Raw genomic sequence first — 70,380 nt, forward strand, 5'->3', positions numbered from 1 at the left:
TGGCATCAGTATCTCCCAGCAACCATACATCTGCCTCCTGGTAAAGGCGGGAGGCTGGGGTTGTTTTTGGAGACTTTGAGTTAGAATTGTGATGATGGGCAGGGCTGAGGCCTCTCCCCAGGTATTAAATGAATAAGAGGCAGGCAAAATCTCTCCCTGCCCCTCCTGAAGAAGCTCCCTGCCTGGTGGAAGTCCTGCCTCTGTGGACCAGAGAAGCCTGCTCCCCCGAAGTGATGCTGCCGTCAAGGGCCCATCACAGCCTCATCTTGTAATTACACTTTAAAGCTGTATTCAGTCAGAGCATCTATGTGAACTCTACAGGTGCTGACCAGGGAGTGGGTTCTTCCCTGCTTGGGCTGCCCCTCAGAGGGCACTGAGATCATCCTCTGCCCTTCGTGGACCCCAGTTTCCCCCTCCTGTAGAGGGACCCTGTTGGACTGAAGTCTCAGCAATCCCTCAATCTCCATTTGCTGATTGTTAGCCTCCTCCAGTCTTTGCCTCCTCAATTGCCATTTCATTAAGTGGTGCTCCCTTTGCATATGTGGGGAAGAGTGAAGTTCAGGAAGCTGGTGCTCCAGAGACCCTGCAAATGATTCCTAATTAGGTTAGTTCTCTAAACTTCACATCAGCTTATTGCTTTTAGATGAAGATTAAATGGAAGTGAGCTATTTTCCACTTCAGATGTCCCCATGGGACAGCCAGGCTAGTTGCTGCCCCCTGTTGGCTTTCTGCACTAATTGCAGGCAAAGAAACAACAGAGGACAAGCAGCGTTGTAGCTACTGAAATTTTGCGGCTGCTTGACTTGAACACAGAAGTGGCAATAATAAAGTCTTTGATGGATTCTAAAGGGGGTCAGGGACCCTACTCCTTCCCTGCTGTGTAGAACCACAAAGCATGAGCCAGAAGGAGACTTGGGGCCCAAGTCTGCTCCTGTGCCCTGCACTCCTATCATTTGTGTGTGATTGGATCCTAAAGAGTGCCTGGCCTGTCTTCCCATGTGGGCAAGGACAGGGCTGTGCTCCTTCTGGGATCTCTCTTGGGGCCAGAACAGGGCCTCACCTGTTGACTGCATTACATCAGTAGTTGTCAGACAAATGACTGAGCAAATAAATGAAGTGACTTCATTCCTCCAGGCCTGAATTTGTAGTCTATGAAATGAGGATAGAAGAGGCACTGCCTCCGTGGGGATGATACATTCCTGGCTGGGAGGACTATGTGAACACCACAGGACCCTGTGCTGTATTGCCCACCCCACCCCCCGCACCCCCAACCTCACCTGCTGGCCGGGCCTGCCAGGAGCCCTGGGTCATTGCTGTCAGATTCAGGTTGCATATTTGGGGGCAGGAAAGGGGGCGGCTGTGCATGTAGGATTCCCCTCGAGATGGTCTGATTAGCATTTTTAGGAACGAGGAAGAAGTATTTTTAAAGGTCACTTCAGTTCCTCTCCTTCGTAGGCCCATTGGAAACGTTAAGATATCATGTGTATCATAGAAACGGTGTGGGTGTGGAGGTGCAGGGGAGTTTTGTTTTGTTTTGTTGTTTTGAGACGGAGTCTCGCTCTGTCGCCCAAGCTGGAGTGCAGTGGTGCGATCTCAGCTCACTGCAACCTCCACCTCCCAGGTTCGAGCGATTCTCCTGCCTCAGCCTCCCGAGTAGCTGGGACTACAGGCGCCCACCACCACACCCGGCTAATTTTTGTATTTTTAGTAGAGATGGGGTTTCACCATGTTGATCAGGCTAGTCTTGATTGATCTGACCATGTGATCTGCCCGCCTCGACCTCCCAAAGTGCTGGGATTACAGGCACAGGGGAGTTTTAAGAGGGAAAATGCACATTTCCGCATCTCTGTCCAAAGAGGGTGTTGTTATTTCAAGTCAGTTCCACAAACTTCCTGGAGGTGGCGGCCTTGGGACAGGACGTTCATCCCGGAGCAGCTCTACTTTGCCTTTTTAAGCCTTCAGAATAAATTAACCTTAGATGAATACTTCCACTGTGCTAAAGAAGCGAGAGAATTCCAGCAAAATCTGGTTCATTGACAGACGGTTGGCCCAGACAATTCAGGTCCAAGGAGCTGTGTTGTTTTAGCACGTCCTCGCCTGGTCCTGAGAATGTCATGTAGGGCGATTTGGACACTAAGGTTTGTGGGTAAATTTATTTGGGGTTATTTTAAAGCTGGTGTCTGTCCCCATCTTCATCTTGGTGCTGTGAGTCCTCTGGGGGCACTGTGGACTGAAAACCAGGCCCCATCTTGCAAATGTCCCATGCGGTGGTTGCCCTTCCCACCCCAGCCCGGTCCAAATGATCCCTTTTGGGGTGCTCAGAATACACTGGTGGGGACAAAATGAAACTTTGTCGGTTGCTAAGAACCACAAACACAGGGGTTCATGCGGGGCCGTGTAGAGCTGAGGGCAGTCAGAGACCGCAGTGCAACAGACTCGTTCCCCTAAAGGTGGCGCAGGTCTCCAGGCTTGTCGTAGGGGCTGCGTCTGTCTAGAGGAATCTAACGGGGGTCCCGGCTGGACTGGGGCCCACTCCTTCTCCTTCTCAGGCCTGGGGTGTTCAGAGAGCTACTGCCACCCTGTGCTCTCTGGCAGCATAGGCTTTGGGTCTTCTGTGGAGTTGGGTGATGAGTGTGTCAGATTTGATGGGAGCCCAGTCATCCATCCAGCTGTCGCCCCCACTAAGGGGTCCCCCTTCCTGCCTGCCTCCTGCCAATGCGAGCAGTTGTCCCCAAGGAGGGCTGTAGCCAGCCCCAAGTGGGCTTACCACCAAGAGGGGACACAGGGAGAAGAGGCCAAGGAAGTCGAGATGTGGGAGACGTGATTATCCCCCACCCCAGATACCTCCACAGGGGCTCGGGCTAGGCTCCCAGCCTACAGGGAGACTGAAGTTCAGGGTTAGAGGACCCTTCCCATCCCCTGAGCCCACCTCCTTCCCATCCCCTGAGCCCACCCCTGTTGGCTTCTGAGAAACCCAGCCATGCTGCCACACTGCGGCTTCTCTGATGCACTGAAGATGGCGGGAGGAGGTTGTCTTGTCAAAGGAAGGGACCCCAATGCACAGCTTGAGACCCCATTAGATGCATCATGTCTCTTCCCAAGGCTCTCTGCTGGCCCTTGTCATGGAAGATCCCCACTCACCTTCTTGTCCTTATAATTGGTCAGCCTGGGTCCAGCCGGCGTCAGCCCGAAGGGTGGGCACTAGCCTGGAGCTTGCCTCTTCCTTACACCCAGTCAGCTCTCACATGTTCTCGAACAGCCGGCCTCTGCACTCCTGGGGTCCCTTTCTAGCATCTCAGAAGCACTGTCTTTCTGCACGTCGTTACAGGCTTACGTCAAGCGGGTAGTAGGAGCAAAAAACATGAGTAACCTTGTATAGTAGTGAGTTCCCTCTCAGGACAGGTATGTGAGCGGCAGCAAAATGATCCCTGTTAGGCGTTTTCTACATTGGGCCATTGTTTGGGAACCTCCCTTTGAACTAGTTTTCCAGGCTGATTCCTAGATGAGTCAACATTTCTGTTCTCTGGCTCAAAACTGCACTTTCTGCAGTCCCTGGGGTAGCATCACCCAGGCCAAAGAAGCAAACAGCTGCTACGCTACATAACTTTGGAGGGGCCCTGGCCCAAGCTACTGCACTGGAGGCTAATGAGCATTTAGGGCTGAATACTGTCTGCTGTCATCCCTTTTTGCTTCTATAGTGAAATAGACTGGGTAATTGATAAAGAACAGAAATGTATTTCTCATAGTTCTGGAGGCTGGGAAGTCCAAGATCAAGGTGCCAGCAAATCCAGTGTCTAACGGGGGCTTGCTCTCTGCTTCTAATATGGCATCTTCTTGCAACATCCTCACATGGCAGAAGGACCAAAAAAAAAAGTGAACTCGCTCCCTTAAGCCCTTTTATAAGGGCACTTCTTACCTCCCCAAGGCCCTAGCTTGTCATATCCTTGCACTAGGAATTAAGTTTCAACATGAATTTGGGAGGGGCACAAACATTCAAACCATAGTAATATTTCCTGAAGATATCAGGTGCTAATACCTAGAACCTGTACATGTTACCTTTTGCAGGAAAGGGTGTTTGCTAATGCGATTAGGTAAGGATTTTGAGATTAACAGGGAGCATCCAGGTAGGCCCTAAAAGGAATCACGTATATACTTATGAGTGGGAGGCAGGGAGACCTGGCCACAGACACACAGAGGAGAAGGCCACATGAAGGCAGAGACAGAGTTTGGAGCCATGTGGCCACAAGCCAAGGAACGCCCAGAGCCACCAGGGACTGGAAGGGGTAAGAAGGAGTCCCCCTGAGGGCCTCCCGTGGGGCACAGCCCTGCTGACTCCTCATTTCAACCTGGTATTACTGACTTTGGACTTGTGGCCTCCAGACTGAGAGAGAATACCAATACCTTTCTGTTTTTTATGCCACCAAGTGTGTGGAACTCTACGAGTCCAGGTGGACTAAGGCCAGGTGCATGTGGATTGGTCTTTGGTGTTTCACAGACAAAACTCAGCGTCGTAGCTAGCCTGGAGCCCAGGCTGCAGCTGCAGAGCCACCCAGCAGGACTTGCTGTCTGAGGTCTGAGGGGCCTCCACTCTCTGTCTGAAGTCTCAGGGGCCTCTGCTCTCTGCCTGAGGTCTGGGGGCCTCCACTCTCCACCTGAGGTCTGAGGGGCCTCCATTCTCCGCCTGAGGTCTGAGGGGCCTCCATTCTCCGCCTGAGGTCTGAGGGATGCTCTCCACTCTCCGCCTGAGGTCTGAGGGGCCTCCATTCTCCGCCTGAGGTCCGGGGAGCCTCCACTCTCTGCCTGAGGTCTAGGGGGCCCTCCATCAGGAATGTTGGTGGGGAGGGTGCTTCTCCTCCCACCCTGTCTACACACAGCCATAAGAAAGTTTGAGTGGGGCAGGGAGAGAAAGTTTGATTCTTGCCTTGTCTCCTTCAAAATCCTTCTCACACTTCAGTTATCAAACTTGTCCTGCAGACGCCAGAGCAGATGCGCTGTGCAGGGCCCTGGAATGAGAAATGGCTCCGCGGGAGGGTGCTGTAGCATGCAGACGATTCCATTTCCGGTCTTCCCCAGGCCAAGCCTCTGCGTTCCAGCAGCTCTGGAGGAGCAGAGATTCCCGTAGATGATGATAGATGGGTGGGCGATGATGTGGCCTGAGTTCACCCCTCCAGCCGACAAATATTTCACCCCTCCGGGACCTGCTGAAAAGCTCACTGGTCTGGGACGACCAGCTCTTGGCAGTGAGGAGGTAACCGTCTCTGCAGGCCACTGGCAGGAGATGGGGCCGACTGCCTCTGCCCACTCAAATGCCAGCACCTACTGTGCGCAGAGCCCTGAGCTGGGGTGCAGACAGATGTCATCTCTGTCCTCCGTCTGATGACAATCTCGGCAGCCAGCAGGGGGTGTGGCAGATGGTGTGGTGCTTAGAGGAGCCTGGGGGTAGGGAGGAGTGGATAGGCAGGAGGAGTCGTCCCAGTTTGACTCTCAGCAGTGCCCTCCCCACCCTCCCTGCCACACCCACTGCAGATGCAGGGCTCCCTTCCCATCCTGAGTTGCCCACCCACCCACACCGGGCTCCAGAAGGGCGGCTGCCAGTGACATATTCACTGCAACTCACCAGTCCCCGACTTTGAGTAAAGACCAATTTACACCCCAGAGAGTGGCCACTGCTTACACTCCTCAGTCTGGCAAAGCCTCAAGAAGGAGCTGTGCTACCTATAGGCAGAGGAGGGGGGAGACGTGTCCTCTACGGCGCTGGTGGAAGGCCCAGGAGGGTCAGTCTTTTGGAAAAGCAATCTGGAAAATTGGAGTAACATCAGTGACTGCACACACCCAGCCCATTAGGCCCATCAGTAGTACACCCAGGAATCTCTCCCATAGAAACAGCAGCACCAGCGCCTAAGGAGGCAGCAGCAGGTTTCTTCCCAGGCCCATGTGGCTGCAGGGCTCGGCCCTCACCAGCACTGAAGACAGGGTGAATCCCATGAATGGGGAGATGTAGAAATGCACTCCCCACCACCACAGAAATGAGTGCAGCCACTAAACAGGGAGTGGAGGCTGAACCAGAAGACAGAGGGGGGTTTCCAGGGCCCACTGGGTGGGAAAGAAACAGGCAGAAGAATGTGTGTCATGGATAGAATGCACGGAGAACAGTGAGCCCGAAACCCAACTGCCTGTACGTTGCAGCCACGCATGCCTGCGTTGCTCTTTGTCTCTGCAGGATTCGCTGAGCATGGAGAGGAAGAGCAATGCGTAAAGACATCGGGCTGGCGATGCGGGTTTTGGAGGGGGATGGGATGGGAGTGCGTGTGTTCCTGATGGACCACATAGAGCCTGTGGCCCCATGGGTGGGAGTGGGACCTGGTGTCCATCTGGGTGGCATGGCAAGATGTATGGCTGTGGGGGCATGTTAAGGGGGTAGGGCTGTGTGGGCATCTATGTGGACCTATGGTGTGTGTGTGTTTGGGGGGATTTGTGAGGGGTTTATGGGGTGAGGTGTGTATACGGGGACGTGTGTCGGTGTAGATGGGGGAGTGTGTGAGGGGTTTATAGGTGAGGTGTGTATACAGGGAGGTGTGTATATGGGGATGTGTGTCGGTGTAGATGGGGGAGTGTGTGAGGGGTTTATGGGTGAAGTGTGTTTACGGGGACGTGTGTCGGTGTAGATGGGGGAGTGTGTGAGGGGTTTATGGGGAGAGGTATGCATAAGGGGTTGTGTCGGTGTGGACAGGCATGTGTTTTCATATGTGTGTGTGTTAAGGCAAGGGTGTGGGTCTGTGTGTATAGGTTTGTAGATTGTGTTTGTGTGCTTGGGCATGTGTGGACGTGGATGGGTGTGTGTGGGTATGTTGATGTGTGGACGGGGATGTGGGTATGTGTGCAGGTGGGGCTGTGTGGGTGCAGGTGTGGATGGTGTGTTTATGTGACTGTGTGGGGGTGTGGAGGGATGGGTCTGTGGGTGTCGGTGAGTGTGGGGTGTGTGTGTGTTTAGGCCTCTGTCTGCCTAAAGAGACGCTGGGAGAGACCACCCCAGAATGCTGACGGGGGTCTCAGAGCGGTGCTTTCCAGATGGCCTGTTATCTCCGCATCGTGGAGGATCTGTCCAGTTGTCTGTGTTGAGCATGTATTTTTATACTATAAAAAGCCATTTTTGTTGTGGGAAAAGAAGGTTGAGGTGAAGGCAGAGACCGTGACGGCCCACAGGGGCAGCCTGGGCACCATGAGGCATGGGCCAGGTTCACACACGTTGGGTTCAGGGGGCTGTGCCAGTGACCTGTGCCCCACCTCAGCTTGTGGGGATGCGGGGGGTGCTCAAGGCAAGGTGCTGCATGAACTGTCTTTTTTGCTGGTGTGGGTACGTGTTCATTCCTTTGTCAGAGGAAGAAATTGAGGCTCAGAGAGGCCAAGTGGAGGCTCAGGGTGGCACAGTAGACTTGGTGGGTCTGGTGGGCCTGGTGCAGAGCCCACCGTTCCTGCCTCCTCCAGTAGGTAAGGGGGTTACCCCGGGGCCTCCATGGCCACGCCCTGACTGTCCCTCAGTTTCACATCGGTGGGTCCATGGGATGTGAAACTGCTGCCCTGCTCCGACCCCATGCACCTGCACATGTGAACCTGGAGGGCCCTCCCAGTCTTTCAGGACCCCCACGCCTCTCTTCCACATCATCTACTCTCCTTCCACAGCTGGGCAGCCTCCTCGTACTCCAAGCCTCTGTGAACTTCTACTAAGGGCCAGACACCCCTGATCACCTCCAAGTTATCTTTTTGGTGACTTTTTAGCATTTCCATTCCATTTTGTTTTTCAAGAAGTGCAGCATTTAAAAAAATTAATACTTGCACTTGGTACAAAACTCAAACTGTGAAGTTCTGAACAGTGCAGAGAGGCAGAGGTCGTCCCACCTCTGTTTCCAGCACCTGGTTCTGCTGCAGGGAGGTTCTGTCATCCCTGCCCACAGATAACCATGTCCGGGGGCTGCAGGAGCCAAGGAATGCCGGGTGCTTTAGAGCCACAGGACTGTATTCTCTCATGGTTCTGGAAGCCAAGATCAAGCTGTGAGCAGAGCCAGGCTCTCCCTGAGGCTCTAGGGAAAGATGAGGCCCAGTCCTCTCTGCAGCCTCTGGTGGGTCCCTGGCTGTGGTAGCACTGTCCCCACCTCCGCCTCCATCTTCCCACGGCATCTCCCTGGGTGCGTGTCTGTGTCCACGTTTTCCCTTGTTATAAGGACACCAGTCATGTTGGATCAGAGCCCACCCATCTCCAGAATGACCTCATCTGAACTAATTACATCTGCAACCACCCTATTTCCAAATAAGGTCACCTTCTGAGGTCCTGGGGCTTAGGACTTCAACATGTGAATTTTAGGACACAATTCAACCCAGGATAGATACACACATCATCAACCATAAATGCACATGTCGACACATGGTTCTGATGTTGATGGAGGTGCCAGTGGATGTTAGCCCCCACCCTTTACTCACCTCCTGTCCTCTACTTGTCTGATTATCTCAATGGGTCCTCGGGGCGGCCCCATAGCAAGTGCACACCATTGTTTCTCCCAGCTGCATAACGCGCCAGTGTGATGATGAACGCCTGTGTGCGTCACAGCTGCCGATCCGCATGAAGGCTCTTTCCGTTGTTTGAAATTACAAATCCTGCTGCAGGGAATAAGCTGGGGTGGGGGGAGGGGGGCGGTGAGGGGGGACATCTTCAGGCCCAAGTCCTCGTGGGGTTTTGTGAGCATTCACGAGGAGTCCAGCATGGGGTCTACAGCCAGGCTCAGGTGGAAAGTGGTTGCCAAACCTGTTGAAGCTTCTGACTTCCGACCACCTCCAATGTGGGGATGGGGGGCTTGTTCCCTGCCCACCTCTTGCAGCCCTCCCAAGCCCCCTCCTACGGAAAGGATTGCTAAGCCTGGAATTTTCCTCCAGACTTAACCAGAGATGCCTGTACCAAACATTTCCCCAGCACCCCGAGCATGTGCTGCCCCGCTGCAAGGAAGTGCCGTTAGGTCACGGCGTCCATTCCAAGACCAACAGGGCCAAGCGTCTAGACTGGTGGGGCTCCTGTGCTGGCCGGCTGTGGTTTCCAGAAACTTCCCTCCGGGTCCTTGGGAAAAGGCTCCCTCCACCGTGGCTGCCCCAACCCTGTGTTTCAACCTTGTTCCTCCAACCCCAAGTCACTTCTAATCAAGGTCACAGGCAGCCCGAGCCAGCTGCAGGTCCCCTGTGATTTGGGGAACTCAGAGCACAAATCTGTGCTCCATTGTGGAAACCAAAACCTACCCACCTCGAGGTGCTCTCGATATTAAAACCAGATATTCCCACACCCGGAGCCTTAAAGTGACCACAGCTTCACGTATCTTCACAGAGACCAGGAAAGGCTGGCGTCCAGCGGGCTGTGGCTGAGTGCAAGACCCGTCTACCTCCAGTGCCTGATTTTGGCATAACACCTCTGAAAGTCATCACCAGAGCATCCATCCTCTGGGTGGTTTCCTGGGGACAGAGGTCCCTCTGGCAGAGTGAGTTGGGTGTGCACTGTCACTGTCTCCCCCAGCCACCACAGCCACTCCCATGGGGCCTCGTTATTACGTCGATTTCCAGAGGAAGAAGTGGTGCTCAGGGCGGTGAATAGCGTTGTCTTCCTGCTGCTCCCATGGCAGAGCTGGGACCTAAACTCACGAATTTCTCCCTTTGTATGGGGGTCTGAGAAGAGAGGTTCTCCAAAGCCAGTCTACCTGCAGGTGTGCTAGGGCCTGCCCCGCACTATGAAATTGGGGTGGGGGGGAGCAATGGGGTCCTGGGTGAGGGGCTGGACAGTGTTCTCTGCCCAGTTCTTTTCATTGTTGCCCGTGTTTAAAAGTTTTCAAAATCGAAAGAAAGTTAAGAGGGAAATCCTGCACTGAATGGAGGGCAAGGGAGCCCAGCTCGGTGGCCCCAGCACAGGGCAGGTGTTGGGGCCAGCCCCTGGGGTTGGGGGAGGAGCAGCCCATGGGCACAGCGTCCCCTCCTAGGGTGGCTTTGTTGGAGCTGCTGTCCCCGCTGAGGGGCCAGACGTTGGCGCGTCTGCCTCCCAGGCCGGCTATGGGCAGGTGGAGGGGACCCTTCCCAGGGACTCCAGCGGCGGAGGCGGCTTCTCAGCTCGCCCTAGCGGTTCCAGGCTCCAGGGGAGTCACCAGCCTGCAGGGAGCCAGGCGTGGGGGACACGCACATGAGGCTGCATCCCGGGTGGGCCCTCCCTGGGAGAATGGTGCCCATGGCCACCACAGCTCCCCGGGACAATGAGTGAGCCCAGGCAGGGAGAGGCTGAACCCCGTCGCTGCAAGACCTGTGCGACCAGGAACGCCGAGGTTGACATCTTTCCCCTCCCCCTCCTTCCATCCCTCCCCTCCTCCTTTCCATACCTCCCCTCCCCTTCTCCATGCTTCCCCTCCCCTTCTCCCCATCCCTCCCGCACACTTCCCCTTCCCTCTCTCCCTCCATCTTCCTCCCCTTCTTCCTACCTCCTCTTTTCTCCTTCTTCTTCCTCCTCTCTCCTTCCCCCTCCATTTCTCCCACTCCTTCTTCCCTTCCATCCCCTCTTCCTTCCTCCTCCCATCTCTTCCTTCTCAGACCCAGTCCTTCCCTCTCTTTTCACCTCCTTCTCCCCCTTTCTTCTTCCCCTCCCCTCCCCTCTCCCCTCCTCTCCCAGCTCCGCCCCTCCCCCCGCAGCCTTTGGGTGTGGTGCTTGATGAAAATTCTCCTTCTCTTTCCAGGTTCTAAAGAGAGTCTTTCACAAGGAGGAATGGCCAGAGCCCCAGAAGGCAGCCACAGTAGGTTTTGAACATTTTGATCTTTTTCAAAGCATTTGGTCTCTTTCAGCATATGCGGAAGGCTTGTGTGTGCGGTGATCTGCACTCCCCACATCCCAGCCCAGGGGTGGGCATTCCTGCTGTTCCCGCTCGACAGTGGGGTACACCAAGATCCCTCAAGGGCAGTGACTTGCTCACTCCTTAGTGGGCCAGAGGCTGAGCTGGAGTGAGGCGCCCTAGTTCCCAGCCACATCTCCACAGCTGCAAGGACATTTTCTGCTGGCGACGACGTGGGGATCAGACTAAGACAACAAGAACGTCTGGAGACTGTTCTGCTCCCCAGGCCTGAGTGTGAGGGGCTAAAGGGAGAAAATAAGACACAGCCAGGTTCAACAGCCAAGGGTTGCCTGGGGCCCCCTCCCTCCACACCCACCCACACCAGATCTGGCCCCACAGACAGCAGAGATGGGCCTCCACTTGCCCCTGCCTCCAGGGGGCGTTATTGCTCATCCCTGGACCATGTCAAGAACCTCCGCTTGCACCTCTTCATCTCCTGTCCACCCTGCATATGTATGGCGTTCAGATGACTCTTCCTAGGGCCCAGCTTTAACCCTCCCTCCCCAGCTCAACAACCTTCAGTGGCTCCCCATTGCTTTGCAAATTAAGAACCCAACCGTATTCTTCAGCTTGGCATGCAGGGATCTTCATAACAAGACCCCAATTCATCATTTTTCCCTCCTTCCCAGCAGCTGTCTCATATAAACCCAACCCTCCAGGTTCCTAACATGCTCAGCTCTGCACCCTCTCAGCAAGCAGAGACCCATCACCCCAAACAGCCAGGTGTCCCTTCATACCCGTCACAGCGTCACGCGTATAAAAGTCAGATGAGACCGAGTGCTGGCGAAGATGTGAGGAAACAGAAGGAGTTACAGCTCTTGTGGAGAATGATTCTGAAGTGCTTCGCGAAGATTGGTCTGTATAGATCCATCACCCCAGGTTTCCCATTCTCGGGCATTCATCCTCAGAAAAACTCAGGCTCTCAGGAAGATGGACCGGTCGGTTCATTCCAATGTTATTTGCAAAAGCGGAGAGTCAGAAGCAGCCTACAGATAGATCTCCCAACGGGGAAATAACTGCCCTGTGGCACCTGGGCTGAATGACCGCAATGGTATTTCTCCTTGTTCAATCTGACAATGTGACTTCCACATTCTTCCTTCTGAGAGCTGGGTCCATGTCCCTTCCCTTGAATCTTGATGGGAGCTGTGACTGCTCCAATCAATAAGTATGGCCGAGGGTTCTCTTCTCTTCTCTCTCTCTCTCTCTCTCTCCCTTGGTCTCCGACCTCCTCTACTTGTCCTGGGAACCCGTGCTGTGAGGAGGCCCAGGTCACATAGGGAAGCCCCAAGCAAGGGTCCCTGAGTGCACAGCCAGCATCAGCTTTTGGATAAATGATCAAATGGGCTTTGAGAAGAGTCCACCATCCCGACCTCTGGCTTTGAGTCTTCCAGAGGAGACCCAGATTTCAGGAATTGGAGACAAGCCATCCCTGACCCGGAGCGAGCATGGAATCCATGGCTGTTCCACACCCCGAAGGTTTGGGGAAACACGTGATAGAAATGGAACCGTGGCACATGCGAGTGCTGGGCTGTGCAGAGAGCGTAAAGAGGAAATAAGCACTGCTGCATGGGCCGGCGCACCATTGACCTCAAACATATACTTTCAAAATGACAAGTAGTGGAGGTGTGAAATGTGACACTGTTTCTATAAATTAAGACACCAGAGCAGGTACGTGGGGCAGCACAGGTGAGGTCAGGACAGGTAAGACTGGGATGAGGGATGAAAGAAGCAAGAAAATAGGAGAAAACTTGAACTTAAAATGGACATTCTCTAAAACTTCCAAAAGAAAATTTGATTAAAAGGAAACCAAACCTGTGCCAGCGGCTGTGGTTTGCCTCCCAGATCTACACTCTGTGGATTATTCCCACTCACTCATCTGGCTGCCAGCCCCCAGGGAGGCACTGGGACTCCGGTGAGGAAGGCTTAGGCCTTGTCAGGCAGCTCCCTGTCCAGTTGAGAAGGGCACTGGGTTCCCTGGAGGGCGTTTGCTGGAAGTTACCAGGTGGGTCAGGATACAAGAGAGAGGAGGCACGCAGGTGCAGGAGGGGAGGGAGGCCTAGTGACAAAAGTGGAGTGGGAGACGGTGGGCTTGGTGGCGCACTGCCTGCATGGAAGGATGGCTGTGTGTTGGGATGTGTGTGTGTCGAGGGTGCCCTCACAGAGATGGGGAGACAGGAAGGCGACAACTCATTCACTTTGAGGCGTTTTGCTTTTTCTGCATGGGGGAGTCCTTCAGTCCCAGAATTCGGACGTGCCCGACAGTGACCAGAAATCTTTAACCGTGGTCCCAAGAGGGCGAGAAACCCTGAATGAAGGCGGCGACTTTGCGCGGTCAGCCCCCGAGCGCGAGGAGCGCGCATCCCGGCCTCCCCCTGCCCTGCCCGAGACCGTTCTTGGGCTGTGAACTGCGAGCCGCTCTGACCTGCCGCGCATCGAAATGCTTCAAGCCGCGAAGGCAGTGATTCCCGTTTGCGTCTCTGCCGGCAATTCTGTCTCCAAACTGGGCCTCACCACTCACCTGGACGCAGGATTTCCCTCCTGGCCGGCCCGGCCACCAGCACCAAGCACAGACAGAGGCAGCGGCCTGGGCCAGCACCAGTCCGGCCAGTTCGCGCATCCCGGTCCGACCCTGCGTCTTAGCGTCAACCATCTGCCCAATTGCTCACACCCATGCCTCGTGGACCAGGCTTCGTCGCTGCAGTTGTCGGGAAGGTAGCTGGGACCCAGTGTGGGAGACTCAGAGTGTGGACGCGCCAGCCTCTGCCCAGCGCCTGGCGCCCGCTCTCTCCGCAAACCCCAGATAGCGGGCGCCCAGATGAAAAGGGCGCATGGTCCTCGCTTCAGATCCACCGCCCCGCTTCGTTCCCACTCCAGGCCCCACGCCGCAGCGGGTGGAAGCGCCGCTCTCACGCGCGCCCCCCAGAGGCAGTGGGAAGACACCCGCGAGCGCTACGCGCTCTGAGCCACCACCCGCCTGGACGTGCCCAGCCTCTACTCCCAACAGCCTGGCACCGGTAGGGACGTTTATCATCCGCAGTTATAGGATCAGAGACGCGAGGTGCCTCTTTCAGGGCCATACAACCCCAGAGCGGAGGGAATTAGAATTCAGACTCAGAGGAAGCCCGCCAGGCCTGAGGGAGAGAAGTGGAAATGCCACCAACCTGGGCAGGCAACGCTGGACGGGGCAGGAGTGTCCAAGCGCCGCTCACAGACCCAGGGAAGCCTGCGTGAATTGGATGGCTATCAGAAAAATGGCTATCAGATAGCCATTGTCTTTTTATCTGGACCCTCTCTGGCCCCAGTTTCCTTATCTGTCAAAAGCGCCCTAGTGTAGACGGTGTTTGCTGCAAGGCTAGCGCTCCAAACGAATCGAATCGGGCGCTCTGTCCCAATTTCCTTGGCCCAGTCCCCTCTGGCTGGGGTACCACTGCTCCTTGGAGTCTCTCTGACCCTGGACATCCCAGGGAGCAGGGCTTGGGAGACCTCAGCTCCTCCCTAAGATCCCAACTCGCTCCACTTTGGCTTAGTGGCCTCGTCAACAAAATGGAGGGAGGAACCCCCATCTGTGTGGCTGCCTCCAGGCTAAGCAACCCGGGGAGTCCCTGTCATTGATTATTTTTGCCCCTCTTGGGCTAGGATGCCGGGGAAAAGGAGATGGGCTGAGCATCTTGTCTTGGAGCCCCCGGAAAAGCCCTCCCACTCGAGATCGCGGCAGCCACGGAGCACTAGAGGTCCTTCCTGGCAGCTCCCAGAAAGCGCACCCAGGACGCGCTCCCAAGAGGCGCACCATTTTGTCTCTGCGAACCCAGGCCGGGAGGGCCCTGCTGGTTAGGCCTCCGCTGCTCCTGGAGCCCCACCGCCCCGCCAAGCAGCCGGACTCCGGGGCATCGGTGCGGGGCGGGCCGGGAAGGAAGGAATTCCAGGCTTGCCGAAGCCACCTACCCTTTGGGAGAGTCTCTTCTCTCTTCCCCCGACAGTTTTTTCCGCTGAAAAATGGGGGCGATGCTCCCTCCACCGTGCTTATTTGGCAGAATTAAGCAAAGCGGAAGCCCCAGGCCTGCGGTCACCTCCGGGAACGTGGGCGGTACTCGGGTGGACAGGGGCCCGGGGCTGGCCCTGGGAGGATGGATGTATCTCTCCGAAATAACCCGCATCGGGTGAAGCCGGCTTAACCCGTGCTTCCTCGCTGTGACCTAATGTAGGTAAGTCCGAAGTTTACCCCAGATCGGAGACAGCTCTAGGGTGCGTTCTGTTCCCGAACTTCCCGCTGCAGAAACGGGAGGAACTCCCCACCCCTTCAGAGCGAAGAAACGGAGGCACAACGAGGGATGAGGCCTGCCCCCAAGACCTCCGCCCAGGACAGAGGCTGGGCCAGAAGCTCCCACCCTCTTCTAAGGCCCTGGCTTCCCCAGGATCGGGCGGTGGGGGTGCCGGCTCGGTGAGGACCTGCGTAACATCGAGCGGGCTGCCAGCGGAGCCCCATCGTTGCACTTCCTTACATACTGGTACTGAGCCCGGGAACTGGAGAGTTCTACCGAACTACAGTTGGCATTGAAAGCATCTTTCATTAAGTGCAAATATTAAGATATGCCACATTTCGCAGTCCTGTTTTGGCAGTGTTCCCATTTTTAAATTACATGCAAGGTCTTTAATAAAAATATGCGGCTCAGCCTCTTGCAGTTTCTTGGGAGCTCCGGGGTCTCCACGCCGCCCTCCACACATACACAGCCATTCAAACGCACACTCGAGCACACACCACGCGCGCGCACACACAGTTACTCAAGCTCGGTCCAACACCCTCCTCGCAGCGGGGTAATTACAGCTCTGGCCGGAAGGTGATTGGCCAGCCAGTTCCTCATCTGGGCCCCACAGCCAATGGGTGGCCGCTCAGCCCAGGCCCCGCCCCCCCGGAGCGGGTGGCGCGGGACGGGGGAACTGATCACGCGGGGCCGGACCCAGCGCGACCCCCCGCCTGCGCCCGGGGCTGCCCGCCCTCGGCTGCGCCGCCGCCCGCGCGCTCAGGTCTGGGCAGCGTCTCCCGGCAGCAGCGGCGCTCGGGGCCCGCGCAGCGTCCTCGGGGCTCAGCGGGCCGCCCTCCCGGCCTAGCCCGCGACCCCCCCGCCCCTGCTGGCCCCTCCCCCTCCCCGCCCCCAGTGAGGCCGCCCCGGCGGCGACCAGGACGGCGACCTGAAAGGCGAGCCAGGCGGCTGCCCGATCGGCTGTCGGCGCGCACTCGCTCCAGGCCCAGCCCAGCCCGGCGCGGAGGCAGCCGCCTGCCCGGCGGGGCCCGACGCCAGCGCTCCGGGTAGCAGCTCCAGGGCTGGCCCGCGCGTGCGCCCGGGAGCCGCGCGCCACCATCCCCAGCGGGGCCCGAGCACCCGGCCGAGCCCGAGAAGCCCGCGGCCGCGATGCCTGACGAGCTGACGGAGCCCGGGCGCGCCACGCCGGCCCGCGCCTCCTCCTTCCTCATCGAGAACCTGCTGGCAGCCGAGGCCAAGGGCGCAGGGCGCGCGGCCCAGGGCCACGGCGGCCGGGAGGACGAGGAGGAGGACGACGACGACCCCGAGGACGAGGACGCCGAGCAGGCGCGGCGGCGACGGCTACAGCGGCGGCGACAGTTGCTCGCGGTCACCGGGCCGGACGGGGAGGCGCGGGCCCGGGCGCTGCTCGGGCCGGGCGCGCTGGGCCTCGGTCCTCGTCCGCCCCCCGGTCCCGGTCCGCCCTTCGCTCTGGGCTGCGGAGGCGCTGCGCGCTGGTACCCACGGGCGCACGGTGGCTACGGAGGCGGCCTCAGTCCTGACAGTGAGTGAGGGCGCGAGGAGGGGTGGGCCAGGCGGCGGGGCCCGACTTCCTCCCTGAGCATTTGCTCGGGGACTTCGGGCTTGCCGCCGCCCGTTCTGGGCCATTCTCGCCCTTCTGTGGAACGGCGTCTGGGCCGTGTGGGGCCCCCACGGAGCCCTGGTTGGGCTGGTTTGGAGGCCCACCCTCTGGGGCAGGAGCTCCGCTAAGGAGGAGGTTTTGCAGGCCATAGCTTCACCCATTGCCGGGCTCCTCCGGTCCCAGGGAGGCTGCGCACAGGGGACAACAGGCGGCCAAAGAAAAGAGAAAGGAGAGTGAAAGAGGACAGGGAAAGATATAGGAGAAGGTGAAAAAGGCTGAAAAAGAAAATGGGAGGATGGAGGAAGAAAGGAGTGTGCTTCGAGAGAGAGAGTGGGGTGGGGGGAAGGGAAGATGCAGGAAAAAGAACCCCAAGGGTGATCTGAGAGATAAAAGAGAAGGAAGAGATGGAGGGAAAGGGAGACAAAGTAGCGTCAGACGTGGAAAAATAAACGGGGGCATTGAGCAGAGGGCGCAATGTTGTGGGGGTGGGGCTGGGGAGGGGAGCCTTTTAACACAGCAGCTGTGCCCCCGCAGACTCCCATTTCCCCTGTGCCCGCTGTAGACAGCCTGGGGCAGGGGCCTGGGCCTCCCTCTTAGTCCTTGAGGGGCGCGGGCTGTGCCAGGCAGGAAGGGAGCCTGTTCTGAAGCCCCCAGTGCAACCCCTCTCTCTTCTTTTTCTGCCCCTCCCCCTCCCTGCCTTTGTTCCCTGCTGAGGGCTCCAGACTGGGGCTGGGGACTTCTCAACCCCAAAACCCCTCTGCTCCCTTGCTTGGGTATCTGACCCGTTAGTTCTGCTTCTCCTCCCCAGGGTTCCAGGGTCACTGCCTCCCTTTTGGACCTGCCCTTTAGGAAGACCCCTGGGAGGAAGGCCAGGCAAGCCAGTCCAACCTCCCAAGCCCTGGCTTAGCCAGCCCCCCACCCCTAACACAGCCTTCGGACCTTGAGGCCAGCTGAGGACGTGGTCCCTCTGCAGGCTCTGGCTCTGGGATCCATGCTGTCCTCTGTGTGAATATCAGTGTATGCTGGGGAGTAAGTGGCCTATGACCCCCACTCACTCGTTAGACAACCCTTTCCATGTCGTGGAGTGTCCCCTTGCAAAAGGACCCACATCGCAACACTCACACTCAGGAAGTCCAGGCCCCCACCCCCTTCACGTGGACTAGAGCGGGGCCTCCGTGGTTTCCCAGAAATCAAGCGACTCTGTCTAGTGCCCTTCTGGGGGAGATTCTGGAAAGGGCTTCTCAGGGTGAAATTTGTTATCTGCTCATCCCTGGAGGGCATCCCCTCCTGCAGCCCAGGTGGCACCCCTGCACCTCTGCAGAGGTGGCTCCCGCTTATTTCGTGCCATGCGGGTTAGGGTCCCGCTTCCTCACCAGAGCTGACAAGTCAGCCTAGTGCCTTGTGACAGCTCATGGCCTGTGTGAGTTTGGGGTATTGCGGGTAGGCAGGGACTCCCCAGATCTAGTAGCATGCACCACAACCTGCTCCCTGACTCCTCTGTGGGCGCCGTGAGGGCACACAGCATGGGGACTGGCCACGGGCATGAGTGGGATGTGCACACTCCTTGGGCACAAGGCACAGAGCTGGAACCATGCACAGAAGCCCACCAGTGTGTGCTCCCCGTGCATGAGCGTGCAAATGCTGCAAATACACTGCAAGCACACGCCTGGCAGAGTGCACAGCGTTCCAAGGGCCCAGGGCTAGGCCAAACTCTGCCTCCACCTCTAACCTGTCAACCAGGGCCTGCCCTTTGCACAGGAGGCTCCAGACCAAGGCAGAAAAGCAGCGGGTCCGAGTCAGCCTCCTCTGGAGCCCTGCAGTGGGAGGTGGCTGCCTTCTTCAGTCTGGGCAAGCACTTCTGGGTCCCAGCTGGCATCTGTAACCTGACATCATCCCTTGCCAGCCCTGTGGGTCTCTTCTTGTTTCTGGGAGATGAGTAGGGGAGCTTGGTACTTGGAACATGAACTCAGACACCCCCTGTGAGCTTCTCTACCCCCAAACCCATGAGGCTGAACCTCCAGTCTAGAAGGTGTTTGGGGCAGGGCTCAGCTGCTGCATGTTGCTTGGAGTGGCATGTGCCCGTGTTCCCTTTGAGCATGATTGTGGCTGGTGTGGACTTGCCTTGTGGGCACTGGGTCAGGGCTACAGGAATATGTGATGTGGGAGTGACGGCCTCACCTGATGGGAGTTCTCTTTTGGGGATCCTTTGCATTGTTTTGTCCTCCTACTATGGAATGTTTCTATGCAAGCGGACAGAGGGCGCGGGAAGAGGCCTGCGAGCTCTTCTTTCCTCTGTCTGGGGGCCTTGGCGTGGGTCTGGGTGCCAGGTGGCAGGGGGTGTCCGTGCTTGTTTTTCGGTGTGTACATTTCTCGGAAGGACATCTTTCCTCTTGTCCAGGGGCTTCTGCGGGAGATTTGTGTGTTTTTCCAGGCCACCCGTGGTGCAGCTGGGAGTGGGAAGTGCTCACTGGGGTCAGCCTGCTTTTCGTGTGTAGTATTTTTGTTTCTTTTCTTTGCTCTGCATCCTTCGTTGTCCTCTGGCATGGGTGTGCGTTTGTGTTTGTGTGTGTGTTGTGGGGTGTTGGTTTGGAGCTGCTCCCTGGTCTCTGGGCTGCCTCCTATGGTTCTGCCTCTGTGTGCATCCCCAGAGCTGCTGGGTGCCCAGCCCTGTGCTGGAAAGTCTCCCTGCTTGTGGCTGTAGGCGACCTCAAGGTGGGGACGGCTGGCCTCGGTGACTGAGTCTGGTAATCAATGCCCTAGAACCAACGGTGGTGCCCCTCTCTCCCCTGCAGCCAGCGACCGGGACTCACCGGAGACGGGCGAGGAGATGGGCCGTGCTGAGGGCGCCTGGTCGCGAGGCCCCGGGCCGGGAGCGGTGCAGCGGGAGGCAGCGGAGCTGGCGGCGCGGGGCCAGGCGGCCGGCGCGGAAGAGGCGTCGGAGCTGGCCGAGGTCCCTGCGGCGGCGGGGGAGACACGCGGCGGCGTTGGCGTGGGCGGCGGCCGAAAGAAGAAGACGCGCACAGTCTTCTCCCGCAGCCAGGTCTTCCAGCTGGAGTCCACCTTCGACCTGAAGCGCTACCTGAGCAGCGCAGAGCGTGCCGGCCTGGCCGCCTCCCTGCAGCTTACCGAGACGCAGGTTAAGATCTGGTTCCAGAACCGCCGCAACAAGTGGAAGCGGCAGCTGGCGGCCGAGCTGGAGGCGGCCAGCCTGTCCCCGCCGGGAGCGCAGCGCCTGGTCCGCGTGCCCGTGCTCTACCACGAAAGTCCCCCTGCCGCGGCCGCCGCCGGGCCCCCGGCCACCCTGCCCTTCCCACTGGCTCCCGCCGCGCCCGCGCCGCCCCCACCGCTGCTCGGCTTCTCTGGGGCCCTCGCCTACCCGCTGGCCGCCTTCCCGGCCGCCGCCTCCGTGCCCTTTCTGCGGGCGCAGATGCCCGGCCTGGTGTGAGCCCCGCCCGCCGGGTCCTCTCCCCGCGACCCTGTGGACCTGTGTGGACGCGCGATCCAGCGGCAGGCACGGGGCGCAGGGGGCGTTAAGGGGAGGGATGGCCGCTCCTGCGGCCTTCTAGACACCTCGGGAGCGCAGGCCGAGAGCCTCAGCCCCTGTGGGGAGCGCCTCTAGAATGTAATGGGACGCCCTACCCAGTTGCCAGGCTGGATCCCCACTCAAACAGGGGGCAATGCAGAGACTGGGCTGCGCAGCCACGGCCACCCCCGGCCTCAGCAAGGAGCGGTCGGCCACGGCCACCCGGGGCAGCTGCCCTGAGGCCAAGCCCAGCACAGCAAAGGAAAACTCGGAACCGGCTGTCCAAGGCTGCGCGGTGACTGTCCCCACAGACTGACCCCAACACTAAACGTCCTTTTCCTGGGACCCAGACAGCAGGCGGGCGGAGGGCTGCGCTGCCCCTCCCGCGGGTGCTGGTGGAGAAAGGACCTGGACCTGTGGGCCCATCTTCCCTTCCAGGAGCAGGCAGGCTGGGGCGCTCTGCAAACGTGGCGGCCTCTGGGTGGTTTTTTTAAATGAATCTACTTATTTGCGTATGGAATAAAAAGGGACATTTTCTGGACAGTTTCACTGCTTTGTGATCACCAGAACAGGGACAGCTGAAGCTGCGGTAGGTGCCGTCCCTCCTGGGAGCACCTTTCAGTGCTGACTGGGGACACCTGGAGCCCAGGGCTGGGCCAGGTGCAGGTGGGTCAGACAGACCCTAGCCGGAGGTGGTGGGCGCTGTGCCCCTCTTCTATGACACACCACAGGGAAGGGCCAGCAGCCGGGAGTAGGGAGAAGGAAGTGACAGTGGTGTGTCCGAAGTTCTAGAGCCTTGACTGAAACCGAAAGGCAGGAGCAGGTGAAGGCAGAGGCCGACCGAAGGCCGCTGGCATTTGTCACAGCGGCTCCGCTGTGTGGCGCCCCGTGTGCACAGCCCTTTCCTATCTCTATCTCGTATGGAATTTTTCTTTGGGCCAAAACAAAGCCGTGACACTCAAGGTCAGGCCACTGTGCTCTTGCCTCGGGCCTTCCTCCTGGCCTGCAGTCTCTGGTTGGCTGGAGGACTCACGCGGTGGGCAAAGCTGTTCACGGCTGATGGTGATGGGCTGTGGAGGAGAGCTTGTTCCCTGTTCTGGGCCACTGGGGCCACCCCACCTCTGTCAGCCCCAAGCTGGCTGCTTTTGGGCCCTGCCTTGGGTGGGGGAGGGACACTGGTGTATGTTTGAGCTTAGGAGAAAGACATTGTTCGGGTCTGAAAAGGTCACTTCCGTGGCAGAATTGAGCCCCTAAGAAAACCCGTCTCCCTCCCATGCTTCACTTGGGTGCGGACACTCCCCAGGTGAGATGGGCAGCAGCCAGGCCATACGCTGGGCCTGGGGCAATCAAGGTAGTGCCAGATGGCCGAGGAGACAGTGTGGTGGGTCTGGGGTCCGTGCATCTGTGTGTCTCTACCATCCAGCTCCTGATCCAGAATCATGTCCTCCAAGTCCCCACCCCCACCCTGGCCCATCAGTTGGTTCCTTACTGTAAGGCCAGGGTTCCAGCAAGCCCAAGGGGCCTCCTTCAGCCTCTGGGCCCTCAGGTCCACACCTGTGGGTTCCAGGCCCTGCATCATGACGGGGTGGGCATTTTGAGAGATTCTTAGAGGGGGCGGCCATCCTTGGCCTCGAAGCAGCCCTCCCCCAAAACCCAGTCCCCATCCTGCAGGCTTGTTGCTGCTTGGGCCTCCTCCAGCCCTTCCCAGAATTGTGTCTGGGCTCCCTCCCTGCTTTGGGGTTGCCCCCCAACTGCTTGCCTGGCTAAAGCAGGAAGTCCATTCTCACTCGGTTTCATCTGGGAGGGCCTCAGGTGAGGCCTCAATAAAATGAAATGAAAGCTCCTGGCTGCGGCCATGAGGGGCGAGGGGTGTTACAAGAGGCCCCTCGTGGCTCCTCAGGCAAAGTCCAAACCCCCTGCCCCTTCCGACTCCTCTCCCCACTGGGCCCTCTAGGCCTCGTACCCCTGACTCAGGCTTCTGGGACCCTCACCTTCTGGGCTTCTGTCGCTTTTGTGCTGGCCTCACCCGGTCATCGGACACATCACTGAGTCCAGGAAAGGGGCCAAGGCACAGCCGGCGACACCGCAGAGCCTCGGAGCCCCACATAGGCTTGGCAAGCAGAAGCAGCAGCAGCAGCCTCTCCTTTTGAAGTCCAGGAACTGTACGCCCGTGGCACCACCTCGGCCTTCCCAACGGCAATGCTGCTCGGGACTGGCAAGGTCTCGGGCACTTGCACCATGAGGTTGCCTGCCTCCTCCCCCTTTTTGAAGGGGGTCATTGGAGCTCAGGCTAAAGAGGTTATCGCTGTGATGCAACTGTTTTATCTGACTGCTTCTGACCGACGTGGGTGTGGTCCCAAGGTCGCATGGCAACTGCAGGGCACCACTGAGCGCAGTGGTGGTGCCAAGGTCTGCGGGCAAATCCCCTTACAGGTGGATCAGTCAGCAATGGAGCCCTTCACAGGTGGCCGTAACCACTCCGGGAGCTACCTGACTCCGGGCCACCAGGAAGCTGGAAGGGTGAGGGCCCTGTGGGTGCCGGTTTTTGATCGACCACTCTGGCTACTGGGGAACCATGGAACCGGTCACCAAGCTTAGTCTTGGCAGCCAGCATCAGAGGGTGCAGGGTCTACACAGTTCAAATGCAGGGCAGATTCGGAGAGAGTGGATGTGTCTTTCAATAGAATTAGTTAAAAATCGGGTTGGAGAGAGTCTTATGGGCCGCGGCTCAGGGCTCACCCTGGTGGGAAGGAGAGAGCCATGAGGGAGCCGGCGTGGGAGGAGGCGACCGTTCCCGAGCTCAGGGAAGGGCTGGGGCCTGGAACACTGTAAGAGAGAACAAAGCTGGATTAGGCCAACTGGGCTCAGGGAACCTGGCTCTGCCCTGTTATCCGTGGGGCTCTGGCGTCTTGGGGCTGGCACCGAAGGCAGAACAAACCAGAGAGAAGCAGTGTAGGACTCGGAGCCCACGGAGCCCTGGAGGGTGCACAGGACCAGAATGGGGGTAAGCCTGGCCCCTCTGAGTCCTAAGCTCCAGGGCCATCGATCGCGGGTGCACCTCGGGCGTGCGCGTTGGCTCCACCACTGGCAGAAGATGAATGGCTTCGATCTGTCTCCACCACATGCGCCATGCGCCATGCGCCCTCCCGCCTCGCGGGTTCCACCCACCACCTCACCCTCTCTGCATCAGAGGCTGGATTCCAGCCACCCTGAGCTGCTCAGGGCTTCCCGTTGCATAGCCCTGAGCACCACTGGGTGCAGCGGGCTCTGGACATCCTGGACACACTCCTTTGCTGGACCCAATCCGACTTCCCCATGACTGTAGTCATGCTCCTTCTCTTCTCCAGGCCTTGGTTTTCCCACCGCACGCCTATGGTGAGGACTGGGGTCTGCAATTTGTAAATGCCGGGCCTTCTGTGATTTGAGTGAGGCCAGCAGGACATCCCTCCCCAGCTCCTAGGGCCCACGCTGTAGTGGGACTGGAGGGTGACCCACCTCCTCTGGGCCTCTCAGTGCTCTAGGACTACAAAAGCTGAATCCCCACTGGAGCTGGCCTGAGAGGTAGGAAATCAGCTCCCCGTCCCCCGCCAGTGTTGGGCATCTGGGACCTCTGAAGGCAAAGTCCATACCTGGAGCACCAGGAAAGGCCACTACGGTGGTGTTTGGGCATGGGGGATGTGCTGTCTGGGCTTAAGGGCCCTGTCCTTGGGAACTGACTATTGAGCAGAGATTCCTAGCCTAGCTCAAATTCCACAGGGATCGGAGCTGCTGGAATCCTGGAGGCCGAACTGGGCCTGCCCCATTTCCCCCAGGTGGTGGCACCGCCCTTGGCCACTCCAGGCCCTTGACCGAGAGCGCAGGCAGCAACGTGCGGGAGGGCTCTGTCCTCCCGGCTTCCTCCAAAGCCACAATGAGAGACAGACAGATACCCAGGCACTGCCCTTGGAGGTGTCGATTCCCCCTGCGCTCCACCCAGCTTGGCCTTTGCACTCCGAGCCCTCATGGGACTCCGCTGCCCATCGACTCCCATTCAGCCGGGAGCACCATGAGAAGATCCTCCTCATCAGGTGCAGGGGAGGGGTGCCCAGTGCCCTTACCCATCCGCGTGCAGGGAGGCTTCCCAGATCCTTGGCTCTGAGCCCACTCCGAAGGCAACCCAGCTGGGCGGAGGCAGAAGGCGCTGGACCCTGGCGGGGTGAGCAGCACGAGGGAGGTGGGAGAGGCCGGGTGGGTTTCGTTCCCTTTCTGTCAGTGCGTCTCCCCCAAGAGTCTTTCGTGGCCTTCCGCCCCACCTTGCAACTGGTTGGAAAGGGAAACCGGGGTTCTACGAGGGGCAGGAATTCTGGGGCAGGGTGGCACTGAGGCTCCCCAGCGCCCTTCTCCACCCGCCTGCGCCGTGCGGTGCTGCTGCTGTTCCTCCCCGCCTGTGCACTCATATGCTTCATACCCTTTGGCCCCCCTGCCCCTCTGGTAGCCAGAGTGGGCATGCCTATCCAGGGTCCCGCTAGGAAGTGGGGTCGCAGCCGCCGGAAATTCGTTCGCCAGAAGTGTCTACTGGACCCGCCGATCCCCAGGTCCCCAGGGCGGATCACCCAATGAATGGCTGCCCTGCAGGGAAACGGAGAGGTGGACACCCCTTCACAGGTGGGCCGAGAGGGGACAGCCCTGTTCTCACAGAGCTAAGCTCTGCGTGTCATGCACGGAAGGACACACAGGACCAGGCGCCAAGAGGGCCCCGAGAACAGCGAAGTGGTGGAGGAGCCAGCCTCACCGCCTGGGGAGCAAACGGCCCTCGCCAGCTTCGGGAGCCGTGGGGCTGAGATTTTATTTCTTATTACAAAAGTAATAGTGCTTTTTATTATCTGGACATTGCAGCAAAGTTCAAATGGAAATCCGTCTGCACGTCCAACGTCAAAAGCCAACTGCTTTTGAGTGTGGATTTACTGAGAATTGTGACTTAAGCCGTATTGTTATTTTTAAGAAAGTTATTATCAGTGAAAATGCATTTATGTATTCCCCAGTGAAAATGTGTCTGTGTTTGCTTTATAAGGCGGCAACAAAAATAAGTTAATAAAAATAAAAAGAGGCCAACAGAGGGAACTAGATTGGTCAGGGGTTAAGAACTGTGGGATAGGGGTGGGTACATGGGAATTCACTTGAAGGCTCCCTCAATTTTGTTTTATATTTGAAAATTTCCATAATAAAATGTTTCAGAAAGTGACTACCAAGAAACATTAGGGGTATGTGCTCCGAGCGGCTGAATCTCTGCCTGGGGGCTGTTTTGGTTGCAGGTTTATTTCCGCCCAATCGGGGTCTCACTTTGGTCCAGCTTGCACTCTGCTTTTAAAATTGTTTTTCTGCTTAGCTAGAATGTTCGCATTTAAACCCATTAATGTGCTATCTGTAGAACGATTTCAGTCTTAACCCTTCCTCTTTTCCACGCAGCTTTCCCGGCCTCTGCCTCTTCTCCACTGGTCCTGGTGCCCACTCTGGGTTCCCCCACCCAGGGCACCTGGCGCCGGGGCGTCTCCTCCGATGGGGGGGCCTCAGACCGCGCCAAGGACAGACCAGGGAGGACGGAGAAGGGCTGACGGATCCTTGGCGCCGCCTCCCGGCCCGAGTCACCCACGCGGACGCGGTTCCGACTTCGCTGCAGGGTTTGGGAGGTTGCGCGCAGCTGCCTCCTCTTGGTCCCGGGTGCGTGTCTTTGGTTTCCGGGCACTTCCTTGACGCACTTGGCGTGCCTGGTCTGCAGCGCCCGATCCACGCGAAAGGTGCGTCCCGCTTGGCAAGAGGTTGGGGCCCTGGATCCCGGGGCTCTAAGGGTCCAGAGAGCCGCCAGGGAGCGGCGCAGAGGTCCCTGGAACAACGGCGCCCCAGGCCAGAGCTGTGGGCCTCCTCGGGTTTCGCCAACCGCCAGGGAGGGCGCCTGGCGGACAGTCCTGAAGTGCAGCCTCGGCCGTGTCCACGGGGCTCCGCCTGCGCTGCTCCGCGGTCCCCTTCGCCTCTCTTCTCCCGATGCTCCTCTGCTGGTCTCTCCTCTCGGTGCTCGAGGATCCCGCCCGCGCGTGCGTCTGCCCTGGTGGCCGCGGCTCTCCAGTGGTTCCCTATCCCTCCTTTCCCGGGCGTGATTCTCCCTACTTCCGACCGGCCCGAGTCGGGGTCGGGGAGACCGGGCGTGTTTATTTCTTTGCGGAGAGGCTTCTTGGCATAGGACGCGGGAAGCGCGGATTCCGGGGCGCAGCGGCACTCTGATCCCAACCTGCCCGACCCTCCTGTGCCCCGCGTCGCCCGGTCGGGCAGTGGGAAGTCGCTGCCGCGGCTTCTGGTCCGGGCCCTCCCTGCCCCGCTGGGGCCCTGTTGCCAGGCTCATCCCTGCCCGGCCTGCGCTTCCCAGCAGGTAGAGGAAAGCAGCGGCGCCCGGGCCCGCGGGGCTGCCGGAGCTAGATGGAGTGGAACCCGGGCAGTGGCGCCAGCTCCGCTGTGCCCGGGACCCCGCGGACGCAGCGCGGCCCCTCCTCTTCCCAGTCTCTGGCCGCCTGGGACCTTCCCGGCTCGCTGCCCTCCGGGGCGCCCCGCCCCCTCCCCGCGGTTCCGGCCCCGCCCCCGCCCTGCCCGCTGGCGCCCGAGCCCCCGCCCGCCCCCGCCCGGCTCACCTGGCGTCTCTCTGGCGTCTGGATGTCTGGCTCAGCCTTCGGCCCCGCCCCTCGGTTCTCACCTCGCCCCTTCTCGCTCCCCTCCCGTACCCGGTCCCTTCCCCCCTCGGGCTCTGCAAAGCGGATCTGTCCGGTCTTCCCACCGCCACCCCGAGAAGGGCGTTGAGCTCAAGCTGCGGGCAGGGCCTGGGGCTGTGGAGAAGGGAGGCGTCTGACCCGCCCGGGCCTCGTTAGGCTTCTAGAAGGAAGCGGTGTTAACCCGAAGGCTAGAGCGGAGCGAAGTTCGAGGCGCGCCGGTGGAGACAAGGCGGGCCGCCTTGCGTCTTAGCCCGTGGCGGGGGACGCGTGTTTCTCTGCCGCCTGGTCCCTTCGGGTCGAGACCTTCCCTCCCCACTTTTCGTCGGGAAGGGTTAGATTCCTGGACAGTGCAGTGCCTACACTGGCCCGGTGTGGCTTTGGGAAAGTCACTTCACCTCTCTGAGCTCGTCTTGCCCATCTGGGGAGTGGTCATGGTAGCAGGGGTGAAGGCGGCGCGATGTAATGACAGGAGCGAGGGTTCGTGGCTTGCTGCTGTGTACATAGCCTTCCGTGTTCCCACTCAGCACCCACCAAGACCCGCAGCACCTCCGAGGCGCTCAACGCACGGGTCGGTCCCCTCAGCATGTACCCGGACCCCTGCATTATATCGGCCCCAGCTGTCTTGGCCCCGGGCATAGGAAAGGTCAGGGGACGCCCCCACTTCCGTTCGGCGCGCAGTCATGCTCTCACTGGGGCACCAGGGCAGCCACGCCGCGCGCACCCAGGGGTGTCCAGGCACCAGGGCCCTGCTGGCCCGCGGACGCGTGCGCAACGGCGCTCCACGAACTCCGCTGCGCCTCTGGCGCAGTCCGCGCTGTCTGCACCGCAGTCGGCCCCGTTGGGGCTCTGCCGGTTGCTACGTCCCTAATGGGGACCCAAGCTCTCCACTGCCACCACGGGCAGTTGTGCCTCCTTGCTCCCAACCACACGGTTGGTCGCGGGAACTGGGTATCCAGAGATGGACACAGACCCAGGCCCAGAGCCGTGGGCCACTGCCCGCGCCTGCTCTGGAATGACTAATGGCCCTTCCGCCTCCCCTGGAAGCTTTCTTCGGGCCGGGAGCTGATCAGCCCGTCTTGTTCCAAGGTATTTCCACGATGACAAAGGGGCGAGGGTATGTCCCCATTCGGTCCCAGTGCGACTCCACGTCACACAGACCACGCACGTGTGTAGAAAAGGCAGAGGCTCTGTCCCGATTTCTCCATGGGGGCAATGACAGGGCGAGGAGGTGAGGATGCTGAGCCCAGCTCAGCCCCTGGTCTGGGTGAGTGGGGGAGGGTGTCAGCCCCGGAGGTCCCGCACCCTCCCCACTTCCTCAAGCCTCCTCTCCCTCTTCCAGCGGGCTCTCTACATGGGGGTCTCAGAGACGGTACCCTTGTGCCCCCAGGCTGCATCTCAGAGGGCCTCATACTGTGGAGTGCCTTTTATTTTTTGGAATTTTCTAAGTCCCGCAGGCCTTTTCTGGCACTGGGTTGGAAGCGCCAAGCCAGCTCAGACCTGTAAGGCCCAGGTTTCAGGAGGGCTGTCAGTCGGGACTGGAGAGATCGCGCTAACGGGATGGTGCTGACATGCTGAATTTGGGGTGACTAAAACTGTTTATATAGACAGGAGTCCCCCATATTTGCCTAGGGTTCCTCACATCCTGGAGGGTGGCACTGTCAAGAGGTGTGGGATGGGGGGGGGTGCCAGCCTTGGAGTGAACCCGCCTCCCCAGCAGACCCTTAGCCTGCTAAAAGAGACCTTGGCCAACCCCATCTCACCTGTGCCCATTTTACAGATAAGCCCAATGTGGCCCCAGGAGAGGCAGAGGTGGGCTACTCAGAAGCCAAAGCCACCGGCCTCCTTCCTCCCCACTGCTCCTGCACCCAGCAAGGGGTGGGTCCAGCCAGGAGGGCGCACCCCACCACAACGGGTGCCCCAGGAACCAGAGGGATTATTCCCTCCCCGCCCTGCTCCGCGTGACGAAGAGAGGAGGGAATGGGAGGGCCCAGTGGAAACCGAGTCTTTGAGGAAGCTCGCCCACCCCAGTGTCCCCCCAGGACCTCCCAGTGGCGATCCTCCGAGAGTTTCATTCTCGGCGGGGCCCAGCGGAGGAATGCACTCAGGACCGACTTCAGGACCTTCGCTTTTCCTTGCCTGGAGCTCAGCGTCCCTAGCGGGCCCGGGGCATTGGTGTATGTGTGCGTGTCATGGTGCCAACCTCTCCCGGCCGCCAGAAGCAAGGGCCCGGACGCCCGGGGCCCTGCGCTCAGGGGGCACTCCCCGCCTGACGTCCCGGCGAGGGGACTGGTCAAGGTAGGGGTCGGGGCCTCTCCGTCCTGCATGGACTTAGGTCTCCTGACGGACTCAAAGGAGCTCAAATAGACGCCTGGGTCTTGGGGTCCTGGGAGTTCTTGGGAGTCTTGCTGCCCCTGGCCCAGAAGCGCATCCCCAGCCGCGCCGTCCTCTTTTCTTCTGCGAAAATTTCCTGAGGCTGCTTCCTTTTGCCCCCTAACCCCTCGGTGTGTCCGTCTCGCTCTTTCTCTGCCTGTCGGCATCTCTTTCTGCTTCTCCAGACCTCTCCGCTTCAGTTTCCCAACCCCTCTCGTGGTCGCCGCTGCGCCCTTCCCAGAGCGCGCTCGGGGCTCCAGCTCCGCGCGCGTAACCGCAGCGTCAGCACATCCGGGCCTCGCTCATTTGATTTGGGTTTGTTTCTTAAATCGCGAAAATCCATTTCCCCCAAATGGGCGGGGGCCTCGCCCGGCTGGGGGGCGGTCGGCCTGCTGCCCCCTCCCCCACGCCGGTCCCCGAGGCCCGGCATTGATCCCCGTCTTACAGTACATCGCATTAGCCCTAATGGCTTAGCTGATGCTTCAACTTCTTTTTCGTTAAAAGCCACCCCTCGGCTTCACCCCTCCTCCGCCGCCTCTCCCCAAGCGCCCGAAGCCCTGTTCTCTCAGGACCCACTGGCCTGTAGAGACGCGGCTTCTGGAAGTGGGGCCCGGGGCTCGGCACTGCGCCTGTGGATGACCCTGGAGGAGCGCACTTCCCTGGGCAGGGGCAGGGGCAAGGAGAGGGGGAGGGAGGGGCTGCGGCAGTTTGGGATCCTCAAAGACCTCGAGTCCCCTGCCGCGCAAAATGCACGATTTAGACACAATCCAACCAGAAAAGTCCAAAGATGTTTCTCGAACCTCCAGACTCAGACCCAGGGCAGAACCACGGGACGATCCGGAAGCTGGGAGACCCCTGCGTGCTAGCAAAGAGGCTTCTGGGCTGCGGGTTCCACAGGTCGAGGGGGGCCTGAAGCCGCGCCCCGCCGGGTGCGGAAACTCGGGGTGAGACCTGGGAGGCCCGGTGCAGCAGGGAAGCCGCGGGGGAAGGTGGAAGGAGGAAGGGGAGGCAGTCCCGGACCCCGCCTCCTGCCTCCTACCTGGGTAGGGGGTCCCACTGGCAAAAAGAATGCCACTCCCGGCGAAGGCCTCCGCCGCCCGACCCTCCAGGACTGAGGCTCCGACTGGGCGAGGCTGGCGGCCTGGAGGCGGCTGCAGGGGAGCAAGTGGGGACGGCGTCCAACCCCATCTGCCCCCGACGCCTCCTCGGCGGCTGCACTGCGTTTAAAGGAGGAGTTCTCCTCGCAAGGAGACTGTTCGTTATTTTAAAAATTCAGAAAATACAAGTACTGAAAACAAAAGGCATCCCGAGTTCGACTACCTGGAGAAGCCAGAGTTTCAGTTTGTTTTTGAGACAGGGTCTGCTGTGTAGCCCAGGCTGGAGTGCAGTGGCGCGATCAAGGCTCACTGCAGCCTCCATTTCCTGGGCTCGAGTGATCCTCCCATCTCAGTCTCCGAGTAGCTGGGACTTCAGGCGCGGTCACCACGCCCGGCTAGTTTTTATTTTTTGTAGAGAAGGGGTGCTGTATGTTGCCCAGGCTCTTCGTGAACTCCTAAACTCAAGTGGTCCTTCTGCCTCGGCCTCCCAAAGTGTTGGGATTACAGGCTTGAGCCACTGCGCCCGACCAGAGTTTTTGATAAAGTTTTCCCCCTATGATATATGTATTTTTTTAAACAGGCAATGCATCGCCAAGGCACGAAATTCGAACGTATAACCGGTAGAAGATGGAAACGCTCCCTCCCCTCCGGCTTAAAAACGGGAGGTGAATGGCCAGGCGCGGTGGCTCACGCCTGTAATCCCAGCACTTTGGGAGGCCGAGGCGGGCGGATCACGAGGTCAGGAGATCAAGACCATCTTGGCTAACACGGTGAAACCCCGTCTCTACTAAAAACACAAAAAATTAGCCGGGCGAGGTGGCGGGCGCCTGTGGTCCCAGCTACTCGGGAGGCTGAGGCAGGAGAATGGCGTGAACCCGGGAGGCGGAGCTTGCAGTGAGCTGAGATCTGGCCACTGCACTCCAGCCTGGGCGACAGAGCGAGAAAAAAAAAAAAAAAAAAAAAAAAAGGAGGTGAATGTACTGAGGGAGAAAAGTGCAAATTTAAGAGTGCAATCGGAGGAATTTTGATAAATTTACACACCTGTGTAGCCACCACCCGAATCCCCCATTTTTTAAGAAAGAAAAATGCCTACATAGACACCTAAACTATTTAAATCCAGGGACCTAGTGCCCCCTTTTCCTCCCCTTCCCCTGCCCCGCCTCTTCTCCTCCTCCTGGTCTTTATTTGTACCAGAGCTCCTCAGCACACAATTTAAAGTGTCCTCCACTTCTACGAAGAGCATAAACCACTCCCAGAAGAGAATCTTCATTCCATCCCCACCAGAGGACACAGCTGTCAACCCTGCCAGCTCTTTCTGTTCCTACCTGCCTCTGTATTTCTAAATAGGACGCTTCTGCCATGATTGTTTGACACATTTTTTCGGTTCTTTCTTTCTTTTTTAAAAGGAATCTATCAACTGCCTATGGCCTGTCTGGAAGGTAGGAAGTTCACTTGGTCACATGCCACTCAAAAGCACTCAGGGCCCTTCCCTCCCTCTCTCCCTCGGACTGAGCTGAGACGGGTCCTAGTGCTCACGGTGGCTTCCCATGAACAGCCTGCACAGCTGGGCGTGCACTGCGAGCACATGTTTGTTCTATACTAGTGGCCTTTTCCCCTTGGTTTTCTATGGTCCTGTCATTCATCTGTCCCCAAGCTCCCTTCCAGCACGCTGCTGTCGGCTGGAGGGAGTAGATCCCCAGGGACCCACCACACTGAGTGGGGAGGTGAAGGGCAGGCCGGCCCCCTACAGGAACCTCCTATTTCCGGCTTCCTCTGGATCCCGCTTTCAGAGACCAAGTCCAGAGGCTTCTGCGGATCAGCAGGCAGTTTGGCTCTCACTCCCAGCCTCTCACACTCCCCAGGCGCTTCCCGCCACCACGTGAACCTCCTCAGCTGCGGTGGGTGACATTCCCAAAGATACTTGAGCCTTTCTTTGTGACTTCTGGGTCACATTTCGTTCCCAGTTCACACCTGCGAGGGCAGATGCATTCCCAGGCACAGGCTGTGAGTCTCCAAGGGTCCTGGCCACATCACCGGGCTGCAGAGTGTCCTGGAGGGAGAATCCTTGACCAGCCTCCAGGAGGCTCTCACTGAATGAAGCCCTGCTAAGTGCCAGGTGAGAGAACCTTCCGGACCTCCGCCAGGACTCCTGCACTTGGTGGCTCATCCGGCAGCTGGCCATCCGCCCAGGGCACTCACCCCGATCCCCAGGCTCTGCTAGGAGACCCCCGCCCCCCGCCCCCCACAGTCTCGGGTCCACCCATCATTGCCTCCCTTGCATTCCCTGACGTCATGACTGTTTGTCGTCTGACTTTCTTGTGAGACTGTGAGCTCCTTGGGGACAAGATTCAGGCTGTGCCATCCCAGCAAACTACTCAGGGCTGCAGAGGTAGGCATCATCACTGATAAACGGGTGAATGAGACAGCAGCTTCATCCTCACCGCCGCCGCTCAGTGGAGGTCAGCCTTGCGTGGCCAGTTAGCTGAGGCTTGAATCCAGGTCTGTAAATTGAATCTAACAGTGTGGGTCTTCCTGGTCTGTGATGAGGCTGGAGCAGGAACCTGACAGGCTCACCTGCATGGAGTCCACCGGGAGAGGGCCTCCAGGCACTGGGGGAAGCGGAGGTGGGGCATGGGCGTCACTCCTGTTCTTGGCTAAGGGATGGTTGACTGCTGGTGTCTGCTGTGTGGGGACTCACTGTACTTATAAGGACACCTGTGTTTCGTGCATAAGAAGGATGTGAGGGAAGAAGGAAGTTGAGTGCTTCTCATGTGCTAGGATTCCCATTGTTCACTGAAATTGTTTTGCACACTTCTGTATTTGCAGATTTAATTTAGGATGTAGAATGTATCCCTCTCTGTGATTATAGCTACAAAGTAGTTTGAAGTGTGCTGGATGATGTTGGACTTACTACTGTTACTTTAGACTTCATGTTTTGAATGTTTTTCTTTATATTGTACTTAGGAAATAGGGTTCTCCAAAGAAAGAGAATCAATAGAATAGTCAGACAGACAGACAGACAGACAGGGAGTGCGTATGCAACTTAAAGAAATTGGTCCACATGATCGTGTGGCCTGGCAAGCCCAAAATTTGTAGTGCAGGTTGGCAGGCTGGAAGTTCAGGCAAGAGCTGATGTGGCAGTGTTGAGGACAGATTCCACAGGGAGCAGGCTGGCAGCCCAGGCAGTGTTTGTGTTGCAGCCTGGAAGGGAATTCCTGCTGCTTCTGGGAACCTCAGTGTTTGTGCTTCAGGCCTTCAATTGATTAGGTGAGGCCCACCATCCAATGACCAGTCATCCACTTTCCCCAGAGTACATTGATATTAATCCCACCTCAGAAATACCTCCATAGCGACATCTAGACTGGAGTTTGACAAACAGCTGGGCACCACAGTCCAGCTAAGTCGGCACACAGCATAACCACCGCAGGTGTCCAGGCCTCAGTGTGAAATTTAACACCCCTCCTTGATATAAACACACAGGAATGTCCCAGCAGTGATATTTTCACTGGCATTATGGCAAATGTGTACCTTGATTTGAGCAGGCTCTGTGAGTGTCAGGCTCTTCATCCCATTCAGGTTTCCCCTAGCACCAGCCTGTGTGGGGCCCGGGCCCTGTTGGTGGATAGAGCCCAGCCCTGGGCACAGCTGTTACCCTCCAGGGCTGGCCGACAGCCCCTGAGTTTTTCCCTGGAGGTGTAGCAGGATCTGCCAAACCCCCGCTGCCAGGCTGCAAGCTGCTGGAGGGCAGGGACATGTGCCCTTCACATCAGGCCTCCAGGACCCATTCGAGGCGGGGTAAGACAGGGAGAAGTGGTGGGCGGGGATGGACAGCTGTTGCTCCCACACCATGAAGGGATCAGCAGGAGGGGACAGCAGGGTGGGGCCATGGGTTGGCTCAGGGCACACACTTCCTCTCAGGCTGGTTCAAGATGTAAAGGCAAAATCAAAAAGCTTTATAAAAAGATTAAAAATACTCATACATTTTTATCTGATCTCAGGGTGAGGAAAGGGGAGATCCATTCTTCCCCCCTCTGTTTTTTTGAGATGGAGTTTCACTCTTGTGGCCCAGGCTGGAGTGCAGTAGTGTGATCTTGGCTCACTGCAACCTCCATCTCCAGGGTTCAAACAATTCTGTCTCAGCCTCCCAAGTAGCTGAGATTACAGGTGCCTGCCACCATACCCAGCTAATTTCTGTATTTTTAGTAGAGACAGGGTTTCATTATATTGGTCAGGCTGGTCTTGAACTCCTGACCTCAGGTGATGCACCCGCCTCGGCCTCCCAAAGTGCTGGGATTACAGGCGTGAGCCACCATGCCTAGCCATATTCTCCCCTTTTGCCTTTTACTAATTGAACCCTTCTGCATTTCAGTTGGACACTTAGCTAAAGACTACATTTCCCAGACTCCCTTGCAGCTCAGCCTGGTCACATGATGAGGTTCTGACCAGTGGGCATGAGATGTGCAGCCAGCAACATTTGGATAGATCTTTGTCTTCTCAGGAAGTTGGGTGACCCTCAGACTCTCCTTCCTGGCTGCCTGGAATGGGACTGTGATAGTCAGGTGAGGACAGTTTACTTAGAGCAAAGCAGAACCTTGCATAGAAGGAGCCAGGTCCCTGGTGACCCGGGGCAGAGCTGTCCTACCCGCTGGACGGTTTACCAGCTTCACTCATTTGTTTGTGAGAAACAAAAAAAACTTTCTGTCTTGGGTGAGCTACCATGACTTGGCTTCCATTTAAGAAATAGGGTCAATACCCTAATACAGGAGGCCTTTGTAAACTGGGTCAGTCAGAATCTGTGTTTGGCTGCTGACAGAGCACTGGCCACAGCAGGAGGTGGGCAGCCCCGGGCTAGTGTGGCCAGGAACCCAGGGACTCCTTCTATCTTGCTTTTTTTTTTTTTTTTTGCCATCCTTAGTGGATAGGTTTCATCCTCCAGGTCACAGAATGGCTGCTGAAGCACCAGCCCTCGCATTCCCCTTTTATTCAGGAATAAGGGGAAGGGCAAGAGGCAAAGGTGGGCCTCCTCTCAGCTTTTAGAGATAGCCCAGAAGCCTCTTTCACTGATTTCTGCTTTCATCTCTCTGGCTACCCCTATCTTCAAAGAGTTTTGTTGCTAAAGCAGAAGGGACAGTATGTCTTGAGAGGCAACTTGGAAGCCCTGCACAGAGGGGAAAATTCACAAAAGAGAATGCTGTTAGCTTTGGCCACAAAGCACCAAAACCAGGACTTGTAAAGCCTTTCAGTTGCACCAGTGCCCTGGTTCTTCCCCAGCCCCGGGGGCTGACTCCCCATCTCCCCTGAGCTCAAACACAGGGGTGGGGTGCGTCCTGTCCCCCACACCCAGGCCCCGGGCGTGCAGCCTCCTGTGAGGCAGCGTGGTGCAGAGCAGGGAACCCGGGCATTGGAATCAGGCCAACCTGGAGGAACTCCCAGCGCAGAGGACTGGGGTTCCCTGGCTGTGTGGCTTTGGGCAAGGCTCCCAACCTCTCCGATCCACCACTTCCTCATCGGTCACAGGTGCTCAGAAAACGACAGCCAAGGTCGTTACAGCTGCTCTGCGACAAAGTGCAATGGGGCAGATGCGGGGCGTGAAGGCCTGGGTTTCAGGCGGCTCCAGCGGGTTCCACGCCTCCCTGCAGCCGCATTCACTGGATGTCTGCCTTGCTGGCTGAGCCCATCTGTTATTTTTCTTACAAATTGCCACTCAGTTGGCTTCACCCAAGGCCTGTTACCCAAAATAACGTGAGTGATTGCCCAGCGAATGCAGGGTCAATACTCATCACGCTCTCCTTGACCACAGCCCCTCGGAGCCAGGGCCGGGGCTTGGAGGAGTCAGGAGAGGTGGAGACCCTGCATTGCGCTCCCACCGCCGTGTCTGGGGACGAGAGGGGCTGCGTGCCTGGGAACCAGCTTGAGCCCTTTATGGTTTCCTGTTGGTGCCTCCTTGACACAGGGCACAGGTTCAAGGCTCGCCTGTCTCTGTTGGTGCCTCCTTGACACAGGGCACAGGTTCAAGGCCTTCCCGTCTCTACCTGGAGCTGTCTCCAGCCTGCTGCCCGCCCTCGGGGCATGCGCGGAGGAACATGTGTCCCCACAGTGCCCGGGCCTGGGCTGCTGGTGGGAATGATGGTCTTTCCAGGACGGCAGGGAGGCCCACCCCACTGGGAAGCAGGAGGGAGAGTCCTTGGACTTGGGAGTTGGAGTTCAGGCTCTTGTTTTATGATGGCGAAATGGAGGCCCCGAGAGGCCCAGAGACTGACCCACAGGCCCGTGGCAGATTCGTGCCTGAGATGACCGTGGGTCCCAGGCCTCCTCTTTCCCTTCCAGGGCATCCTGGCCTGAGGCCCGAGGATCCTTTGGTGATCCATGAGTGGGCCTCAGTGGGTCTTGTATCCAGCTGATGTGTCTGTACTTTCTACAGAGGGCCCTTGGATGGCATCAGAGCTTACAGGGTGCCCCGACCGGTGATGAACCATGAGAGACCTTCTAGCAGTACCGTGCTGGCCGTCTTCGCTTCTCAGCTGCCCCTCGGGGCTTGTTGTGCCCCACCGGGAGCCATGGAGGGAAGCTGTGGGAATGTCCACCTCTGCGTCCTGTCCTGTCAAGGTCCTGGGTCTCTCCCAAGCTGGATCTAGGTGGTCCCTGGGCTCAGGCTGTGGGAAAGAAAGCCTGGAATGGGAGTGGGGGCCATTCGCAGGTCTTTTGTTCTGCCACGAAGACCTGAACCCTCTTCAGATCCCAGCCTGTCCTTCCCATGTCGTAAGGGCCCCAAACCAAAGGGGGCCCTCAGACTTGGGTCAGACACACAGGGTCTGGTCTCCATCCTCAGCAGCGATGGCTCCTTGGGCAGCTGGCTCAGGTACTCCAAGCCTCTGTTTTTGTGTTTGCAAATGGGAATGCCGTGCAGAATTCCAGAAGCTAGGCACAGGGGCCCAGAAGTGGATTCCAGGGTCCCTGCCCTGGGAGAGCCCAGTCCGGCCAAGGGAACAGCTGTGTCTGGAGAAGCAGTGTACTCTCTGGGGCACCCAGCACATGAGGGCACCGTCCTGGAGACCAGAATTCCGGACAGCGCTGGCGGCAACAGTCCCAGCCTCTGAGGAGCCTGGGTCCAGCAGGAGCGATGCCAGATCCAGACCAGGAGCGGAGACCGAGTCGCAGGGTTGGGTGAGTGGAGTGGTGACGCCCTCCCGCGGGGAAGGGCAGGCGCTAACACTGGTGTTACAGGGAGATGGAGGGGCAGGTAGCCGGAAGAATATTCTGAACCGAAGGGATGGTGTGAACAAAGGTGGGAGGTGGGATAGGGTGTGGTGGAGGCGATCCTGGATGAGTCATGTGTTGTGGGGCGAGGTGCGGACGCTGTGGGAGCCTGAGAGGCCTGGAGTCCAGGCAGCTGGCCAGGGAGGGCAGCAGAGGCCAGGCCTGGAGGAGGGCACAGCCTCCACCCCAGCCAGGAGCCTGGGCTTAATCCTGCAGCCCGAGGTCAGGGTAAAGGACAGTGCTTGGAGGGGCCACGATGGGCTTCAGCAGGGCCAGTGGGGACTGGGGTGGTCAGAATGGAGACAGCACCTCCAGGAACCCCACCAGAAGGAGTCGGGGCAGAGCTGACCACCCCAAGGTGGTGCCCGGGACTCCCACACTGTGCAGAGGCTCCCCACAGGCAGGTGGGTGCAGGGAGAGGTTAGCTCTGAGGGGTAGAAATGTGAGGGTCAGGAGAGTGCTGGGCTGAGCTTGGGGCTCCTGGGAACCCCTACCCTCTTCCCAGCAGTCTGCAACCTGGGTGGGCCGCCCTTCCACTCGTTACCCAGCCCCAGCCAGCACCCCGTCTACCTTCACTCATTCAGTCAGCAGACTCACTGTGTGCCCATCGGGTGCCAGGCTTGCCACGTGAGACACTCTTTGGCACACGGGTGCGCTTAGGGGGTTGTGGGACTGTGGGAGAAGGAGGCCCAGAGAAACCAACACCCACAGGGCTTGGGACACACCCATGGCCACTTCCTTTGTCACCTGCCCACCTGTGTCCCTCCTATCGGGTCCCCCTGACAGGAAGCAAGGGCAGAGAACCCTCATCTGAGGACTCCAGGCTGAGGATGGAGTTAAGTGACAAATGGTAGACCACACCCGATGCCTGTAGGGGCTGTTCCAACTCGGAGACCTCCTGTGAGGGTCCCCATTTCCTCTTGCCCCACCCAGCAAGGGCAGAGGCTTGGAAGAGAGGGAGAAAAATCCTGGGGGTTGCACCCATATGGGCCTGATGATAGTTGAAGACCACACGCTGGGGCCGGGAGTCCCCAGGAGAGCTGCCCTGCATGTCTCTGTGCGTGTCCTGGGGCTGCCAGGACCAACGGCCACAGGCGGCGGGTTTCAGACAATTGAAATGTTTTCTCTGCAGTTCTGGGGACCACAAGTCTGAGCCCCAGGCGTCAGCAGGGCTGTGCCCCTCCAGAGGCTCTAGAGGAGAACCCATCCTGACCCCTCCAGCTTCTGATGGTCACCAACAGTCTGGGGCTGGAGGCCACAGGGTGCCAGCCGAGTGCCCACCTTCTCCTTGGCTTCACACTGCCCTCCCTCTAGTGAGTCTGTGTCCAAAGTTCCATTTGTCCTCATACACCACTCAGCTTGGGGTAGGGCCCTGCCTGCATTTCAGCTTGCCTACCTCAGGAAGACCCTATTTCCAAATAAGCTCCCGTTCTGAGGTACTGCCGGCCAGGAACTCCCCAAACACATTTTGGGAGGACACAGTTCAGCCCATGACAGCTGCCATGGTTGGACCCGTCTCACAACCTCATGAAAAGGCTTCATCCTGCACTTCATAAGCCCATTTCACAGATGGGAAGATCGAGGCTCTGAGAGAAGACGTCCACGATGGAGCAGCGGGCAGGGGGAGGAGGCCCACCCGTCTCAGCCGGGTCTCCACCCCCACAATGCTGCACTCTGTTCAGAGAGGAGGAATTGCTCCTGCCGTAACATGAGCTGGACAGGAGACCCTCTGCTGGATACAGCCCACCTTTTCACAGAGGGAATATTTTTCTCTTCGTAGTTGGAAGGTGAGGCTTTGGGCGCTGTGCACAGAGGGCCAAGTGTCAGGGACTCCAGGCCCTTCCCTCGGACAGCAGCCTGTGGTCTTCGCCAACCAGGAAAAGCCCTTACAATATCTCCTTGCTACTTGTCCTGGGGTAATCTTCTGACCTGGGTTGGGTGTCAAGCGTGTTGGCATCTTGCTTGGTTCTAGTGGCCTGCAGATCTGTGTTCCTGCAAGGCGTATCTGAAAAAAGGGGTACTGGGGAGCCTGGTTTAGGTTGGTCTAGAGCAGCTGGCACCTCCAAGCCTGCCTGGAGCAAGTGCCAAGCTATGGGCCCAGCTCCATCCACATGCTGTGTGACCCAGGCAACTTACTTGCCTTCTCTGGCCTCAGGTTTCCTATTTGTAAAACAAGGGGATTGAATTAGGACATTCCAAGTACTCCGCCCAGATAAGTAAAAAACAGTCATAAAATTTCCACAAACTCTGTATTTCCATTTTATCAAAATATCATAGGCTTTAAGGCGACATTGTCCAATAGAAACTATGACTGCGAACCACATATGTGATGTAAATTTTCTAGTAGCTACATTAAAGAAGAAACAGGTGTAAATAATTTCATCCAACATGTTCAAAATTATGTCAGTATGCAATCAATATAAAAATATTAAGATGCTTTACATGTTTCGGACTCTCTTTGGAGAGCGCAAAAGCATGCATTTTTTACTTACAACACATTTCAATTCAGATGCTGAAATTTTACTGGAAATACTTTATCTGAATATAGCTATCGTAACATTTACAGTTGAGAAAGCAGATTCTTAGACAGAAGTTGTTCCAAACATACTTCAATATTGTCCAGTAACTGAATCGAGTGTCGAGTTTTAGATTCAAAATTCGGTTCGCTGAGCTCAGATGTCACCCTGGACCTGGCGCTCCAGGGATTCGGAGCCTGTTCCAGTTACCGTAAAACCTGGAGTATAGGGAACTCTTTGATTCCAGGTCAACTTAATCCAGCCGCTCTCAGCTCAGGTCCTCTCCAGAGCCACTCCAGCCTCCCCCGAGGTTCTTCCTATCCTTCCCATTCCCCTGTTTCTGAATCCTGTTTCTTTATTCTTGTGTCCAGAAAGCAATTACAGAGTACCAACTATATGCAGGATGTAATGAAGGAGGTGGTATAGTCAGGGCAGGTCTCATATCCTGGAAAGACTCGTATCTGAACACCGCCAGCTCCACGGGAGCCTGTTTCCACATCTGTGATCTGGGAGCCCTCAGCCCTGAGCAGAAGCATCTCTGTGGGGACAGAGAGGGGCGGTGTGCACATGTCCAGTGTCTGGCCAATGCTCCTTCAGGCCTGCCTGCACTCAGGACAGGAGTTCTGCTGGGCCCAGCACCTTCCGAGGAGCAGGGCTCAGTGGCTTCCGTCTGTCGGCGGCATCCCGTGATAGAAATAGCTCTTTGCAGATGTGGCTTCACCATGAACAGCATTTCTCAAACCACATTCCCAGAAGCATTTTGCTCCTCCTGGTGTGAACCAGGAATTCTTAAGTCAAAGATAATCTTGGGAGACATCAGATCAAACGAAGCTCAGTGGCTTTTTAAATTAAATTAATTAAAAAAAATTTTTTTAAGACAGAGTCTTGCTATGTTGCTCAGGCTGGACTGGAGCTCCTGGGCTCAATCCTCCCACCTCAGCCTCCCGAGTGGCTGGGATTACAGGCATCCCTCACCACGCCTGGCTCAATGGCTTTGTACTTTTATTTGCAGACTTTCTCAGAGCCCTTGATGTGACAATGCAAATGGTCAGGGAATTCCCACTTAGCCAGTGTGTCAGCAACCCTGGACCTGGCACTTTGAGATACTCATTCCTGTGTCCCATGTCACTTTTGCACACAGGGAACCCCTAGCTGGCACCCTGCCCTCAGGGGGTGCCTGGCAGTGGCCACTGATGAAAACATGGGCTAAAAAGAAGCACTAAAACAACAACATGTTGGAGATCAGGGGAAGGGCCAATTATTTTCAATCAGCAGATCCAGGAAGACTGCCTGTAGGAGGAGACATTGGAACTGAGCATGAAGGATGGGCCTAGAGACTAGGGTAAGGGGTTCTGGGTACACGAAGGGGGCATTCACAAGCCCAGGAGGAGCTCTGTGTATGGTTTGATGCCCACTGGGGTGAGGGGTGAGAGGTTTGGGGTTTAGGGTGTGGGCAGGGGAGTGCGAGAGGTGGAAGAGGCAGGAGACCTCCTCAGGACTCATGGGGCTGCAGGTGGCACTTCACCCTGTGGTCAGTGCCACTCACCCCAGGGCCACTGCATTGGAATCCCAGGGGAGCCTGTTACACCTGGGCTCCCAGCTTGGTCCTACTGCACCTGTTTCTGGGAGTGGGAACCCCTATGTTGACAAGTTCCCAGGGGAGTGCTAGGTCCCTGTAGTTTGGAGACCACTCTGTGAGCCAGGTTTGGGTTTTGAGCCATGTGGCTGGCAGTGGAGCATCACGGATCAGCTGACACCTTGTGCAGACATGACTAGTGCTCCCAATACCTGATTTTCCTCCCCTGCAGGCACACAGAAGATTACACTTCAGCCTGTGCAGTGCAGGGAGGGGCAGGTGACCGGCACTGATAAATTCAAAGTGAACAGAAGTGACAGAGGGAGCCTCAGGATGGTGGAGAAGGCCACAGACACTGGATGGTGCAGCCACAACATGGTGGAGCCTTCGTCAGCCTGGATCCCCGAGTGACCACGTGGAGCAGTGTTCCCACAGGGGGCACTCAATGTGAGCAAGAAATAAACCTTAGTGTGTGCACTTACCTGGATTGTGTTTGTTACTATTGTGTAACTTAGCCTATTATGCTGAATGCACACTCATTCCCTTTCAAATGGGAAGTTTAACCCAGGGGGCACACTGTTAAATGTTTGTGGACACAAATTTTGAGCACTTAAAATAGATCACATTCTCTTGCCTTTTCCCCTCTCTCTCCTTCCCCTCCCTCCCTCCTGGGTGGCAGCTAGCCTCTCTACCAATCTTTCTGGAAATTAAGAAAAGGCTTGCCTCCAAGCCCATGCAGTTTTGGGCTGTTCAGCTTGATGAGTAGTGAGCAGAGTGAGCTGAACTTCAGCCTTGACCCGCTGCCTTGACCAGGCACTTTTGAGCAGTGCACAACCCACACAACAGCCCAGGGTGACCCAGCTATTCATCCATCCCCAGGCCCTGAGTTGGGCTCTGCAGGTTCAGAGAGCATAGGATGCTCTGCATGCCTCGAGCTCACTTTAGGGGAAGCAGACAGGACGTAGAATAGCCCTCATTCTGGTCAGCATTGAGGGAGTGATGTCAGGGTGCCTCTGACCAGGGGAGGTGGCGGGGGCAGCGCACACTGTGAGAGGCGGGCTGTTCAATGTCTGACGTGTGGAACCTCCAGCAAGCAGATGGAAGGGGTGAGGCGAAGAGAATAATAACGATAAATCATAGCTAGAACCTTCTGGACTCTTCTTTGCTAAGAGGCGCTAAGCAGCATTTGCTGCTGCCTAGGGGTCATTACTTCTGGATTCGTCCAGGGGGACACTGTGAGGTTGGGGTCTTGGCCTCAGAAGGCCCTTTCTCTCCACCCACCTCCGCACCTGCTGTACCCATCTGTCCCTGGCATCATAAGGATGAACAGCCAGCCCAGGCACAAGGCGACAGGACCCCTCAGCATCTCAGACTCATCTCCACCCTCTTCATTTCCCAGTTGGAAAAAAATTCTTCCATTGATCCACCAACATTTATTGGGGGCTTCTTTTTTAATAATAGTTTTATTGAGATATAATTCACATACTGTAAAATTCACCCTTTTAATTATACAATTCAGTGTTTTTAAAGCATATTCATAGAATTGAGGTGTAACCGCCACCCCACTTTTAAATTTTACTATCTAATTTTAGAGGATTTTCTTTTTTTCCTTTCTTTCTTTTTTTTATATTATTATTTTTTTGAGACGGAGTATCGCTCGCCCTATCACCCAGGCTGGAATGCAGTGTTGCAATCTAGGCTCACCACAACCTCCACCTCCCTGGTTCAAGCGATTCTCCTGCCTCAGCCTCCCAAGTAGCTGGAATTACAAGTGTCTGCTGACAGCCCAGCTAATTTTTTTATTTGTTTGTTTGTTTTTTAGTAGAGATAGGGTTTCACCATGTTGGCCAGGCTGGTCTCAAACTCCTGATCTCAAGTGATCAACTCGCCTTGGCCTCCCAGAATGCTGGGATTACAGGCATGAGCCACCACACCCGGCCTCTTTTGTCTTCTGTTTTGAGGCAGGGTCTTGCTCTGTCACCAGGCTGGAGTGCAGTGATGTGATCTCAGCGCACTGCTGCCTTGACCTCCTGGGCTCAAGCAATTCTCCCGAGTAACTGGGACTACAGGCACACATCACTATGCTCAGCTCATTTTGTTAAATTTTTAGAGATGGGGTCTCACTATGTTGTCCCGGCTGGTCTTGAACTCCTGGACTCAAGAGATCCTCCCACCTCAGGCTCCCATAGTGGTGGGATTATAGGCATGAGCCACTGCACCGGGCTTAGACCACTTTCATTACCCCCCAAAGAAACCCCATACCCCTTAGCAGTTACCCACCTTTTCTCTCTACTCCCAGCCCTGGCAACCACTAATCTACTTATATCTCTATGGATTTGCCTATTTTGGACATTTACGTAAATGGAATCACTTTAGTGGCCTTTTGTGTCTGGCTTCTATCATTTTGCATAATGTTGTCAAGGTATGTAACAGCATTTCATTCTTTTTTATGGCCAAATAATATTTTGCTGTATGGATAGTCCTCTTTGTCCATTCATCAGTCGGTGGACATTTGGGTTATTTCCACTTTTTTGGCTATTATAAATGATGCTGCCTTGTATACACATGCACACTTTTTTAAGTTGACGATGTTCTCAGTGCCCTTGGGCAGATACCTAGGAGCGGAATTGCTGGCTCATGTCATAATGTTCTGTTTTTGAGGAGATGCCTGACTATTTTCCAAAGTGGCTGCACCATTCTACTTTCAGCAATGTGTGAGGGTTCCCATTCGTCCACATCTTCACCAGCATTTGTTATTATCTGCCTTTTTTTATTCCAGCTGTGATCATGGGTGTGAAGTGATATCTAATTGTAGTTTGATTTGCATTTCCCTAATGACTAATGAGAATGAATATCTTTCCATCTATTTATCTGCCATTTTTATATCCTTTTTAGAGACATGTCTGTTTGAATCCTTGGGCTATTTTTAAATTGAGTTATTTGTCTTTTTATTGTTGGGTTGTCAGAGTTCTTTATATGTTCTGGATACAGGTTCTAAATGATATATGTGTGTTGCAAATATTTTCTTCCATTCTTTGTGTCATCTTTTTACTTTTTGGATGGAGTTCTTGGAAGTAAAAAGCTTTACACTAATTTACATTAATTTTCAGGTAATTAATAACAATGGTGACTGTCCCATGCCAGAGTAGTGTACGTATTGGCCCATATAAGCTGCACATCAACCCATGAAGTCAGGACTCCCATTGTCTCCAGGCCATAGCCGAGGAAACAGGAATGCAGAGATCAAGTAAGAGGCTCCAGACAGTGAACCTAATACAGACAGAAGCAGGGCCTGGACCTGGCATCTGGTTCCAAGCTCTGGCTCTTCACCACCACACTGTCGGGGCTCTGCATTGAAGCCTTCACCATTCAGAGGAGACAGGAAGGTGGGCTTGTAGTTGTACCAAGAAGCATTATTGCCTCTTGCAAGCATCGGGGATCTTCAAGGGAGGAATAGTTATCTTCCAGGAGTGGAGCATCAGAGGATGGGCTCCCAGGCTCTCGGCAAACAATGATGTTGCTGGGCCTCACTACATCCTGGATGCTCATGTATGGCTGTCATTCCCTCATTAAGGAGGCCATATGCCCCACTGCCATCATCTCTACCACATCATCATCACCACCACCATCATTACCACCACTATCAACACCACCACCATCATCACCACCACTATCACCACCACCACCATCATTACCACCACTGTCACCACCACCATCATCACCATCATAATCACCATCACCAGTCATCATTACCACCACTATCACCATCACCACCATCATTGCCACCACTATCACCACCACCGCTATCATCACCATCATAATCACCATCACCATCACCACCATAATCACCATTATCACCATCATAGTCACCATCACCATCATCACCAAAATAATCACCATCAACACCACCATTATCACCATCACCATCATCACCATCATAGTCACCATCATCATCATTACCACCACCATCACCACCACCACCATCACCACCATTATCACCATCACCATCATCACCATCATAATCACCATCACCATCATCACCACCGCCATCATTACCACCACTATCAACACCACCACCATCATCACCACCATCATCACCATCACCATCATCGCCACCATAATCTCCACCACCATCATCACCATCATCATCATCACCATCATTATCACCGTCATCACCACCACCATTATCACCACCACTATCAACACCACCACATAATAATCACCATCACCATCACCACCATCATCATTACCACCACCATCATCACCACCACCATCATTACCACCACTATCACCACCACCACCATCACCACCATTATCACCATCACCATCATCACCACCATAATCACCATCACCATCATCACCACCACCATCATTACCACAACCACATCACTATCATTGCCATAATCCCCATCACCATAATCACCATCACCACCACTAACACCATCGTCATCACCACCATCGTCATCACCACCATCGCCATCATCACCATTGCCATCATCACCATCGCCATCATCATCCTGACCACCATCACCATTATCATCAACACTACCATCCCCATTACCATTGTCATCCCATCTTCGTCATCATCATCATCATTATTTCCATCATCATCGCCACCACCATCATCACCATCACCACCATCACAATCATTACTGTGCTGGCACTGAGAAGGTGTACTGAGCTCTTGGGGCCAGGCCCAGAGCTCTGTACTTTATAACTGTCATCTAATTTAGTCATCCTGACTGCCCTACAAACTGGGCCTGAGGCTCAAAAAGGAGCAGTCACTTACCCCCCATCCCCATAGCACCCATTGAACCTGACCTTTGCTCTTAAACAAGTCCTGCCCATCCATCTTACAGATATGTGAATGGAGGACCTGGTATTAGGGACTAAGGGAAAGTGAGGGGAGGCGGGTACTGGAGTAAAATCCTGGCCAACGTGGAGGGCTGGCCAAGCGGTCCCAAGACTGTGGCCTCCAGGAAAAGATGCTTCAGCAAGTTCTGAGAGAGGGAGGCTAGAGGCTGGGCTCCCAGGCGTGAAGCCATTGTGGACAAGGGCAAGGGTTGGGGGACCACGGCCAACCCTATCAATTAGTGCAATTAGGCGTCAGGACGGAGGCCTGGGCGCTAATTGCCTGGTGACCAGCTGAGGTGCTCAATAATGGATTAGCTGAGTGCTGTGGCCACAGCAGAGGTGGCCTTCACCTCCTGGGGTCAAGGCCAAGTGCTCCAGGGATGCTTCCTCTCCTGGGCACAGCCCAGACCTCCACAGCTGTGCACCGCCCCTCCTTTGCCTCTGCCCTTTCCCCAGGACTGAGAAAAGCCAACCCAGGTGGGCAAATACTGTGGTCACAAGCATCCTGAGGTGCCTCATCCAGGCCCTGGGTGCGGGGGGGCCTCTCCCCCTGCCAAGACCCCCCCCTCTCACACGTGGGCTGTCTGGGAATTTCAGCCCCTCCTCTCCAGGAAGCACTGGGTCAAGCAGGTCAAGAACACCCTCTCCTGGCATCTCAGTCCCCCCTCTGTAGATGGGGGGCCACTTGCCTACCTTGCCTCCCTGCGGGGATAAGAGGGGTCCATGTTCCTGAAAGCTCCTTGCAAGACCTGCCGCCTGGGGTGGCTCAGGCCACTGGTGGAATTGGATGGTGCAGTCCCAGCCACCCAGAATGGTTCCTGTCTCTTCACCCTCCTTCACGTACCTGACTGGGCCAGGTGGAAGACAGGGGAGTGGGGCTGGTCTCTAGGGACCTGGAAGCTGGGCCAGGCACGGGACTTTCTCCTGAGGGCAAGGGGGAGCCACTGAAGGGCTCTGAGCAGGGTGCCTTGGGCCCCTTTTGCATTGTAGAACAGTCCCTGGTGGGGGCTATGAAAAGGGGCTGCAAAGGGGACGGGCAAGAGCTAGGGTGGAAGGGCCTGTCCCGAGCCAAGCCGGGTGTGGGGAGGAGGTACAGATGTGCTGGACCTTGGGTGACAGTAGATGAGCCCCTGGGACTGGCTTTCTTCACTCGCCCTTAAGTTTCAGCCGTTGGCCCCTCCTCCAGGAATCGCCCTGCTCTGCCCCTGGGGCCTCATAATGTCACCTTCTCTGTCCCCACCCTCGTCACCCTCGGACCCCGTCTCCTGCTCTGGGCTGAAGGCCTCATGTTTCACACCCCCCACCCCATCCCGGGTAGGCTCGACTCTTCTCTCTGTCTCCCTGAGCACAGAGGAGGCTCCCATGCAACCCTGGCAGGGCTGGCCTTCCCAAGGTGCCGGATTGTGCCCATCCGGGTCCCACCGCCTCACGCAGCAGCTCTGGGCAGCTGAGGCACAGGATTGTTATTATTGTTTTTAATTTAATGAACTTTACTTTTAGAGCAGTTTTAGACTCACAGAAATATTCAGCAAAAAGCACAAAGAGTTCCCATATTCCCATATCCCCCTATTCCAACATCCCCATATCCCCATATCCCAATATCCATGCAGTCCCACCTTCCCACACCCCCATATCCCCATATTCCAATATCACCATATCCCCCTATTCCAACATCCCCATATCCCCATATCCCAATATTCACATAGTCCCATCTTCCCACATCCCCATAGCCCCATATTCCAATATCCCAGTATCCCAATATCCCCATATCCTCATATTCCCATATCCCAACATCCGCATATTCCCATCTTCCCATCTTCCCATATCCCCATATTCCCATGTCCCTATATCACCATATTCCCACATTTACATATCCCCACATCCCCATATTTGCATATCCCCATATCCTCATATTTGCATATCCCCATATTCCCATGTTCTCACATCCCCACATCCCCATCTTCCCATCTTCTCCCCTGCAAGTTTCCCCGATTCCTATCACCTTGCATTAGTGTGGTGCAGAATGGTGCAGAATCACCAACAGTGATCCATGATTACCTAAAGCTCACATTCACATCGAGGGTTCCCTCTTGGTGTTGCACACATGCAGGTTTGGACAAACACACGATGACATGGATCCACCACGGGAGCACCATCCGGAGCAGCGCTGCTGCCCTCAAATTCCTCCGAGCCTTGCCGCTTCATCCCTCCCTCCCCCAGCCCCCACCAACGGCTGAGCTCCTCACCGCCTCCACGGTGTTGCCTTGTCCAGAATGCCATTGAGCTGGACTCACCGTGTGTAGGCTTCTTTCACTTTGTGACATGAACTCAGGGACCCTTCATGGCTTTTCATGGCAGGATAGCTCGTTCCTTTCAAGGGCTGAATCATATTCCACTGTCTGTACCACAATTTATGTATCCATTTGCCTACTGAAGGACACCTTGGTGGCTTCCAGTTTCCGGTGACCATGAATAAAGCTACCATAAATGTCATGTGCAGGTTTTTGGGTGGCTATAAGTATTTAATTCATTTGAGTAAATATCAAGGAGTGCAATTGCTGGATTAGATTTTAAGTACATTTAGTTTGGCAGGAAGTTGCCGAACCGCCTTCCAGAGCAGCTGTGCCACTTGGCGTTCTGTGTTGTTCATACGATCGTGTTCACGCATTCAACAGGAGCCATGAGTGAGTGCTCCTGCTTCGTACCAGCATTCAGGATAGTCTGTGTTCTGGATTTTGGCCATTAATAAGTATGTAGTGGTGTCTTGGTGTTGTCTTCCTTTTTTTTTTTTTTTTTTTTTTGAGAGCGGGTCTCGCTCTGTTGCCCAAACTGGAATACAGTGTACAATCACAGCTCACTGCAGCCTGGACCTCCCAATCTCAGGTAATTCTCCCACCCCAGCCTCCTGAGTAGCTAGGACTACAGGTGCACACCACCACACCTGGCTAATTTTTGTGTTTTGGTTTTTGTGGAGACAAGATCTCACCATGTTGCCCAGGCTGGTCTCGAACTCCTAGGCTCAAGTGATCCGCCTACCTCGGCCTGCGAAAGTGCTGAGACTACAGGTATGAGCCACCATGCCCAGCCTTGGTGTCGTTTCAATTTGCAATTCCTTGGTGACATATGACACGGACCATCTTTCCGTATGCTCATTACTTTCTGGGTATCATCTTTGGTGCCTGTTAGGATCTTTGGCCCCCTTTTCACTTGGGTTGTTGGTTTTTTATCGTTGAATTCTATGTGTTCTTTGTACTTACTCTCTTAACGGTGTCTTCTGCAGAGCCTAAGTTCTTGATTTTAATGAAGTCTAATTTGTCAAGTTTTTCTTCATCGATTATGCTTTTGGTGCATAAAAAGTCATCGCCAAATCCAAGGTCACTTAGATTTCCCCTCTGTTACCTTCTAGAAGTTTTTTAGTTTGTCTGTGGCCCAGTTTGAGTTAACTTTTGTCGGTATAGGTTGGGGTCTGGGTTCAGGTTTCTCGCGTGGATGTCCACACACAGGATTTTGCACAGCTGCTTCCTGGTGACTCTCCCTTGCAGGAGCCTCTGCTCTGGGGTCAGTGGGTGGGATCCCAGCTCTGGGTCTGAGGTGCTGTCCTGGGAACACGGGCACTCATATCTTGAGTCTCTGGGAGAGGAGCCTCATTCCCATGGGGGATGTGAGGGTACCAAGACCAGAGAGGCCAGGCAGCTCATCCCGGGAGGGCCCAGGTTGGCCCCTGAACCTCTGGATTCTGGTTAATGAACCGTGATGGCTCCACACCTGGGTGACCAGGGCTTGCACCTCTTTGGAGGAGCGATGTGGGAACCCCTGGGCTGTGCTGAGCTCAGGCAGGCCCCGGTGGGAGGGGGCTCTGTTGACCAATGTGAGCAGGGTGGTTGTGCTCTTGGGGGCCATGGTGGAGCAGTGAGGGAGGGCTCTCTGGAGGCAGTGAGACCAAAACCTAGCCTGGAACTGGATGGAGAGTCAGGATCAACCATGCAGAGTGGACTGGGGAACCCACCCCTTCCCATCTCTCCACACCCGACTCCCAGGTCCTGCCTGTTCCAGCCCCAACACCCTTCCAGTGCACCCATGTCATGTCCTGGCCCCGCCCCTACCCAGTCTCCCTGCCTCATCCTCCCCATGCTTGTCCGGCCCCGCATTCATCCTCCACGCAGCAGCCAGCGAGGCCACCAGCTCCAAGGTTTCACACAGATCTGGCTGGGCCGCTCCCTGACCACTCTGGCGCCTGCAGCCTTATGCCTTGGTGGGACATAAGGACTTATCTGACCAGCGCCTGTCCCAAAAGCAGGGACGGAGACAGGGGCTGCATGCAAAGAATTGGTTTAGGAGATGCAGGGCCCCCAGCAGGGGAGGGGGAGGCGAAGTAGGGAAGGGAGGGGTCAGCCAGTTATCCCCCGGGGGCCACCCCATCTCTCCAGGCACTCCTCCTGAGTGATCCTGCAGTGGGGCGGGGTGCTGGCTGAGGGCCGCTGGGAGGGGGTGTTCATTTCCTTGGCACCCCCTCGGACAAAGAGATGTGGACAATGTGGAGAGGAAAGTAGCCAGGAGCTGCAGGGCGGGGCTGGACAATGTGGGTGATAGGGGTGCTGCGTTATAGGGTCAGGGTAGTAACGCATAGAGGCGCTAAGCAGGGCAGGCTGCCACCAAGGACCACGGGTAGACGATGTTGTGGAGGATGCCCCCGTGGCTGCGTGTCCCTCAGGGATGCTGCACAGCCCGGGGTCCTCCTCGCTAGTCCTCTTCACCAGCATCCCCGTGGCCTTCTCCGTCCCGCACGAGGAGCAGGCCTGGCTGTGACATTGGAGGGCATACAGGGCTGTCGTGGACGTGGCAGCGGCTCTAGTGTTCAGGTCCTCAGAGGCTGATGAAATGCCACAAACCAGCACGCCTACAACCCTCCAGCGCCCGGGATCCTGCTGGGCGCCTGTGATAACGCCGATTCAGGGCCTGGACTGGGGCCTGAAAGTCTGCATTCTAACAAGCTCCCAGGTGATATCAGGCAGCTGGCCCAGCGACCACGCTCTGAGAAGCCAGGTGTGAGCTCCAGACAGCCATGCACACATTCTGAAATGTCACCCAGAAACCTTCCAGAAGCAGCTTTGAGAGAAAAAGGATTGGCTTCTCTTTCTGGCTCCAGAACGGATTGGCTGTGTGACGCTGGGATAGTCATGGCCCTCTCTGCCCTGGAGCGTCTTCAGAGATAAAACAAAGCCTAGGGCCAAGCCATAGCCCTTCTATAATCTAAGTGCCACCTTCGGTTTATGGAGCACCTCAGGTGTCAAACAGCACTGACTCATGATCACAAATCTAGAAAACATCGCCCCCATTTCACAGGTGAGAAAACTGAGGCTCAGACAGTGTCCCGGCAGGGAAGTTATCACCCAGCTTTTCGGTGGCAGACGCGCGCTTTGAACCCGAGTCGGCTGGTTGCAAAGCCCTTGTTTTTTTCTCCATGAAGTGGTCTCCTGTTTCACTTGGGGAATAAAATAAAACTTTCTCACAATGAGAGATGAGACGTGAAAAGGGTTTGAATTTCTCCATCCAGAGAACAATCATTGCTTAGGCAAAGCTATTTGTGGTCACTTCGATTTCCTCCAAAATAGTTTTTGCAAGTTGATGAGAAAGGTTTGTTCTCTGTACTCTAAGGAAGCGAGTCAGTAAACAATAAATCGGCGTTCTCGTAATTAGCTCTTAAACTGTTCCTCCGTATGAAAGTTTCCCCCAGTCCAAGCTCCACGTTGCTTCTTGCACATTCTTACTATACAAATCCGAACAATTTTTGACAAGATTTTTGAGTTTTGTCAGATGTGAATTGTTAAGATTTAATTGAAAAAATGAACAGAACACAGCCACTATTTCAAAGGGAGTGACCCAGAACCAATTAGAATTTAGTAACAATTGACCATTCACCACTGAAATCCATGTTGAGAATCAGATTAAAGCCACTTTAATTTCCCCCCCACCCCCTTGTTCCTGAACTCAAAATATCATTAGTGGGAGATTTCCCTGAATTTTTTTCCAATCAATTTTCCTGGTTTTAAAGGTGAAGTTCAACTGGGGGAACTGTGCTGAGGAGGGTGCCGGCTGGTGATCTCCAGGGCTGAGATGATACACAATATAGGTTACCATCTTGAAAAAACAGGTCAGGCCGAGCAACATTCCTCGTCAAATTGCTGTTGACAGCCCAAACAGGAGATGGAGGAGGGCCACAAAAAGACCCTTTCATCTGGAGACAGCACAGCGTATAATTGGTCATTCTTCCCTTCTCCGGCCTCTCCTTCTCAGCTGGGGGACATTTCCCAAACAAAGCCAGGCGTCCTAAGGCAACTTCTTAATCCTTTCTGGCAGATGCGCCCGGGGAAGTGTTGGCTGAGAGGACAGGGCAGGGCGCTGGCTGGGCCTGCGTGGGCACGGTGCCTGGTGCATAGTAGGCACATAGTAGGTGCTTCTGGCCGTGGAGTCGGTGAATGGTTGGCATCAAGAGCTGCAGCACCTGGCTGGTTAGCTCTGTCCGCGGCACGAGGGCAATGGCAGAGCAGACGTGTGTGAAGCGGCTTTTCCTGATCCGTCCCAGACCTCTGCTGCATGACCCCAAACCACCCCACTAGTGGGAGCCGAGGCCACATTCTAACAGAAGAGAGCCAGAGCTTCACGTGGGCTCCAGCATCTTCCAGTCCAGCCTCGTTTGTGCAATCCATGACTGCTCCCTGGGCTTTCCCGGCTCATCTCCGAAGGCCTCTTTAGCTCCAGGTCCCGGTCTGCTTCTCTGCGCAGCTCCTGACGGTCACCACTGTCTGCTGAGTACACACCAGGCGCCAGGTGCTGCAGGCGCTTTGCGCCATAGCCCTCCGGGAATCCTACTGGGAAACAGAGGCTTGGGGAGGCCACGTGGCCTTGGACTAGACCCCCTTCCCACCCTCCAGTGCTCACAACGCCACTGCCGTTTCCCAACGCTGGGTCCTGGAGCTTCTAGAAGCAGGGCGCTGCCCCAGGCCTTTCTGTGTCTAGTCCCAGGGAGTGAAAGAGCTCAAATCCAAAACCGGGGCACATCCTGGACTCGATTTTTGCAGGATAAAGTGAGTCACAGACACAAATGTCCAGGCCGGACCATGCCACAGCTGTTACCTCATTATTGCTTTAATGTCACCTTGCGGAGCACCCTGGAATTCGCTGCCTCCAATGCAGGCTTCCCATTAGCCATGTCATCACATCCAACCCCAAACTGGTTTTGGTACATTTATGTGCATTTCCAGAAGTTGAGGAAGACCCCAAAGTGTTTTCTGAGTATCAGAGTCCAAACGCAAACAGAAACACACAAACAAAAACACCCCACAGGCGTTTAGAATAGGAAGTCCGGGGCGATCTTCAGAGGACTCCAATACTTCCGAGTATTCCAATCTCAGCTGCTTGGTGTCTTAGTTTGGGTCCCCAGGTGCAGACACGGAGACGAGGACTTATTTTTGAGGTGATCCCAGGAAACACGGGTGGGAAGGAGGGAAAGGAAGCAGTGGGTGGCTTAGAGTCAGAGGTGCTTCCACAGCAAGCACCTGGAGCTTCATCCTGTCGGGAAGATGTGGGGCACCGCGTAGAACAGGGGCCCGAGAGTTACACCCAGTGGTGTGGGCGCTGGCGTGTTTATCCGGCTCCCACCTGCTTCTGGGTGGACGGGCCATTCATTCCCTGGGCATTTCTGGCTGCCTGCCCTGCACACAGCAGAGAAGGGCCTACCAGCCACACAGGCCCCAGGCTGAAGGGTGCAGCTCCAGCCTGTAGGCAGTTGGGGTCACAGCAGCTGCTGTAGCGGGGACGGCCTGTTTCCTGAGCATGGTAGCAGCAGCCCATTCAGCCTTCGGTTCAGAGGAGCTGGCAGACCTGGGTCTGTCACAGATGGCTATGTGGACTTGGGTGAATCACATGACCTTTCTCAGCCTCCGTTTCCTCACCTGTATGATGGGAATAACAGCTTCAGTATGAGGCTTCAGTGAGACCCCACGGGTGTGGCATCTAGTGCCAGAAGGGCCAGTATGAAGAGCCGCCCCACAGTTGGGTCAGGTTCAGAAGTGCCTGGGGCTATTGTCCCCACTCAGGGGCAGTTCACTGACTCTTCTGGGCACCTTACATTAAGGTGATTAGAGAGTGCCTGAGGTGGTCCCAGGACGCAGTGTGAGGTCATGGCAGAAACTGAGCTGTGACACCTGAAAGAGAGGGGATCAGACCCTGAGAACACTGTCTCTGGGAAGAGAGGCTCACATGCCCTGCACAGTCCTGAGGTCAGCGCTGGGGACTGCAAGGGGAAGCGGCTGTTTCACATGCATTTCAGGAAGGATGAAGCTGATGGCAGAAAGAGCAGGTCACTCAGTGAAGTAGTGAGCTCTCCGTCCCTGGAGGTGTGTAAGAGGCTGGATGTTGTGTTCAGTTTTCTTGGTCGTGTGGGGAGCTCCCGGCTCTGGATGGCAGCAGTGGTGGTGGATGGGGGTGGCTGGACAGGATGCCTTTTAAGATCTTTCCCACCCCAGAGAGTCTAGAATTCCATGTGTCTGTCAGGGGCCGAGCGCTGGAAACGTGCTCCTCATTTGATGCATTGCATCCGTGACTCCTTGAGGCGCCCTAGGTAGAGTTCAGCAGCTTGGGCCTGGTCTGAATTAGTGGGAGCGACGTTGAAGGGAAGAGCCTGGCTGCAGCCTGAATGATCTGCTGACTGGCGGCCTGGAGCCTTCATGGAAGAGGAGCCGCTAGTCCACGGAGTCCCTGGGGCCTCCAACTGCTATGAAAAGCAGAGAGGAGACTGCCCTGATGGGGGTGGGGAAAAGCTTGGGGGGCCTGTGTCTAGCCGGAAGCTCATGCTTTGGGAAGTGCCCTGGGCAGAAGCCTGCGGGAGGAGTCTCTGAGGAAAAGGAACTGCATTCACACCCAGCCAGGGGCCGCCTGCACACCTCGGCCCATCTGAGCTCCTGGGCCCTGGGCTGGGAGTTCAAGTCCTGCTTCCTCCTTTATGTCGTCCCGAAGGCTCCCCGAGCCTCCGGTGTTCTGCTGTGGCGAGGTGACGTGCCCCTTTCCTGGGCAGGTAGGTTGGCAACTGTGCCTGGGGATGGGATGCTTCAGGAGACAGTCAAGACCACATGCTGCCTGGGGCTGCTTCTGCTTCTCTGGCTTGTCCTTGGAGTTTGGGACCCTCGGGCTGGGAGTCCCTGCTGGGGGCGTCTCATGGTGCGGTCACGTCCCATCATCCCTTCTATTGCCTGGTTGATATTACAAATGCTGCCTCCTGTGCAGTGCACAAAAGGAAGCCACAGAGACAGATTGCAAAGGAAATCAGAACCACTCTGCACCTGCTCCAGGCTGCTCACCCAGCCACGGTGGACCCCGAGGTAAAGAAGGCAGCCTCAGTCCCTGCAGGCTCCTGGCTGTGGGCTCCGGAGGGCTTCATTCATTCATTCATTCATTCACTTGCCTCCTCTGGGCTAGGCTCTGTGTTAGGAACAGTAATTGATCCCAATCGATACGATTGGTAATCCTTAGGCCTGCAGTAATTGATGAGGCCTCACAATCTGAGTTTCCTGGGTCTTTACCTAATTCCTGTATCATCTACAGAGTGGATACTCTACTGCTAGGCCCTGCTCGGGTTTTAAAACCCAACAATGCACTATGCACATCTTTATAGATCACTCACCATGGCCCCATGTGATTAATTTTAGACAGCTTGACGGCTATGCCTTGAGCTTCTCCATGCCTGGTGCTGGGCCTGGGACTGGAGGTGCAGAGGTGACTGCACAGTCCTAGAGGGGCTACAAGAGGCAGAGCCTCAAGGACCAAGGCATTGAGGCCATTCCCCTTCTCTCCTCCCCTGTATAGAACTCAGATGAAGGAGCCAACACTCTCATAACAGAAAGTCACCCGTCCCAGCTAGAGGGGTCTGGAGCAGCCCCTCACACCAAGCTGACACTTGCAGACACCTGGTCAATCAAACCGTGAGATTCACATCACATGGGCTGGAATTCGGCCTCCACCACTCGCTTGTCTCGTCAAGTTATTAAGCCCTGTGGGCCTCAGTGTGCCCATCTGTAAGGTGGAGGTAAGAGCCCTCCCACATGGGGCTTTTGTGACGTTTAAATGAGGTGACTGTGCTTCTAGAAGAGTAACCTGCAGGACTATTGATGGAATTTAATTTGAGCTGCGGAAGCCCAGGACGCCGAGGCTGACAGAGGCAGAACTTGGAACCCAGGTGCCTGGGCTTCCAGACTTTGCCGCACGGCCCTTGAAAACCCACACACTGGGAAGGAGTTTGCAGGATGGGGGCCTTGGTGGATTCTGCCTTCACCAGAGGCACTCCCGTCTTCCTGGAGGACCTGGCTCACTTGTCTCCTTAGGGTTAGGAGAGAGGAGTGGGGCCAGAAGAAAGGCTTGAAACCGTATCCTCCCCCGGCGTGGGGTCAGGGGATCAGACCCCCATATTTTCCCCACCGTCAACCCCCCTAGGATTTTCTTGAAGTTAAGTTTCACATCATATGGCTGAACATTTGGAACTTTTTAAGCAGAAATTGTAGAAAAAATGAAAAGTATTTTAGTCTCAGAACACAATACCTTCCTGGCAGGGAGCCACAGCAGAAATTTAGCAACAGGCTTGACGCCGGAGAAGAACGCGTCATAATTGTCCATCTGGATTAATCTGGCGTTCTTTAGCTTAACCTCATGTCAGGCTGAGTGGCTAATCAGGGCTTGGAAGACATTGTCTTTTGTAACTGTACCGAGGCTCCGGTTTCACACATCAGCTAATTTTCCTATCACATTTCCTTAATTGTAAGCTCGGTTTAATGGAGCCCCGGACAGGACTGAGCCGTAAGGAACATGCTCATGCCCCGGCTAGGGGGTGCCAGGAATGTGTGGCTGAAACATCACAGCTCATCACCTGTGACTTAGTGGGCAATGCTCAAAAAACACTTCAAGGCCTCTGGAAAAACTCAATTAGTGGTGGGCCAGGGGCAGGGCAAGGCATGTGTGGTATCACGATTAGAGTTACAGTGTGGGAGAGTCCTGGCCTCCAAAAACCCAGGGCATCATCCTTCAGACTCTCGGCAAGAGGGGCTGCCGCAGTTCCATTCCACAAATGCTGAAACTGAGGGGCAGAGAGAGGGTGGATGGGGTCTCCTGTCCTGCGCTGGGGCCCTGGGGTGTGTAAACCTCCCCGGCCTGTGCCTTGCCTGCCAGATGGGTGGGTGGTGTGTCCCCGTCTGCCTGGCAGGGGTGACAGGAGGAGGAAAGGACCTCTAAAAAGGCCCCGCCCACTGGATGCAGGCCTTGAGGAGGGAGGGTTGGGCAGAGCTGGTGGGAGCCCCTCCCTCTCTGTGACAGCCTCCCTCCAACCCAGGCCCATGGATCTTCGCTTCCTCATTTTCCCTTCCTGCGCCCTTTCTCTTGCCCCAGATCCTCATCCTCCCGGCCCCCAGCCCGCGGTCTGGTGAGCCCATCCGGCTTGTGATGGGGGTGGTCGCTGTTCTCCCCTGGGCCTCAGTTCTCAGGGACTCCGGCTCATGGGGAGGGGCAGACAGAGACAGGAAGAGGGGGTGATTTTAAGGTGGCAGGTGGGGGCGGGTGACTGACTGAATTTACCCTCGAGGCAGAGGAAAGTTCTGGGCCCAGCAAGGGATACCCCTGTGGTGTCGCTTGTTGCCTCCTCTCCTGTGATGTGAGGGATTTCGCCCAGGGGACACCGAGGCCCTGCCAGTTCATCTACCCTCTATGGCCTGGGAGCTGAGCTCCATCCAGCCCTCAGCAGGTTCAGTCCAGATCTGTCAGGCCAGAGGCTGGAGCAGCTTCCTGAGCTACAAAGCTCTGATGTGCCCAGGGAGAGCAGCCGCCATGCCTCGCCTTCTCTGTTCAATGGCCAAGGCCACTGGGCTTGTGTGGAGGTTGTCAGAGCCAAGCCAGGCTCTGGGTTGATCTCTGTTTCACCAGCTTTTGGTGGGTTCTTTTAGGATAAGTCTTTAGTCCATCCCCATGGAACCGGATCGGACCATGGAAACGGATCAGACATCATCCTGCCGTCAGAGAGCACATGGCTCAGGGGAGCTGTTCGTCCTCAATCAGAGGTTGTCTTGTTGCCAGTTACAGCACAAAGGCAGGATGTCAACTCTGCTTGGTACCTCTAGAAAGGCTTCCTGGAGGTGGTGTCACTTCACAAAGATTAAAGTGAAAATTGCTAGATGCACAAGGTCCTGGGGGCAGTGAAAACAGAGGAACAGGAAGGAGTAGCTGGTGTGGCCCTCAGGGACCTAGGGGGCTCAGCCCTCAGGCCCCCTTGAGACAGAGGATGTGGTCAGGAGTCTACAAGAGCCTTGACTTTCTGGTTCAGAAGAAAACTTTGTCCAGAGGCAATGGTGAGCCTGTGGGGTTTTGTCTGCAGGGAAGGAACTGATCCTACTCTGTTGTGAGCTCTCCGTCAGCCGTGAGGGAGAGGCGGGGGTGAGTCTGGGACAGGTGACCACAAAGAGGTCCTTGGGGATCCAGATAGGCTGGAGTGTTAGTCCTGCCAGGCAGTGGCAGTGGACCTGGGGGGGTGGATAGACAGGAAAGGTGGTTCTGGAGGGCTTGGTGCCTGGTGGGACGTTGGATGGGGGTAGGGGAACCTGGGCAGGCATCAAGACTGACGTCCTAGTCCCTAGTCTGAGGGTTCAGAGAGATTTGGTGTGGAAGCGGCAGGGACAAGAAAAAGGCATCATCAAAAACACTGCAGTCCCCCCATATTAACCTCTAAGACCCCGGCAGAGTCTTTGAAGATGAGAACGCCCACTGCTCTGTGGTCAGCCTGGCCCTCTGCAGCACATCAGCTCCTTGGCTGACTCTGAAAAGCCCTTTGGATATCTGGGACCAAAGACTTTGCACCCCAGAGTGCCCCTGACACCCCTGCATACCTCCCACATCTCCCCTGAGTCCAGGGAGGGCTCTGCAGGAAAGTCAGACCTGAATCTGGGCCAGATGTGCCCCCGTGCCCAGCGGAGCCACTGCAGGGAATGATTAATGAATGCTCCATCCTCAAAGCTCTGGAGATAAATCCCCACTTGTGTTTAATTCTAGGAAGCTCATCTCTGCAGACCAACTGGTCAAAGGTGACAGGTGGCTCCCTGCGGGCTTCTCTTGACCATGGTTACCACGCTTGGGCTTCCCTCCCAGTGCCCACTGGTGTTCTTCTGGCCAGCCTGGGTGCCAGCTGGCACCGGCTCTCTGTCCCCTTCTCAAACTGCTCCCTGTGCCCTACATGCCAGGTTCTGGGGGACCAGAGTGGGAGGGAGACAAGCAGATACTTGCTGGACCTCCTGGACCAAACACATGCATTTTAAAAGGTTTCCAACGTCAGTCACTTTGGAAAGAGTTGCGATGAATCTCTTTGTGCTTGAGCGGTGACGCCCAGACTCCCCTCCTTGGGTCACACCTCACTGACTTATTCTTTTTTCCTAATTTTCCCCCAGACTTCTGTACTTTCTCCATCATCTTGCTCAAATAGGGCTCCTCTCCATGGTCTTCCCTGACTACCAGGCTGCGGTATGGAAGATCGGTGGCGATAGTGACCAAGTCCTCCACCCTTCTTTGTAGCTGCAGCTTAGCCAGGTGATTCTTCAGGGTGGAGTTGGTGCCAGCCCTGTGCCTCAGAGGCCCATGACTTGCTTCGGCCAATAGAACACAGCAGAAGTCACAGCGTGGCCACTGCAAGCCAAGGCCTAAAGAGACGGCATGGATCTTCATGAAGTCTCGGGACCAATATTTCCCTTCACAGTGTGCATATTTTGGCATTGTGTTTAGAAATTCCTTCCTACTCTGGGGTCACACAAATATTATTGTATATTTTTTCCTAAAAGTTTTGTAGTTCTTTTCACATCTATGTCTTTAATTCATCTGGAATTGATTTTTCTGTACAGGGAGGTAGGGATTTAACTTTCTCTTTTTCCTTGCGGAAAACCGACTGTCCCAGCGTCGCGAGGGGCTGGTCTGTCCTCTTGGTGCCGATTCGTGTTGCTGTTTCCGTCGAAAATGGAATTCCCACACTCCTACGTGTTGTTTCCATGCTTCCTGGTCGGCTCCCTTTGTCTTTCTGTCTCTTCATGACCCACTCACGCACTTTCCTAATTACTGTAATTTTAAATTAGTAGGCTTTATTTTTCAGAATAGCTTTAGGTTCACAGCACAATTGCCAGAAGATATGTACAGGGATTTCCCATTTCCCCCCCTGTTCTGACACATGCATAGCCCTCCTCTGTACCAACATCCCCACCAGGGTGGGACACTCCTCACAACTGGTGAGTCTCCACAGACACACTGTTAGGACTCAAATTGCGGAGTTTGCATGAGAGTTCAGTATGGGTGTTGTGGGTTCTATGGGTTTACACAAAGGTACAAGGACAGGTGTCTCCATTTTACTGTCATACAGTATAGTGTAACTGCCTGACACTCCTCTGTACTTCACCTGTTATGTTTCCCTCTCCCAGAATCCCGGGCAGCCACTGATTTTTCTTTTTTTTTTTTTTTTTTTTGAGTCAGAGTCTCATTCTGTCGCCCAGGCTGGAGTGCAGTGGCGCGATCTCAGCTCACTGCAAGCTCTGCCTCCCAGGTTCACGCCATTCTCCTGCCTCAGCCTCTGGAGTAGCTGGGACTACAGGTGCCCGTCACCACACCCGGCTAATTTTTTGTATTTTTAGTAGAGACGGGATTTCACCGTGTTAGCCAGTGATTTTTGTTAATCATCTCCATAGTTTTGCCTTTTTCAGAATGCCACATGGTTGGGGTCATATAATATGTACTTTTTCCAGATGGGCTTCTTTCACTTAGTAATGCACATTTAAGTTTCCTCCATGTCTGTTCATGGCTTGATAGCTCATATCTTTTTAGTGCTGGATAATATTTCATTGCCTAGGAGTTTTACAATGTATTTATCCAATCAGTTACTGTAGGATATCTTGGTTTTCTTTTTCCAGTTTTTGGCAATTATGAGTAATACTGCTCTAAATGTTCATAAGTAGGTTTTTATATGGATATAAGTTTTCAACTCCCTTGGTTAAATAAATACCAAAGGGAACAATTTCTGGATCTTTGGTAAGAGTATGTTTAGTGTTGTAAGAAACCACTAAGCTGTCTTCCAAAGCAGGCATACCGTTTGGCATTCCCACCACCCAAGAATGGGAGTTCCTGTTTCTCCACAACCTTGACAGCATTTAATGATGTCAGTAGTCTGGATTTGGGTTATTCTACTAGGTGTATAATGGTGTCTCATTGCTGTTTTAATTTGCAATTTCTTAATAACATATGATGTGGTTCATCTTTTTCATGCTTATTTGCCATCTGTATATCTTCTTTGGTAATACATCTGTTAAGGTTTTGGGCCCATTTTTTAGTTGGGTTTGTTTTCTTACTGTTAAGTTTTGAGAGTTCTTTGTACATTTTGGATAATATCCTTTATCATGTATGTCTTTTGTAAACATTTTCTTCCAGTCTATGGCTTGCCTTTTCATTCTCTTAACAGTGCCTTCATGGAACAGAAATATTTCAATTTTAATGAAGACCAGCTTATCGATTCTTTCCTGGATCCTGCCTTTGGAATTGTATCTAAAAAGTCATTACCAAACTCAAGATTGTTTAGATTTCCCCCTATATTATCTTTTAGGATTTTATAGTTTTGAGTATTATATTTAGGTCTATGATTCATTTTGAGTTACATCTTTGTGAACTATATAAGATCTGTGTCTAGATTCATTTCTTTTTCTTCTTTTTGCATGTGGATATTCAGTCATTCTGGCACCATTTGTTGAAAAGACTATCTTTGCCCCATTCTATTGCCAATCCTCCTTTGTCAAAAATCAATTGACTATATGGGTCTATTTCAGGGCCCTTTATTCTGTTATGTTGATCTATTTGTCTTCTCTTTTGCCAATACCACACTGTCTTGATTACTATAGTTTTCTTTATGGTAAGTCTTGAAGTCAAGTAGTGTTGGTCTTCTAACTTTGTTCTTCAATATTGTGTTGGCTATTCCGAGTTTTCTGCCTCTCCATATAAACTTTAAAATTAGTTTGTTGACACTCATAAAGTAGCTTGCTGGAATTTTGATTGGGATTGCACTGAGTCTATAGATCAAGTGAGGAAGAATGGACATCTTGATAATATTAAGTCTTTTTATCCCTGAATGTGGAACATATCTTCATTTACTTAGTTTTTCGTTGATTTTTTTTTATTGGTTTGTAGTTTTCTTTTTATAGATCTTATACATATCTTGTTAAGTGTATACTTAAGCATTTCATTTGGGGGGGGGTGCTAATGTGAATAGTATTGTGTTTATCATGTTTTAAATTTTGAATTCCACTTGTTCACTGCTGCTGTATAGGAAAGTGACTGAATTTTGTGTAAGAACCTTGTATCCCACAATCTTGCTATAGTTACTTATTAGTTCTAGGGGTATTTTTTGTAGATTCTTTTGGATTTTTTTGCATAAACAATAATGTCAACTGTGAACAAAGACAGTTTTATTGCTTCATTCCCACTCTGTATATGTTTTGTTTCCTCTTCTTGTCTTACTGCATCAGCCAGGACTTCCAGTATGATGTTGAAAAGCAGTGGTGAGAGAGGACATTCTTACCTTGTTCCTGACCTTAGTGGGAAAGTTTAGAATTTCTCATCATGAAGTATGAAGTTAATTATAAGATTTTTGTAGACATTCTTTATCAAGTTGAGAAAGTTCCTCTCTATTCTTAGTTTACTGAGAGTTTTTATCATGAATGCATGTTGGAGTTTGTCAAATGCTTTTTCTGTGTCTACTGATATAATCGTGATTTTTCTTCTTTAGCCTATTGATGCAATGTATTATATGAATTGATTTTTGAAAGTTGAGCCAGCCTCGAATACCTGGGATAAATCATGTGGTGTATAATTCTTTTTTATACATTGTTGATTTCTATGTGCTCATATTTCGTTAATTTTTGCGTTTATGATCATGACACATATTGTTCTGTAGTTTTCTTTTCTTGTAATGTCATTGTTTGTTTTATTTTGTTTTGAGACAGAGTCTTGCTCTATTGCCCAGGCTAGAGTGCAGTAGCATGATTACTGCTCACTGCAACCTCTGCCTCCCAAGCTCAAGTGATCCTCTCATCTCAGCCACCCGAGTAGCTGGGACTACAGGCTCATGCCACCATGACAGGGTCTCACTACATTGCCCAAGCTGGTCTTGAACTGCTGGGCTCAAGCAATCCAGCTGCCTCAACCTTCCAAAGTGCTAGGATTACAAGCATGAGCCACCGTGCCCAGCCTCTTGTAATGTTTTTGTCTGGTTTTGGTATTAGGGAAATGCTGGCTTCAGAGAATGAGATAAGTGTGTTTTCTTTGCTTTTATCTTCTAACAGAGATTGTAAAGAATTAGTATAATTTATTTCTTCAATGTTTGGTAAAATTTACTAATGAACCCATCTGGGCTTTCTCTTTTGGAAGGTTATTAAGTATTAATTCAATTTATTTAATAGATACAAGCCTGTTTAAATTGCCTGTTTGTTCTTGCATGAGCTTTGGCAGATTGTGACTTTCAAGGAATTGGCCCATTTCATCTAGATTATCAAATTTGTGAGCATAGAGTTGTTCATAGTATTTCTGTAACATCCCTTTCGTGTCCATGAGATCTGTAGTGATATCCTCTCTTTCATTTTTGATATTAGCAATTGTCCTCTTTTTTTCTTAGCCTGGCTAGAGGCTTATTGATTTGTTGATATTTCATAGAACAAGCTTCTGGTTTCATTGATTTTTCTCTGTTGATCTTCTGTTTTCAATTTCACTGATTTCTGCTCTAATTTTTATTATTTCTTCTTATTTTGGAATTAATTTGCTCTTCTTTTTCTAGTTTCATAAGGTAGAAGCTTAGATTATTGATTTTAGACCTTTGTTATTTTCTAATATATATATTCAAAGCTATAAATTTCCCTCTGAGCACTGCTTTTCCTTCATCCAACAAATTTTTATAAGTTGTATTACATTTTCATTTAATTGGAAATATTTTTAAATTTCTCTTGAGATTTATTCTTTGACCCATGTGTTATTTAGAAGTGTTTTGTTTAATATTTAAGTGATTTAAAATTTTCTAGGCATCTTTTCGTTATTGATTTCTGATTTAATTTAATTGTGGTCTGAGAGCAGATATTGTGAGATTTCTATGCTTTCAGTTTGTTAAGGTGTGTTTGATGCCCCAGAATGTGATCTATCTTGGCAGTTGTTCCATGAGAGCTTGAGAAGAATGTGTAATTTGCTGTTGGATGAGGTAGTCTGTAAATATTAATTATATCCAGTTGATTGATAGTGTTGTTGAGTTCAACTTTGTCCTTACTGATTTTCTGCTTGCTGGATCTATCCATTTCTGATAGAGGTGTGTTAAGGTCTCCAACTATGATAGCAGATTTATCTGTTTCACTGGGCAGCTCTATCAGTTACTGCCTCAATATAGTTTGATGTTTTCTTATTAGGTGCATAAATATTAAAAATGGTTATGTCTTCTTGGTGAATTGAATTTTTTATCATTATGTAATGACCTTCTTTATTCCTTATAACTTTCCTTTTTTTGAAGTCTTCCCAAATTAATTTTAAAGTAATCCTTTATATATTTTTATGTTCTAAAAATTTATGTTATTCTGGTCATTTTTTTCCCATTATTCTTTTATATTAGCTTTCCATGTCCTATGAGGAAAACTCTATTAGAATTTTTGATTCAAAGTACATTGACTCTAAAGACTAATTTAGGAAAAACTGATGTGTTTCTGATATTGAGTCTTCCTATCCATGAATATGGTATATTTCATAATTTTTCCCAGTAAACATATCACACAGTTCTAAATATTAAAGTCTTGATTGCCTTTATGATTGGAAATCTTTTCTCTATTTTACTATTGATGATTAGTGGCATGTATAAATTCTATTGCTTTTGTATCCAGCAAACTTACTAGTTATTAGTTATAGCTGTATTATATTTATACTACTTATACCAGTTTGTCCATAGATTATTTTAGATTTTCTACATGGACAATCATAGACTTTTTCAACGTTTGCATCCTTGAATTTTTCTTTGTCCTATTGCATTGTCTAAATCTACAAGTACAATGTTGAACATAGTGACGAGGAATGCATCCTTGTCTTGATCCTGACTTTAGTGCGAATACTTTTAAACTTTAATAATTAAGTATAAAGGGCCGGGCGCGGTGGCTCAAGCCTGTAATCCCAGCACTTTGGGAGGCCGAGGCGGGTGGATCACGAGGTCACGAGATCGAGACCATCCTGGCTAACATGGTGAAACCCCGTCTCTACTAAAAATACAAAAAAACTAGCCGGGCGAGGTGGCGGGCGCCTGTAGTCCCAGCTACTCGGAGGCTGAGGCAGGAGAATGGCGTGAACCTGGGAGGCGGAGCTTGCAGTGAGCCGAGATCGCGCCACTGCACTCCAGCCCGGGTGACACAGCGCGAGACTCCGTCTCAAAAAAAAAAAAAAAAAAAAAAATAATTAAGTATAACGTTTACTTTATATTTTAGATAGACACTCTTTATCCAGTGTAGCAGAGCCTGCAAATGGACCCTTCTTATGCTTTCTCCCTTATTTATTTTTATTTCAGTAATAGATCTCCTTTGGATTGTAGACAGACACGTGTCTACCTAGGTGAAAAGTACGTTTCCACTTCCCTTTTAGCCTGGTGTGTCCGCATGACTAGGTTCTCATTAATAGTCACGGGAGAAGTGATGTGTGCAAATTATATATCACGTTTCCTCTTTGTCTTTCTGTGGAAATGATAATAGTGAATGCACTTTGACTCTGTGGATGAGGACAACATTCTAGAACGTGTAAAACATCACGATAGGAGGCATCTGTGTCTCCAGTGCCTCTGCCTCCCACCTCCTCTGCACTGTTACATCTCACAGACACAAACTCCACTCCCTTCCCAGCCACCCGGCTTTGGTGTCCCTTTGGTCACAAACTCCGTTTCCATCTCAGCCACTCTGTTTTGGTGGCCCTTTCTTGAGCAGCTTAGCATCTGTCTACCTTGTCTAAATGTATCCAAATAAGAAAACTTCATGCTATTCATAGTTTACTAAGAATTTGAAAAACTCAATCTTGAATAAATGCTGAATTCTATTGAATGCTTTTTTTAGTTTCTATTAAGATGATAAAGTTGGATTCTCTCATCTTCTCTCTTAATGTGTCATTGTTTATTCCTAAATTTTTTTTTTTTAAGATGGAGCCTTGCTCTATCACCCATGCTGGAATGCAGGGGTGCCATCTCTGCTCACTGCAATCTTCGCTTCCTGGGTTCAAACGATTCTTATGCCTCAGCCTCCTGTGTAGGTGGGACTACAGGCGCGTGCCACCACACCCGGCTAACTTTTTTTTTGTTTTTTGAGACAGAATTTCACTCTATAGCCCTGGCTGGAGTGCAGTGACGTGATCTCGGCTCACTGCAACCTCTGCCTCCTGGGTTCAAGCGATTCTCTGCCTCAGCCTCCCAAGTAGCTGAGATTACAGGCGCCTGCTACCATACCCGGCTAATTTTTAGTGGAGACATGGTTTCACCATCTTGGCCAGGTTGGTTTTGAACTACTGACCTCGTGATCCACCCGCCTCAGCCTTCCAAAGTGCTGGGATTACAGAGGCGAGCCACCACGCCCAGCCTAATTTTTGTATTTTTTTAGTAGAGACGGGGTTTCATCATGTTTGCCAGGCTGGTCTTGAACTCCGGGCCTCAAGTGATCCACCCACCTCGGCCTCCCAAAGTGCTGGGATTACAGGTGTGAGACACTGCATCCAGCCTATTCCTAAATTTTTGAAATAAGAACTCTCCTTGACTTTCGGAGGTAAACTAAAATGAGCTGTCATTATTTTAATATGCAGCAATATTTGATTTGCCAGACTTTCCCCTAAGATTTTTAAAATCTATGTTTAGAGTTGAAATTAGCGTCATATTTTCTTTTCATAAATGATCATTTAACTTTAGTCATTAGGTTACACTATTTTCATAAAGTGAATTGGTTAGTTTCCCATTTTTTTCCCTTATTCTCTGCAATAGTGTGCATATAGTAGGGATCATTTGTCTCTTGAAGATTTGCTGGCTCTTGCTGTAATACTACCCGGGTTTGGTGACTTTTGTTTGTTTTCTTTGGGTGTGTAAATGTTTGCTAATCAATTCTGTTTTTTCACTGGTTATTGCTTTGTTTGTGTCTTCTATTTCAACTTGAGTTATTTTTAGTAATTAGTTTTTCTTCACGAAAAATATTCATTACACAGAAATTTAAAATATATTGGTATAAAGTTGATTGCAGTATCCTTTAACAATTCTTCTAAATCTCTTCTGCTTCCTTCTTTTTTCCTAGTGTGATTTGTTGATAGCACTTTTTTCTTGATTAGTCTTACTAGAAATTTTTCAATTTTATTTTCTCTGCGGGCAGAATTTTGCTTTTGTTGATCATTTATATTTTTCTTCATTTTCTGTTTAATCCATTTCTTCTCATAGCTTTACTTCTTTTCTTCTATGTTCTTTAGAATTATTGTCAGTTTTCTATTTTTAGTTAAGATTGTACCTTATTTATTTGTAAGTTTTCTTATTTTTGTAATCAATGCAGAGTTTACAAACATACCTCTAAAAACTAATTTGCTATAACCAAGAAAACTGCTATATAATGCCCCCCACCCCCGTTTTTTATCCATTCAGGACTAAATCATTTGTAATTTCCATTGCAATCTTCTCTTTAACCCACAGGTTATTTAGGAGCATGTGTCAATCTTCTAAACCTATATGGATGTGCATTTTAATCTTCTTTTTATGTTACCTCCTAAATGAATCACCTTGTGGTCAGAGAATACACTCCGTATGAAAATCATTCTTTGAAATTTGTTGAGGTTTAATTTTTGACCTGTAGGTTGTCAGGTTTTGTAAGTGGAGCTCCTGTGTTTGAAAGAGAGCTCAGACTTTCCTGCAGAAGGAAGTGCCCGTGGAGACTGCTTTTCACCATGTTCAGTGCTGGGCAGCACAGGGGGCTTTTTTATACCCTTACAAGTGGATCCAAACAATCCTGGGAGGGCAGCAGGGCAGATAATAGCCCCATTTTATAGGAGAGGGATTCAGGCTGGAGAGGGAGAGCCGTGAGCCTGCGTTCCACAGCTCCCCGGTGATGAGTCCCTGCGGAGGAGCACAGCTCCTTCCTTCCGTTGCTGTGGGGCACCTTGGTGGTGCCGAATGGAACAGTGTTGACCACCATGGAACAGCACGGGAGAGTGTGTGGGTTCTGCCTGCCATGAGCACTGGGCCCTGGTCCTGACGCAGGCCAGCAGTCACAGTGCCATGTCTGCTGCCGCACATTCTCACATCTGCAATCCCAGACCCTCATCGCGCCCCTCTGGCCTCCCTCGCTTAGCTGAAGCTGGGCCTCTGCTGGAACTGCCTTCTCCAGCCCACAGCATTTCGGCCTGGCCCCGTCCAGCCTTCCCTCTAAGGTCCTCCTCCCCCTTTACGCTTCCTGCTCTCTGGCCTGTCACCACTCCCACATGGGCCTTGCTTTCTGGCCTCCGGGCCTTTGCTCGAGGTGGAATAGCCTCCCCTGGGGTTTCTGCAAAGTCAGCGTGACTTTGCTCAGCACTCTGTGGAGCCTGAGCCCCCCTGGACTTCTCTCAATCTAGGGCATTATCCAGCCACGCCTTTGCCAGCCTGCTGCAGTCACAGGGGGTGTTTCTAACAAATTTGACGCCCCTCTCCTTGTCTCATCCCCTCGGCACCTCCCACCACCTCGCTCACTTCCAGCCTCCCTCCTCTTGGCAGCCCTTGCTCCAGTTACGCAAAAGAGTTCCATCTCTCCGCCCAAAATTCGCCACCAGTGCTGTTTCCTGTCTAGCTCCCTCTTCTCCTTCAGTGATTTCTGGCCAGTGCTACCCATCCTTCAAGACCTGGCTCCATATCCCCTCCTCCAGGCAGCCTTTCTTGATCTCCATGCTGGATTAGGGACCATCTACCATTCCACTGCACCTGGGGCTTCCTTCAGTCAGGGCTTGGATGGTGCCGTGTGGTTGTTGCCATTTTACTTGGCAGCAGGGCTGGCACCTGCTTTAAACCTCTGAACCTGGTTGTCCGTCGGGGCTCTGCCCCACAAGTGGGCTCTTGGTGTAGGCTGACCGCCGGACAGTTGTCCGCTGAGCTGCTGGCAAGTGTTTGGGGTGGGGGCGGGCATGGCATCACTGTCTCCTGTGTGTCCTTGCAGTGACCCCTGGATGGAGAGCCCAGCCTGCTGACCGAGGTCAACGCCCTTTCCAACGGCCCTTCATTAGCGAGTGGACATCTCGCTGAGTCAGCGGGGACCTCTTCACCATCCTGTTCAGGGTCACTAGGTCCCTGGAGAATGTGGCCGAGGGCGACTGGCCGACAACAGGGGCCATTGTCCTTGCCTGCTGCGGACGGAGTCGGCCCAGGCCCATCTGGACAGGGCAAGGGGCGTGACTTCAGCACGCCCGAGAGGTCCCACCGAGCCCCCCGGGGTGCAGCCAGGCTGGCGAGGTGGGAGCACAGATGGCGTTGTCCTGAGAGAGGCAGGCCCTCCAGGAACATGTTTTAGGGTCCAAGGGGGCAGCTCCAACTCCTCCACCCTCCTCACCACCCCCTACCCCTACAAGGGACT

At 54.1% G+C, this 70,380-nt stretch overlaps 1 protein-coding gene across 2 annotated transcripts; it reads left to right on the plus strand.

Moving 5' to 3' along the window:
- The first annotated feature begins 16,094 nt into the window (after positions 1–16,094).
- Positions 16,095–42,332, plus strand: HMX1 (H6 family homeobox 1). Of its 2 annotated transcripts, none has more exons than XM_025386155.1 (2): positions 16,095–16,703; positions 42,087–42,332. In XM_025386155.1, the coding sequence occupies exons 1-2, from the start codon at positions 16,310–16,312 to the stop codon at positions 42,263–42,265; spliced, it is 573 nt and encodes a 190-aa protein (XP_025241940.1). In that variant the 5' UTR covers positions 16,095–16,309; the 3' UTR covers positions 42,266–42,332. The 2 variants fall into 2 exon arrangements, with proteins under 2 accessions (XP_025241940.1, XP_025241939.1); XM_025386154.1 differs by lacking the exon at positions 42,087–42,332 and adding an exon at positions 19,574–20,845.
- Positions 42,333–70,380: the final 28,048 nt, after the last annotated feature.

The sequence above is a fragment of the Theropithecus gelada genome, chromosome 5 (assembly GCF_003255815.1).
Source record: "Theropithecus gelada isolate Dixy chromosome 5, Tgel_1.0, whole genome shotgun sequence".
Taxonomy (NCBI): domain Eukaryota; kingdom Metazoa; phylum Chordata; class Mammalia; order Primates; family Cercopithecidae; genus Theropithecus; species Theropithecus gelada.

Coding starts and splice junctions, on each gene's coding strand:
- HMX1 (XM_025386154.1), top strand. CDS start 16,310: ATGCCTGACGAGCTGACGGAGCCCGGGCGCGCCACGCCGGCCCGCGCC. Junction 16,704..19,573: donor AGGCGGCCTCAGTCCTGACA/GTGAGTGAGGGC, acceptor TCTCCCCTGCAG/CCAGCGACCGGGACTCACCG.